The sequence below is a fragment of the Sciurus vulgaris genome (assembly GCF_902686455.1).
Source record: "Sciurus vulgaris genome assembly, chromosome: 2".
Classification (NCBI taxonomy): domain Eukaryota; kingdom Metazoa; phylum Chordata; class Mammalia; order Rodentia; family Sciuridae; genus Sciurus; species Sciurus vulgaris.
The window spans coordinates 157,284,602-157,356,690 of NC_136462.1; positions in this window are offsets into that span (position 1 = coordinate 157,284,602).

The window sequence follows — 72,089 nt, forward strand, 5'->3', positions numbered from 1 at the left end:
TGCAGCCAAATCAATGTTCATAGCTGCTCAATTCACAATAGCCAGACTATGGAACCAACCTAGATGCCCTTCAATTGATGAATGGATAAAGAAACTGTGGTATATATATACAATGGAATATTACTCAGCTATAAAGAATAATAAAATTATGGCATTTGCAGGCAAATGGATGAAATTTGAGAATATCATGTTAAGTGAGATAAGCCAATCTCAAAAATCCAAAAGAGGAATGATCTCACTGATAAGCGGATGATGACACTTAATGGGGGGGGGGGAGGGGGACAAGAATGGAGGAAGGAGGGACTGTATAGAGGGAAATGAGAGGTGGGAGAGGTGGGGGGAAAGGAAAAAATAATGGAATGAATCAAACATCATTACTCTATGTAAATGTATGAATATGCAAATGTATGCTCTTACTCCATGTACAAACTGAAACAACATATATCCCATTTGTTTACAATAAAAATAAATTTTAAAAAAAACTACTCAAGTCAGAATGGCAATTATCAAGAATGCAAAGAACTAAAAATGTTGGTGAGGATGTGGGAAAAAATGTATACCTTGCTTCCTTGGTGGTGGGACTGCAAAATGGTGCAACCACTCTGAGATTCCTGACTGATGTGATGCTGCAATATGTAAAATCAAAAAAATGAGAGATTACACTTTGTTTATATGTGATGTATCAAAATATATAAATGCATTCTACTGTTACATAAAACTAATTAGAGGAAATAAAATAAATTTTTTTTTTAAAAAGAAAACTTGGAATGGAACCACCATTTGACCCAGCTATCCCACTCCTCAGTCTATATACCCAGAGGACTTAAAATCAGCATATTATAGTGATACAGCCACTTCAATGTTTATAGCAGCTCAATTCACAATAACTAAACTGTGGAACCAACCTAGATGCCTTTCAATAGATGAATGGATAAAGAAACTATGGTACATATGTACAATAGAATATTACTAAGCCTTTAAAAAGAATAAAATTATGGCATTTGCAGGTATATGGATGTAACTGGAGGATATCATACTAAGTGAAATAACTCAATCCCAAAAAAACCAAAGCCCAAATGTTTTCTCTGATTTGTGGATGCTAACCCATAATGGGATGTGGGGAGAGAGTTGGCAGGGGAAGAATGGAGGAACTTTAGACTGGGCAGAGGGAAGTGTGGGAGGGGAGGGGTTGTAGGGATGGGAAAGATGATGGAATGAGATGAACATCATTACCTAAACATATATAAGATTACACGAATGGTGTGACTCTTCATCGTGTATAACCAGAGAAAAGAAAAGTTGTGCTCCATTCATGTGCAGTGATTCAAAATGAATTCTGCTGTCATGTATAACTCATTGCAACAAGTAAAAAAAAGAATGTTTCCGGAAGAAAACAATAAATCTTTAGCATATAAGTCTGTCATAGGCAGAATTCTAAGATGGTCCTCAAGACAAAAACCTCTTCCCAGTTATCCAATCCAACACTAATCTAGGTGCTGCATGAAGATATTTTGGAAATGGAGCTAAATCACAGATCAGCTGAAGAGGAGATTATCCTTGGCGAGCCAGATCTTACTGAGCTCTTGGAACTGTGGTTGGGCTCCTACTTGAAGAAGAAATTTGCCAAAGGACAGGGCTACAGTTGTGAGGGAGATGTTCTGTTGCTGGCTTGAACATGAGTGTTCCATGTGGCAAGGAATGTGGGTCAAGTCTAAGAGGTAAGAATGACCTTCTGCCTGACAGCCAACAAGCAACTAAGGATTCCAGTGCTACAATTTCAAAAACCTGAATTTGGCCAACACCTAATTGAGCTTGGAAGCAGATTCTTCCTAGAGGTTCCAGAGAGAAGCAGAGTCTGACTTGTAAGACCCTGAGCAGAGAACTCAGCTACTGTGAGTTAAAAACAGGTGGGTTTTTTTTTTTTTTTGAGCCTTTATGTTTAAAATAACATGTTATACAGCAATAGAATTCTAAATAAGCTGTAGTTTATCAGAGATAAATAGCTGACAATTTTTATAAATCATTTCTGTTTCTTTCTCTCCCATCACCATTTCCCAACCAGTAAAATCACTGTTTTTTTTTTTTTTTTTTTTTTTTTTTTTTTTAAATCCAGTCTTGGGGAACCACAAGTTAATGGTGCAGATATGGCCAAGGCCCAGAAGCACACCACACATAACCAGACCTGAAAATGGCACACAGAGGCCATTCAAGGAGGGATCAAATAACCCCAATCACAAAGAAATGAGTGCCTTAAGAAGGCAGAACCCCAGTTCCTCAGGAACATGAGCTTTTCCAGGAAGCACAGCAACTATCAGGGGATGAACAGATAAAGAAAATATGGTATAGATACATAATGGAGTATTATTCAGCCATAAAGAAGAATGAAACATGGCATTTGCAGGAAAACAGATAGTGCTGTACATCATCACATTAAGCAAAATAAGCCAGAGTCAGATAGGCAAGTATCACGTTTTACCCCATGTGTGGAATCTAAGGGATAAAAAAAGACAACATGAAAGTAGAAGGGAAACTATCAAAGAAGACAAAGGAGACCAGAGGGAAGGGAGAAAGGAAAGGAAGAAAAAGTAATAGGGAGTGGATATGATCAAAGCTTGTTATACTTGTTATATGCATGTATGAATATGCCACAATGAAAGCTATTATTCTGTATAATTAATATGTACTAATCATAAAATAATAAGAAGCACAATAAGGAGGACCTGAAGAAGATTTAAGACAATAATGACAAAGCCATGAGTACACATGCCAAAACCATCAAAGCCTTTGTCAAGTCCAAGGAGATTAAGTCTAAGGTCCCCAAGGGTATTATCCACAAGCCCCATCAGCTGCCCATCTGATCACCCAAACTCGGGAAATGGGCTCCCACATGCATTGCCCAGGGTCTCAAGATCTGCTAGTCAAACCAGGGCCCAGCCTCCAGCTCCAGCTCCAGCTTTATTTCTGGCTCCAACTCAGACTCCTAACACTGCTCATGATCCCCATGAAGACTTCATAGTAAAGGCCTCCTTCTCAGCCTTCAGGAGCACAGAAGGGTAGGTGTGACCCCAGGTTGCATGTGCATGGAGCTGGTGTCCTCCCATGATGTTTATACGAATAAATCCAAGGCAGGAGAAAAAGAAAAAAAGAAAAAAATCGAAGAAACACTAGTCTTAAGTGAGCATAGTTTCATCTACAGACCTCACCATGAACATTCCCTTTTTAACAGAGTCCTTTGATCTTTGGAGGCACACATGTTTTAACCAAAGTAATATATAAATAAAAGTAGAGATTCTGCCATTTTTTACATGATTTTGTAGGCTTGTAATACAAAGTGAAGGGAAACATTTGTATAAAACTAACTGATTCCATGTAGAGTAAGGTAAAAATATCCTCAATGTCCTGCCCGTAGAAATGGTTCTTCTGATTTAACGACCCTCTTTCCCTGGGCATGCTACTTCTGCACAAGAATTGTATGGCATCTGACACTTGAACTGCAAAGATCCTTGTTGAAATGACTCCACAATCTATCTGACAAAAAAGCTGTTCAAACCACAGCCTGTGATTTGTCTGATGCTCTACTGGATCCTGGATTAGAGAGCCCCCTGGCATGTCCATTAGGGTGAGGAGCATAAAAAAAAAAAGAGAGAAGAGAAAGCCTCTGACCTCAAATGTACGTGCTTTGAAGAATTTTTCACCCAGAAAGGCTGCTGGAGTGGGGATGACAGCTCCAACAACACAAGTCAGCTGCCCATTTCCAGATGACAGTTCTTCTACACATTTCTGCCAGCTGCTGATTGGTAGGTAGTTTCAAGCAACCCTGAAAGGCATCTCCCCCCATGGTCTAAGAAATATGTGTGGGATTTTCCTGGGAAATATATGTCATACAGATGGGAAGCAAGTTTGAAAATATTGAGAATGACTTCCAAACACCCGGGGCCAATTCCAAAGGCTAAAAAGTCTTGGTTCTGTGCTATAAACTTTGGAGGCACAATGAACCAACATGGGCAGTAAATTCAATAGAATACTTATTGATGTTCATAGGGACATAAGGAAATGGCCTGAGTAAATAAATGTTTCCTTTCATTTCTAGTTACATAGAAGAATGAAGAAAATAGAGAGGGATAAGAAGTTTGGGAAGAGAAGAGGAGAAAGTGTGTCCCGGTCGCTGGCAGCTCTGCTCTAGGATATCCCCTGGACGTAGTAAGTTTCCCCTGCTGATTCTGTGGTTTCTTTCTGGCTGTGCTCTCCAAACTCAACACTTGCGCCACTTCACTTTTAATGTTTATTAAATTATCTGTTCACATTATTAGTTGCATGAAAACAAGAGACTTGGTTTGTTTCACAATCTTTATCGTCTCAGGAGACAAGTAGCTTAAGTTCTCCCTAAACAGTGTAAAGGAGTTTGTCATCTGGAAGGTGATTCCAGGAGCAGAGGGAGGGCAGAGGGAAAGGGAGATGGAAAGGAAAGCAGCCAATTCAGGGTGTGAGAGAGAGCAGGTTAGGACTGCAGGCAACTGGGGCTCAGTCCTCAGGGAGCCAGTGCAGAACATGCCACAGAGTCATCACACAAGGAAACGAAGAACTGGTCCTCCAGCACTTTCCTGTCATTGGAAGGCTGCTTGCACAGGGCGTGGCTTCCAGGCACATCCAGCATGCCCTACCCAAAAACAGCACTCAGAGAGGAGTGCTTGGAGGACCTCTGCAGCGGAACACTATCCATTGGTACAGGAAGGATGAGCACTAAGGAGAATATGGACTACCCAACATCCCAATAGACATTTGTTGAAAGAATAAATAAGTGTATGGGAAAGATTATTTATTTTGGTTTAATTCCTTCTAAAATGTTATAATCTGTTATGTATATTGCTCTGATCTTTTTCTTTATTTATGAATATATAATTTCAATTTTTTTTCAGTGCTGGGGATTTGAACTCAGGGCCTTGTGCTTGTGAGGCAAGCATTCTACCAACTGAGCTATATGCCCAGCCCATGAATATATAATTTCATAAAGAGCATAAAGTAACCCCAAAATTAAATGTACGGCTCAGTGGTCTTTACCAGAGTATCCCCACCCAATCAGAATTTCAATCACTTCTATTACCCAGTTAGGTTCCCATATGACCTTTCCTAGGCAATGACAACTTCTGCCCTGAAACAACCACCACAATAGTCTTGCCTGTTCTTGAACTTACTACAGAGGGCTATAAACAACACATTTTCATTCTTGTCTGATTTCTTTCATTCAATGCCATTGTAGATCCACCCGTGCTGTTGTGAGTACTGGTTAATTGTTTTTTTTAAATTCCTGTGCAGTGTTTGGCCAACTTGATTTTGTAGTCAAAACTTGAAGAATGAATGAATTTCTGAGTAACATCCAACCTTGCCTCCTGGCAATGCCACACGACACATCACAAGCTCCCAGATATTCTGCGTGGGAAATTCTCACTTCTAGTCACCCTTAGCATGGTATCGGGGAATTACACCTTCCTCCTGGTTAAAGGCAACTTCATTGTTCTCACAGCCATGAATCAGGCAGCCTTAAGTGACCTGTCCAAAGTGGTTTGAACACAGAAGAAGAGGAGCTAAGTTTTAAACCCAGCTCTCCCACCAACTAGCCATGAGTTTCTAAACAAGTCTCATTACCTCTTTGATTTTCAGTTTCCTCATCTTTAAAGGAAGGTGTTGGGCTGATGGTTTCTGTGGTCACCTGAGCCCCACATGCTGTAATTATAGCAGGCATTGTCTATACCTGTTCTGGCATTGTCCCCATGTGCTTCCCCAAGTTCAGGGTGTACCTCACTAAACAGAAATACCAGCTCCCACTTGTCAATTCAATTCAGCATGTTTCCTTTGGATGGGGAAACAGTACTCTGATCATGCAGCCAAAGTCTGCAAACTACATCAATGTGTGAGCTCACTGCTGGTGAAGCTGGGGTATGGATACTGTCCTGGAACACTCAAATGTTGGGGGAAGACTGGAGACCCATCTACTGCGGAGGTGCTTGTTAACAACAAGAGCAAAGCAAGATTTTATTCAACCATAAAAAAGAATGATGTCCTATCATTTTCAACACAGGACATTATGTTAAATGAAACAAGTCAGATACAAAAAGATAAGTACTTCATGTTCTGTCTCATATGTGGATATTAAAAACCAGTCAATCAGAATGTATAGCTGGGAGGCTGGGAAAGGGGCAGAGAGGAGTGGAGTGGGAGGTTGGATGACAGGTGCCCAAATACAGATAGAAGAAATAAGTTCTAGTGTCCTATAGAACCAAGGAATGACAAGAGTTCACAATAACCTATTGTATATTGTACAACTAACTAGAAGAGAGGCGCTCAAAGCCTTCAAACACAAAGTCATGACAAGGAACTGGAAACATTACCCTAACTTGATCAGTACATGTTATGTGCATGTATTGAAATATCACACTGCACCCCACAAATATGTAAAATTATGATGTGTCAATCAAAAAATTTTAAATCTTTAATGTTAGATGACTATATTGACTACCCTGATTTGGTCATTATATACTGTAAACATGTATCAAATCATTGTAATAAATCTCATAAACTTGTACAATTAAAATAATAATTAGCAAAAAACAAAATAGACTGATGATGTAGCTCAATGGTTGAGCCCTTTCCTGGCATGTGGGGACCCTGGGTTTCAGCCCTAGTATTAAAAAAAAAAAGAGAGAGAGAGAAAGAGAAAAGTAAAGAGAAATGGAGGGACCAGAATCTTCACTTATGATGTGGGATGGATGGATACCTGTGCAGTGGTCCCTCCCTGAACATAAGCCTACATACATGCTTTCATTGGAAATCAGGCACTTAGGGGTTTGCTTCTGGAGTTGATACCATCAGTGAACACTCCCCTCCCCAATCCTGTCCACTTTGGAGCACTCCAGCTTAGTTTCAACTGCCTGCATTTGCTCTTACCCAGATAGATACCCTGGCTCCACCGTATCTTCTGGAGACTTACTTTATGACATGTAATTTACACTATTTCCCAGGGATTTCTCACCCCAAAGTGGGTGACACAATCATGCACTCTGTGTCCGTTGCCCTCCCTCCTTGCCTCACTGCTCTGCTCCTCCCAGACACACTACTTGCCTCCAAAACTGTGTCATGGGGTCAGCTTCTACAGGAAGGCAGAACCAGGCCATCTGTCCCTATTATTAAAGCCCAAATCAAAGAGGTCTACTAAAAATAAACACTGTAAAGTTTCTGGTGGAAATGAATTGCCTATAAGTATAAGGAAGTCATGAATAGAGTTTTAAAAATCATTTTATAAAAGAAAATATTGAACACTCTTCTAAGGATTTCTCACCTAGATAAATAGATGGGAAAACCTTCTTTGCCAAGGTGGCATTCACTACTATTTGTGGGGAGAACTTAACACAGTGATCTCCCTGAGCATCCCCTGCCTTCAAGCCCATGGACATCCAGTTGGATCTGGGAGCTGAGCCTCTCCATCCATACAATTCAGTAACCACCCTGGAGAACTCTGGTGCCTGAGCCAGTGACATTAGGTGTGAGGGGGACATCATCCCAGAAACATTGCTCTTTAATTCTGCTCTAAGTCAGTTCCCTCCATTCTTGCTTCTTCCTAGATTCTTCCAGCTTCATGTGTGGAAAATCTGCCTCTGTTATCGATAATGGGGACAGCAGGGTTGTAGATGAGAAGAGAGAAACTTGGGTTTGCAAGGACAATGGACTGCTCCATTCCTCGTCTTCCTGATGCACCACAGATATTTCGGATCTTCACTCCTCTTAGCTGCTTTTCTGCAGTAAGAAACACCTTTAGGATAAGAGAATGGGTTGACAACCAGACTGAATGTCAAAACCTGTGGACAAGGGTAACACAGGGTGTCTTGCCCTTTCAATGTCCTTCAGTCTGCTCCCCCACCTCTGCCAAATAGGGGTAAACCTTATTTAATTACCCGATGGAGAGTTCAGGGACTAGTTCTGTGCTATGGGAAAATGAAAGCTAGAACAGGTCTCTAGTCCTTCTGCATCAGCCACATATCTCAGCCTCATGGAGCCTGACAGTGATCATCTGGTCTGCGTCACTTAACATTTTATTGTTTCCTTATGATGATTATTCAATTCGTTGTACTTGGAAATATTAATGTTTTCTATTTTGTATGTATATTTTAATTCTTGGCTTTCATCTCTATATTTGGGTTTGTTTTAAAAGTGCAGTTTAAAAATTAAATCAACCAAAAATTTGCCAGACCTTTTAAATGTGGTCCCCTCTACATTTTTGGAGTTGTGACTTTAAGGCTGAGAAATATTTCCCATTGAATGAGAATTCATCTTGAAAGGGAACAAGGTGAGGTACCATATGGCAATCCTCCAGGCAGGGGGCTAAGCCTGAGTTCAGATGGAGGCACCCCCATCTTCTCCTCAGGAACAAGCTGCTCTCGGTTAACCCCTTACACCTAGAGAGGACTTCACAGTACTCAAACTGAGTGTAAGCTCATTCATTTCTACTTACACAAGCACTGCAACTTGGAGCGTAGATCAGGGTGAGCTGCATTGTCAACACTTAACCGGGATGAACACTAAGGTTAAGAGAGTTCACATGAGTTGCTTGAAGTCACACAGCAGGAAAAAAATAAATAAATAAAAGTCAGGAAGTACAAACCAGATCTTGAATCCAGAGCTGTTTTCTGATCTCTTCATTATTACTAGTCTCCTTGCATTCAGTAATATTCATCCAGGGAAGTGCTTCCTTGTATTTAGGATGCAAATCACTAATTACACACTATGTGGACAGAATTCCAAGGCATAAACTGACCATGTGCCTCTTCCTCAGAAATAATTGACAGTTTATGGTGACCACTCATACTGCCTTGAAGGATACTTCTGTTGAATAGATCCCTACTTCCTCTTTCACCTAGTGAATTTAATCTTCCTGATGCTCACTTACTCCCCAAAATTTAATGCTAAAAGGGTCACTGTCTTCTATCAGATGGGAAGTCCCCATGCAATCCACACCTCACAATAGGGCCACTCCAAGTGTGGTCCACAGACGAGTACCATCAATTATCTCCTGGAAAGTTGTTAGATCTATAAATTCTCACCCTTTCTCCCCGTCCTCCATAAAGTTCTACAGAGTTAGAATCCCCATAGGTGACTTCCAACCATCTGTATTTTTTGTGGTGGTTAGTGTTGGTGGGGATGGGATGCTAGCTACATCCCCAGCCTCCATCTATATTTAACCAGCTCTTCCAGTGACCTTGATATTTGCTACAGTTTGAAATAGTATTTTGCACTTAGGAGATGTTTTTTGCCATATTCAAAGACAGGCATCCTTGGATATATAGGCTGTTTCCAGTCTGAGATGAACTTCCTAGACAATAAATGCTAAGACATTTCCATATTGGAAGTCCCACATTGGATTAATATGGATTGAATACAAGTGCAGAAATGGTATCAAGAATAGTGGAGATCCAAGATGGCGGACTACAGGGAGGCTGCGTTCCTTGTCACTCCATAACTCTGGTTTCAAGCAGAGGACATCTGTTTCTCGGTGAGGCAGTTTTTGCTGCTTATCGATCCCCTGGTGTTTACCACATTTGTCTGCTGTGATGACTTGCAGTCTGCATATCGACGCCTTTTTTGAGTGCAGATTGCTCACTGTCAGGCATCTGTCATTCACCATTTGCCTGCCTCTCGCCTGTCCATCACCTGCCTTACACCTATCCATCACCCAACGCTCGAGGTTCACCTCCTGATTGTCCGAAAACAGTCAGCAAACTGATTGCCAACCACCAGTGGAGCACCAGCTGCCTGCTGTCGCCTGGAAGTTCACTGTTACAGTACCTGCAGGTTTGATTACACGTGGCTGCCGCCATTTTGAGACAATAGCCAGGCCCTGTAGGACCCCTGGGCGAACTGACTGAGGCCCGTCTCCAGGATTCCTCAGTCCAACCGATCACTCCCTGCCTCTGGGGCCCCTACATCGACTGACTGCTCCCTGCCACCAGGACCCCCAGAACAACTGACTGCACCCGCACCAGGACCCCAGACCGACTGATTGCACCTGGCCTTCAGGATCCCACAACCACACTAAACACACTGGACCTCCAGGACCCCTGCCAGACCAAACACATCCCATCTCCAGGACCTCCAGCTGACCACATCCACCCCTGAGCTGCAGCTCCCCATTTGCCAACACATTTCGAAGCCAGAGTGGCCATCTTGGATAATCCTGGAAGCAGTAGCTCCGATCTTTGGGTGGGGCAAATCCCATCCTGTGACACCTGCTGGAGGGTTGAAGCTCATTGTCAGGTACCTCTCATGCATCAGGCTACTGAACACTAGGAGGTTTCATTAGTATATAACTGTTATACAGTAGATTTTCTTTTTTCTCCTTTTTAAAAAATTTAAGTTTTTATTTATTTACTTTTCTTGCTCTCTTTTCCTTTTGTTTACCTGTTCCCTCAGAGTGTCTTTCTCCCTTTTTTGCATGCTAACATCCGATTTCTTTTGATTACACTCTCACCCTTTCTATTTTCTAGAACTTCTGTATATTCTTTTCTAATCCCACTAACAGCCACATTCTACATCCCTCTGCATCCTCTTTGTCCTCCATTAGAAACTGCAGACCGTATTGCAAACCTGTTTGTTTGACCAAAGATAATATTTGAAGTCATTTTGTTTACTATGACAATTTTGTTTTTGTCCCCATAGGGGCTATTTGGTCTAGGATTTCATAATGTCTGAATTGGGCACTGCTAATATTGATCTCCCCTTAAAGAAAGGGTTTTGGAAACCTATAGGGCCACTATAAGCCTATAGGGGGAAATCTGCAATACCCCAGATCTGCACTGCTAGAGGGGAAGATACAAGAACAACATGAAAAAACAAGAAAGAAAATGATCCAAACAAATCTAGATTCCATATTAATAGAATCCAATGACAGTATGGTAGAAGAAATGTCAGAAAAGGACTTCAGATTATACATGATTAAGATGATTCCTGAAGCAAAGGATGAGATAAGAGAGCAAATGCAGGCAATGAATGATAATACCAATAAGCTAAAAGAGCACCTGTAGGAAGCAAAAGATCATTTCAATAAAGAGAGATTCACAAAAAAAAAAAAAAAACTGGAAATTCTTGAAATGAAGGAGAAAATAAACCGAATAAAAAACTCAATGGAAAGCATCACCAACAGACTAGACCACTTGGAAGACAGAACCTCAGACAATGAAGACAAAATATTTAATCTTGAAAATAAAGTTGCCCAAACAGAGAATATGTAAGAAATCATGAACAGAATCTCCAAGAACTACGGGACATCATGAAAAGATCAAATTTAAGAATTATTGGGATTGAGGAAGGCACAGAGATACAAATCAAAGGAATGAACAACCTATTCAATGATATAATATAAGAAACATGAAACGGGAAGAATGAAATGGAAAACCAAATACAAGAGGGTTACAGAACACCAAATGCACAGAATCACAACAGATCCACACCAAGTCACATTATAATGAAAATGCCTAACATTCAAAATAAAGATAGGATTTTGAAGGCCGCAAGAGAAAAGCATCAGATTACATATAGGGGGAGACAAATAAGGATAGCAGCAGACTTCTCAACCCAGACTCTAAAAGTTAGAAGGGCCTGGACCAACACATTTCAAGCTCTGAAAGAACAAGAATCCTATACCCAGCAAAACTAACCTTCAGATTTGAAGATGAAATAAAATCCTTCCATGATAAACAAAAGTTAAAAGAATTTACAAATAGAAAGCCTGCACTACAGAATGTTCTCAACAAAATATTCCATGAGGAGGAAATGAAAAACAACAATGGAGGTCAGCAAAGGGAGTAACTACCTTAGAGAAAAACCACTCAAAGAAGAAACCAAGCCAACTTAAAAAGCAAAAATAAGCCAAATGACTGGGAATACAAATCATATCTCAATAATAACCCTGAATGTTAATGGCCTAAACTCATCAATCAAAAGACATAGACTGGCAGAATGGATTAAAAAGAAAGACCCAACAATATGCTGCCTGCAAGAGACTCATCTCATAGAAAAAGACATCCACAGACTAAAGGTGAAAGGATGGGAAAAAACCTACCATGCACATGGACTCAGTAAAAAAGTGAGGGTTTCCACCTTTATATCAGATAAAGTGGACTTCAAGCCAATGTTAGTCAGAAGGGATAAAGAAGGACATTTCATACTGCTTAAGGGAACCATAAATCAGGAAGACATAACGGTAGTAAATATTTATGCCCCAAACAATGGTGCATCCCTGTACATCAAGCGAATCCTTCTCAATTTCTGGAATCACATAGACCACAACACAATAATTCTGGATGACTTTAATGCACCACTGTCACCACGAGATAGATCTTCCAAACAAAATCCAAAAAAAGAAACCGTAGAACTCAATAACACAATCAATAACCTAGACTTAATAGACATATATAGAATATTCCATCCATCAACGAGCGGATTCACTTTCTTCTCAGCATCACATGGAACCTTCTTGAAAATAGACCATATGTTATGCCACAAAGCAGCCCTTAGGAAATGCAAAAAAATAGAGATACTGCCTTACTGCCTTGTGTTCTATCAGATCATAATGGACTGAGAGTACAAATCAATGGAAAAATAAAAAAGAGAAATTACTCCAACACCTGGAGACTAAATAATATGCTATTGAATGAAACATGGATAACAAAAAACATCAGGGAGGAGATTAAAAAATCCTTAGAGGTCAGTGAGAACGACGATACAACATATTAAAATCTTTGGGACACTATGAAAGCGGTATTAAGAGGAAAATTCATTGCATGGAGCGCATTCCAGAAAAGAATGAAAAGTCAACAACTAAATGACCTAACATTACAGCTCAAAGCCCTAGGAAAAGAAGAACAAAATAACAGCAAAAGTAGTAGAAGACAGGAAATAATTAAAATCAGAGCTGAAATCAATGAAATTGAAACAAAAGAAACTATTCAAAAAATTGACAAAACAAAAAGTTGGTTCTTTGAGAAAGTAAACAAAATAGACAAACCCTTAGCCACACTAACAAAGAGGAGAGAGAAGACTCAAATTACTAAAATACATGATGCAAAAGGAAATATCATGACAGACACCACTGAGATACAGAACATAATGAGAAGCTACTTTGAAAATCTGTATTCCAACAAAATAGAAACTACCGAAGACATTGACAAATTTCTAGAAACATATACTTCTCCAAAACTGAACCAGGAGGACATACACGATTTAAACAGATGAATATCAAACAATGAAATAGAAGAAACCATTAAAAATCTACCATCCAAGAAAAGCCCAGGACCAGACAGATTCTCAGCCGAGTTCTACAAGACCTTCAAAGAAGAACTCATTCCAATACTTCTCAAAGTATTCCAGGAAGTAGAAAAGGAGGGTACCCTACCAAACTCATTCTATGAAGCTAATACCACCCTTATACCCAAACCTGGAAAAGACACATCAAGGAAAGAAAAATTTAGACCGATATCCTTGATGAATATAGATGCAAAGATCCTTAACAAAATATTGGCAAACTGTATCCAAAATCATATTAAGAAAATGGTGCACCACGATCAAGTGGGGTTCATCCCTGGAATGCAAGGATGGTTCAACATTCGTAAATCAATAAACGTAATCCATCATGTCAATAGACTTAAGGATAAGAATCATATGGTTATTTCAATTAATGCAGAAAATGCGTTCGACAAAATACAACATCCCTTCATAGTCAAAACACTAGAAAAAATAGGGATAGTAGGAACATACCTGAACATTGTAAAGGCTATTTATGCTAAGCCCATGGCCAACATCATTCTTAATGGAGAAAAACTGAAACCATTCCCTTTAAAAATGGGAACAAGACAGGGATGTCCTCTTTCACCACTTCTATTCAACATTGTCCTCGAACCTCTAGCCAGAGCAATTAGGCAAACTAAAGAAATTAAAGTGATACGAATAGGAAAAGAGGAACTTAAGCTGTCACTATTTGCAGATGATATGATTCCATATTTAGAGGACCCAAAAACCTCCTCCAGAAAACTTCTAGACCTCATCAATGAATTCAGCAAAATAGCAGGCTATAAAATCAACATGCATAAATCTAAAGCATTTTTATACACAAGTGACGAAACAGCTGAAAGGGAAATGAGGAAAACAACCCCATTTGCAGTAGCCTCAAAAAAAGAAAAAAATACTTGGGAATCAACCTAACCAAAGAGGTAAAAGATCTCTACAATGAAAACTACAAAACACTGAAGAAACAAATTAAGGAAGACCTTAGAAGATGGAAAGATCTCCCATGTTCTTGGATAGGCAGAATTAATATTGTCAAAATGGCCATACTACCTAAAGTGCTATACAGATTCAATGCATTTCCAATTAAAATCCCAATGATGTACCTTACAGAAATAGAGCAAGCAATCATTAAATTCATCTGGAAGAATAAGAAACCCAGAATAGCTAAAGCAATCCTTAGCAGGAAGAATGAAACAGGGGGTATCACAATACCAGAACTTCAACTATACTACAAAGCAATAGTAACAAAAACGGCATGGTATTGGCACCAAAATAGACAGGTAGATCAATGGTACAGAATAGAGGACACAGAAACAAACCCAAATAAGTACAATTTTCTAATACTAGACAAAGGTGCCAAAAATATGCAATGGAGAAAAGATAGCCTCTTCAACAAATGGTGCTGAGAAAACTGGAAATCCATATGCAACAGAATGAAACTAAACCCCTCTATCTCACCCTGCTCAATAATCAACTCACAATGGATCAAGGACCTTGAAATCATACCAGAGACCCTGCATCTTATAGAAGAAAAAGTAGGTCCAAATCTTCACCTTGTTGGCTTAGGATCAGACTTCCTTAACAGGAAGCACAAGAAATAAAAGCAAGAATTAATAACTGGGATAGATTCAAACTACATAGCTTTCTCTCAGCAAAGGAAACTCTCAGAAATGCGAAGAGAGAGCCTACAGAATGGGAGAATATCTTTGCCACTCATACTTCAGATAGAGCACTAATTTCCAGAATATATAAAGAACTCAAAAACTCTACATGAAGAATACAAATAACCCAATCAACAAATGGGCTAAGGAAATGAACACATACTACACAGAAGAAGATCTACAAGCAACTGACAGATATATGAAAAAATGTTCACCATCTTTAGTAATAAGAGAAATGCAAATCAAAACTACACTAACATTCCATCTCACCCCAATTAGAATGGCAATTATCAAGCATACAAGCAACAATAGGGGTTGGAGAAGATGTGGGTAAAAAGGTACACTCATACATTGCTGGTGGGGCTGCAAATTAGTGCAGCCACTCTGGAAAGCAGTGTGGAGATTCCTTAGAAAACTTGGAATGGACCTACCATTTGACCCAGCTATCCCTCTCCTCGGCCTATACCCAAAGGACTTAAAATCAGCATACTAGAGAGATACAGCCACATCAATGTTCATAGCTGCTCAATTCACAATAGCCAGATTGTGGAACTAACCTAGATGTCCTTCAATTGATGAATGGATAAAGAAACTGTGGTATATATATACAATGGAATATTACTCAGCTATAAAGAACAATAAAATTATGCCATTTGCAGGCAAATGGATGAAATTTGAGAATATCATGTTAAGTGAGATAAGCCAATCTCAAAAATCCAAAAGATGAATTATCTCATTGATAAGTGGATGATGACACATAATTGGGGGTGGGAGGGGGGCAAGAATGAAGGAAGTAGGGACTGTATAGAGGGAAAAGAGAGGTGGGAGGGGTGGGGGGGGAGGAAAAAAATAACGGAACGAATCAAACATCATTACTCTATGTAAATGTATGAATATGCAAATGGTATGCTGTTACTCCATGTACAAACAGAAACAACATGTATCCCATTTGTTTACAATAAAAATAAATTTAAAAAAAAAGAATAGTGAAAAGCACAGAGCTTAAAAAAACCATTGCAACACGTGGGCTTCTTACTAGAAATTACAGAGGGGAAAGAACTTCTGAAACACATATAGGAACTTACCAGCAAAAGAACACTGAATTCTGGGGAAATAGTGTATAGGACTGAGCTTTTAAACAGCACCTGGACTAACCTTGATCCTTGCTTCATGGGGCCATCATCTTCCTTATCCCACCTGCAGGGACTCTCTACCTGTGCTCATAGGGGGATTCTCCCTTTCTGATGAAAATCAATATGACAAATGTGATCTTTCCTTTAAAAAAAATTACTTCATGTTTCACTTTAAAAATTTGATGTCAGACATTTAGAATAGAATCCCCAGGATGTCCATGCTCTTTTTTAATATCATTAATCTTAATTTTTGTACCTCTGCACTTATCATTCTGCCAATTTATTAGAGAACACCACCAGTTTGTTTCAGCCTCAGGGCTGATCTGTGAAATGTATGAAACTGGATCATTAAGAAGGAATTTATCTGGATGTCCTATGATGTGCTATATTCCCTTTTCTCATTTTGTAGTACTTCTCAAAACCACCTAGAAATAAAATGATTGCATTTATGTCAGAATTGGCAGTCCTGTCCATGGTTTTACTTGTTACCACAAGTGCAGTAAAGAATAGTTGAGCCACAAACTGACCCCAAAGTGGGTAGAAGAATTCTAGTAATCTGTTAACTCTAGGCCACTCAGGAGAACAGGTGACCAGTTCCAACTCTGAAACTTAGCTAACTCCCTTAATATAGGTCCTAAATACCACATTCAGTTCTTGGAAAATATAATTCTTTTATATGGCATACTATATGTGAAAGAGTATTATAGACTATGAAAGCATTTCTCTTATTTCTGCTAGTGTTTCTAATACCCTGTTATTATGATTATTACCACCTCATCTAGATGATATCTCTGGATCTCTCTGAAGATCTCTTTTATAGATCTGAACTTGACTTGTTTTCATTTGAAAGCTGGATCTCATAACTTACCTCCATGGCCTATGCTTTATATAGGATTCTCTGCTTCTCAGGAAATCAGGGAGGAAGGCTATAGCAGATGCTTGGGTGGTCTACCTTGTTCCCTGAGCACTCACCAAAGCTGCACATGCAGTCTAGTTTTCACTGAAAGCACATATGACCCTCTGCCTGAGCACTTTTTCTGGCCACCAGAGTTCTAGGGTAGACTGGCTATTTCAGGAATTTCATTACCCTGGGAGTATCCTCAACTGGTGACAGATGGGGAAGATAAATACCCCCCACCATCCCTGCCCTTCACTTAGGGATGACTCAGGTTTATCCTACACAGTGTTGTGTCACTGAGCCCTTAAGTCCCCAGAATTCCCTGCCATTAAACCCTTGTTCTGCCTTCCTCTTCCTGCTGCAGCTCACTCTCCAGAATATTCTGGAACCACCTCCTGAATAAACCACTTGCACCCAGTTCTCATCTCAAGGTCTGCTTCTAAGGAAATCCGGACTAAGACAGAGGCTTTTAGGAGAGTTGAGGGTGACATTGAGGACAGAAAGAGCCAGAGAGCAGCAAGCAAGTGGGTCAGGGAGTTTAGCAAAGCCATCAAATGTTGGAGCAACCAGACTCCTTCAGGATTGCATCAGATGGGCCACAGTTACTAGCAATCTGGTAATGGTGATGCAACAGAGGTAATATGACTCTGTAATTATGATCTCTTCTGGTGGAATTTGGTGGCATCAGAAATGATTGAATTGGGGGAAATTTAGCAAAACTGAATAGAAACCTAATAAAAATTCAGTGTAAGATTACAAGACCCAGATGAAGGAAATCTTCAAACAGTGCAGTGGGTAAAAGGGAAGTAACTGTCGAGTGGGGAGACCTGGCTGACACTGCCTCACCCAGGTGATCAAACTTAGCGTCATCACTGAGAACGCAATGTGGAGAGCATGTACCCTAGATATCATGTGATGATAACAGGACCTCACCTCCATATTCTTCTGCCCAAAAAACCACAGTCCCGATCTAACCATCAAGCAAACTTTGAGCAAATGCAATCAAAGGGAATTTTGTAGAATTCCTGTCCAGAACTCTTCAAAACTGTCAGGTCATGAAAAACAATAACAATCACAACAAGGAAAGTCTGAGAAATCATCACAGCCCAGAGGAGCTTGGACTACTACAGGACAACTAAATGTTGTGCTCTGTCAGGGATAAGATCCTAGAACAGAAAAGGACAGTGGGGGAGAAAAACTAATGAAATTTAAATAAAGTGCAGAGTATAGTTATAGAGTCTATGTGTAGACTTAATTATAGAGTTTGATTTCTAATAATATGTCAATATCGATTCATTAGTTTCAACAAATGTACCTTAACAATGTAAGATAATACCATAGGGAAAACTGGATACAGAGTACACAGGAATTCTCTGTAAAATGTGCAACATTTTTGTTAATTTAAAACTGTTATAAAATTAAAATTCGGGAAAAATTTTTCTAGACCTAAAGAAAAAAGAAGAAAATAAAAAGTACTGGAATGAAGTAACGTTTGTACAGGGGCATTTCTCTTTCTTTTTTAAACATTGAAAAGACATAAATTATTTCAAAGACTCTGGTTTACCTCCAAACCTAATTTTTCTGCTGCTTGTTACTCAGTATTTTCCAGCCTGAGTGTTATCCAGGTGAAGGGCCTTCTTTGGATAATTCCAATCATTATCTTCTGCTCTGACATCTCCTTAGATTGAGTACATATCTTCTTCCCAACTCCATGTTTAATGATATCATGCTGGTGGTTTAAGCCCAGCTATGGTGGTAATATTTACACCATAGAAATTGGCAAACATTGCAAATCAGGATGGTTTAGCAGCACACTACTGTGTACAGCCTGTCATTTCAACATAGCATTTAATCTGTTCTCTTAATTTGTACATTGAATTCCCATGTTCCTGCTTCTAGAACAGGTAAAGTGAGGTCCTCAAGAATCAACATGAACAGGTGAATATACTCCATCTGCCAAAACTTCAGAAGTTACCTGTGTTGTCTAAAGCCCCCATTCAGTTCACAAAGTGTCCATTCCTGACTCTTAACAACTCTGGGCCAGTTTGTTCATCTTGAAATTTTAATAGAATTGAAGAAAATCATGTGTAGGACTAAATTCACATTGAACATTCCTGAATTTCACTGGACTGTTGAGTGATGAGTGCCAACTCTTATTCCGGGGAATTAAAAGATGACCCAGAGGAAGTTAAATTTCGTGACCATGTTAAGTTTGAGAAGTATAGATCCAACCTAGCGAAAGACTTCTCTGACTGCAGAACGTCTCAGTCTTTAATGTGCTTGACACATTGAGATGCCCAGAGATGGGAGGATAAGCAGCAGTTCAAACCCGTATGAGTAAATTCATGAATTGGTTTGTTACTATAACAAAATATCTGAGGATGAGTACTTATAAACAAGAAGGTTTATTTAGCTCACAGTTTCAGATGCTGGAAGTTCAAACAGTAAAGTGCCAGCTCTTGTTTGGGTTCCCTTGGCTGTACCAGCTCATGGTAGATGGCATTACAACCAAAAGAACTCATGAGAAGAGGTCACAGAGAAAGACAGGTAGCCAGAGTGAGGATAAGGGGGCCAGTCTTGCAATCTCCTACTAGGCTGTGCCTCTTAAAGTTCCCAACACCTCCCATATCACCATGTTTTAAAACACGATGACCATTACTATTTGGGGGGGACACTAAAATAATAGATAAAACTGGTCTAAAATGTTTGACATAACAAACTCCTTATCCTAACTCTAAAAGCTAATACACAGTCAAACTAAAATCTAATGCTCTTAACAGAAAGTGAGTTAGGATCTATAGGAAGAAAACTTTGTGGGTTTCTACATAAAAAATAAAAAACGTACACTTGATAATGACACTACAAATAAAACTAAGATAAACTACAAAACTAGAAAAATGTTTGCTGTGCATCAAAGCATACAAAAAATGTTAATCCCCTAATATGCACAGAAATCTTAAGAGTTCTAAGAAAAACTCTAAGAAAAAAAATGGACACTATAGCAGATGACCTTGGCCAGGAACTTGCTGGGACTATTCACAAATAACTACAAATAGCAGTAAACTTGGGAAGATAATCACATTATAACATAGCTACCAGAGCTTTTTAAAAGAAAAGAAGATAGATTCCATCAAGTATGCCCATTTGGGAAAAAGAAGCACTTCCATGCTTTTTTTTTATTCAGATGACATATTGCTGATCTTTTCTTCTTGCTCATTTTCACCCCACTGACCCATTTATGCAAATGTACAGAACAAAACATTTTAACATTTACTAAAGGGACTATATGCTCTCTGTAAGACAAACAAAGAGAGAGAGAGAGAAAACCCTAAATTCTCTGGGGACTCTATCCCCCAGAACTAGGTCTCGGGGTTTAGGACTCAATGTGGTGTTCACCTTTCATACAAAACATGGAACCAAAAAGCACGGCATCTCTTTCAAGAAGTGCTTGATTGAAGAAACAGCTGCCTGATGCAAAGCAGAAGAAAAAGCTGGCTGCACTGGACTAATTGGAGAGTCCTTCTTTCTCCAAGATGGCACCAATTTAATGTTGCATTGTGATTTTGACTCCTTACACATTGCCTTTCCTGGAACTCCCTTATGATGTGACTCCACTGAACAAGGATGGCAGTCATGTTGGTGATTACTAGAAGTAAAAGCTTGAAAATAGCACCTTGATCCATCAGCAGACGTTGGAAAGACATTGCAACACATCTATTCGATGAAATTCTCTATATCCACTGAGAGGCAATGTTGAGCACTATATGTTGATATGAAAGTATCTAATACATTGAGACAAAGGAGGTCATATTAGAGCAGATAAAATTTGATTCAGTAATATAAAATTTAACATGGCTTGAGAATAAGTGAGTACTTGTAACTAAACCTGTTTTGTGTTTACATGTGTTTGCACATGCTCAGACATAAATCTAAAAGGATTTCTGCTGAAGGATAACTATGTTGCCTGTGTGGTAGGATTTGAGGTAAATTTTGCTTTTGGGTTTTGTTTTGTCCTGTCTTATACTTTTCTCATTTAATTTTTTCATAACTAAACATGTATATGTTTTAAATCAGAAAGAAACAATCTCCACCTTCAAAAAAAAAAAAAAATGAAAGAAAGAAAACTGGGCCCAATAAGGCAATCTTCAAAGGGAAACTTCAAAAGGGAAACTTTCAGGGCTTTCCTGCCAGTAACAAGGCACCTCTACCGGGAACCACTGAGAATTCCTGCAAAAGACCCAGACGTGCCAATGAACATCTCTCTTTCTGTTCCAAAATGCCCTGGCATGACATCTATTTTGTTTTGCTCTCTTTTCCTAATTTTGTGCATGAGAAATATTGAGAATCTTTTATGTCTGACTTCAGTAACACATATTAACTGCCAAGAACGTGGCAAGGAACTTAAGATATGGAAATGATTGAAATGTTTCCCTGGAGTCCTCAAGAAGAATTTTAGGGAGAAAAACACATAAACAAACAATATCATTGATAATAATCTACACTCAAGGGAGAGGCAATTCATGTTTCCTGGAGCACAAACATAAGGTTTCCCAGACCAAACCGCTTCGGAGCAGGGTATTCAGTGAACAGAGATGAGATAGACACACAGTCAAAGGCACTGCAGGGGTCAGAACAGGATGCGGGATATAAGGTATATTTGATGACCCCAAAAGAACAGTGGGCAAGAGGGGTGGAGTAGGTTGAAAGGGAAGGTGGGGACCAGAACCCTGCTAAAAGGCTTGGATTTTATGTCACAACTAAAGGTCTTGAAAAGGAAGGTGGCATAATTAGGCTTGGTCCAACTTGGGGAAAGGACAGAAAGTTCCACAGTGGGATTGCCTCTGGCCTGCAGAGTCTCCCTATCTGTTCTCCACCATTGTGAGTTTTGAGATGTTAAGTGGTCAGTAGAAACACACTGACTGAATGTGAATGTATTACCTAGATTTCTATAAGTTTCCAATGGCTTGAACATATGGGTGAAGTCAGCCAAGGTGGCGCACATCTATAATCCCAGCTGCTCAGAAGGATGAGGCAGGAAGATGGCAAGGTCAAGGCCAGCTTTGGCAACTTGGTGAGACCCTGCCTCATAACAAAAAATAAAAAGGGTTGCAGGGGGAGCTCAGCAGTAGAACACCCCTGGGTTCAATTCCCAGTACGACAAAAAAATAAAAATAAATAAACAAAATATGGGTAACAATCTAGTCTAAAAGGCAGCACTAATGTCCCTGGAGCAAAGGGACATAGGTGCATCTTCTCCCTAGGCTGACCTCTGCCTCTGATTTGCTCTGCAGCCCTTGCTCTTGAGGCTGACAGACACAAAAGAATCTGGTCACACCTTTCTGGTCCCTCCCATTGCTCTCTAGTGTCACCTTTCTCATGCAGTTCCACTGTCATACAAGTTCCTTTAAAAAGAAAATAAAATTCTTACATGTCTGTCACCATGGCTCCTTGCAGTAAGAAATGGAAGGTGGGGCTTCTTTGAAAGAAAAATGACAAGACAGTATTGGATAACCTCGAGGTGTCAGCATGTGTGAGTTGAATTTCTTCGCCCAGAGACAGGAAGACTTCCAGTGATTTTTCTAATATGTTTTAATTGTTGCCATTTAGGCTTTCAGGATGCGGTGCCTGGCATGGAAACCAGTCCCCTCACAGTCCATGTTTCAGTGGAGGGGCTGGGCAACCGTGAGTAAACACCACCACAATGGAATTCCACTGGACCCTCTGTGAGTCTTTCATCTGTTTGTGGGAGTGACAGCAGGGCTGGCTTCCTTCTGCCCAGAGTGGGAGCACAATGACGAAGCTGAGGATCTGTGGGCTTGTTTGTAGAACTTACCCAGGAAACTGATACGCTCCAAAAGTGCCCCTTCATTCCAATGTCACTTCAGATGGGGCAGGTAAAAGGATTACTCTGCGGCCCTGGCCCCCACCCATTGTCTGCACAAGCTGACACTGAATGGGGTAACTTAACCCCCAAAGAGATAACCAACTGCTGTGTGTGTACTCACATTTAAAACTGGCAATTCCCATGAAGTGGCCGGGTTGTTTCCAGGGCCTTTCCCTTCATTAACACATTGGTAGCAGAATCTGAGATGGTTCTGGACCAAAGAGGTTAAGTTGTCTAAGAAAATGTCCAGGGTCCTGCCCCAAAGCCCTCTTACCAACAAGACCTGCCAGAGATGCAAACAAGGCAAGAACCCTGTTTAAGACTACATTCACTCTCTTAGAATCTTTTTTTTTTAATTATGAACTTGACTTGAAAATTTCAATGTATATTCTTTAAAGAGAAATATGTTTTAAACCCCAAAGAAGAGAGAAATTGGTATTTTGAGGCTCTTACAAATTTTACAGCTTTTGTTTGATGAGTCAGACTAAAAAAGACCAAAGTCTGACCCATGTCCTTCTGCTTATGATTTTGAGGACCTCAAGAACCTATGCTCAATACCAGCAGCCAGCCCAGATTCACCCCAACCACCCCTAAAACAATAAAGTTCTCCTACTCTTAGCCTAGCCTTTCTGTGGTTCCCCTTTATTGACAGAAATGTCCTGCATAATAAAAACCACTTATTATATTTCAGGAACAGAGACATAGAGAAATGAAAGCAAAGATGATTCACAATCTCACTATCCAGATAATCCTTGTTGACAACTTTAAAAAAAATTAAGTAACCTACCACACACACAGTGAAAAAGAACTTAAGCATTACAGAAGGTAAAACTAATTTTAAATAAATCTTTACCACACAGGTGATCACTACTAAAATTGTCTTGGGTTTCTTTCCAAACCAGAAAACGAAATGCATTTGCCAGCCACACATACATAGCCCTTTACATTGCCAAGATGAACAAAAGAGCGTAAGGGTCACACTATTTTACATCACGCCCTTTTCACTTTATTATCCATCTTGGAGAGTTTGTCCATCTGCTAAATATGGATCTGACTCACTCTTTTTTAATGGCTTATTCTATGAGGCAACATAATTTGTATGTCTAGCCTTTTACCAGAACTGTAGAAGGACTGCATGAACTGTAAGCAAAAGATGCAGCTCTCCCTGATTCCTCAATTTCCTCTGATGCAAAATAAGAGTGTCAATAGCAAATAAGTGGATATGTTAAAAGCACACTTAAAACACTAACTGAGGGCACCAGGAGCTGGGAGTTCTGAATCTTTCTTTCACTTCTTTTCTTTTTAATAAAATTCCTGCTTGCCTACAAAAAAAAAAAAAAGGACAGTACCTGATAAATAGGCAGCCATTATTATTAGCTATTTGTATTAGTGTGACTTCCTCTTAGAAACTTTTTAGATCAATATTAACCAGTATGGTTAGTGCACATTTCAATTAGAAATTTTTTCGTCACAAGCAGACCAACGTGAAAGCCTGTCTAGTATTTTTATGCCAAACCTTTCAAAGGACCTAAAAAAAAATGAATGGGTTACAACACATTGTAATGATACAATGACAATTTCTAAAATACAGAGAATATGCCCCCAAATAAAGCCACAGCTAGAGTTCTACTTTATCAAACAGCAGACAATACTAAGCGAAGAAATCAAGAAGAATACCAAGAGCCAATGGGCAAGGCAAGGAAAAGCAGGGTAGGCAGCATGTCATGTGTGCTCAACCAAGGACCTGTCTGCCCATAGAAAGGGAATTAGAGCAGATATGTAGGGAAAAGATTTCCTTTTGGCCGACATTTCCCAAAATGATTTTTTCTATCAGGAGTAAGATCATTATATCCGAGCATTAAAAGGAGCCATCGAAAGTTAGGGCTTAAAGGAACAAGCCCTAGGAAATGAGTTAATTCAGGCCCTCATTCTGCAAATGAGGTACTTTGTTATTTCCCTAAGTAACAAACTCAGTTATTTGAAGAGCTGGGATCCACTGAGAGGTCTCTTAACACTGTTACTCAGTACTTTGTTATTTCCCTAAGTAACAAACTCAGTTATTTGAAGAGCTGGGATCCACTGAGAGGTCTCTTAACACCCAAACCCTTGTTTATTCCATAACTGGCGTATTTGTACAAAGTCCTAGGACTCTAATTAGTATTCAAAAATAAGACAAGTCATTGCAGAATAACTAAAAGTTTTTCAAAAATTGGCTGTACGGGTGATATCACACATGTTTTTAAGGACCCCAGAAGTTAGGACGTTCTTTATTAGAGGATAAACTGCTTTACATTCTAGGTCCCTCCCCTGGAAAGAAGGATAACTAGTAGAGCTCTAGACCTCCACCTGTCCCTGTTCCCCACACCCCAGCAGCATCGTCTCGGCAGCATTTTATGTATTAGACATTTGTACATAAAATATGTTCAAATAAGTTTCCACTGCTAAGGTAGAATTTATTTTTGAAGATTAAAAAATGCTCTTTAATTTTAATGTCAGATGGCTCTATTATTTCTTTTTTTAATTTATCTTTTAATTTTTTTACATACTGTATTTTGATTCATTGTACACAAATGGGGTACATCATTTCGTTTCTGTGGTTGTACACGATGTAGATTACATGTACATAGGGTAATGATGTCTGTCTCATTCTACCATTTTTCATACCCCCCCTAATTTCCTTCTACATAATCTAAAGTTCCCCCATTCTTCTCTCACTCCCCACCCCCCCCCATTATATATCATTCTCCACTTATCAAGGAAAACATTCAGCCTTTGGTTTTTTGGGCTTGGCTTATTTCACTTAGCATGATATTCTCCAATTCCATCCATTTATTTGCAAATGCCATAATATTATTCTTCTTTATGGCTGAATAGTATTCCACTGTGTATATATACCAGAGTTTCTTTATCCATTCATCTGTTGAAAGGCATCTAGGTTGGTTCCATAGTCTACCTGTTGTGAACTGAGTTGCTATAAACATTGATGTGGTTGTGTTATTGTAGTTTGCTGATTTTTTAAGTCCTTTGGATATAAACCGAGGAGTGGGATAACTGGGTCAAAAGTAATAAATTAGTTCAGCGAAGTAGCAGGATATAAAGTCAATATGCATAAATCTAATGCATTTCTATTTGTAAGTAATGAATCTTCTGAAAGAGAAATTAGGAAAACCACTCCATTCACAGTAGTCTCAAAAAAAAATAAAATTCTTGGAAATTAATCTAACAAAAGAGGTGAAAGACCTCTACAATGAAAACTACAGAATATTATACAAAGAAATTGAAGAAAACCTTCAAAGATGGAAAGATCTCCCAATGTTCTTGGATAGGCAGAATTAACATTGTCAAAATGGCCATACTACCAAAGGCACTACACAGATTCAATGCAATTCCAATTAAAATCCCAATGACATTCCTCATAGAAATAGAGAATTTTTTAATGTCCTTGTTTTCAGCAAAAGAGCCCAATGCTATATAATTTTTTTTTATAATTTCATTTAAGGGTAACTTTGGGGATTTGAAGGATCCAAAAAAACCACAACGATGTGTAAGTAAGTTGAGCTCTGAAACAGTGGCTCTCCCCCTACACCATTTTTATTACAGTAATGACCCAGGCATTTACAAAAATCCATTTGTTATGCAGCCACATAATTTACTTAGAACCAGTCAATGAGGAAAAAAGAAGCCCCAACAATGAACAGCTTTTCATGTGAATATCTTATCCCCATGGTATCATTGGTACATGAAGTCATTAAAACTATGCCCTGATATACTTTTTGGTAATAATTTCTTAAAGACTGTCAAAGGCAACAAAAGAGAAGTTCTGGGGGCTCCATTACATAACTACATGACTATACTTAACACTACTTTACTATACATTCAAAAATAGTAAATGTGGTATATTTTATGTTATGTGTGGCTTATTTAGCACAATTAATTTTTATTTTTCATTTAAAAAGGAAGGAGTGAGTTTCTTCAGTCCCTTCTCTTTCCTTTTGGCTGGAATACAGATGTAATGACTGGTCCTCCAGCAGCCATCTTACACCAAGCACTGGAAGCCAAATGCTGGAGACAGTAGAGTAACAAGACTCTGTGTAGAGGAACCTGCTCCCTGACAGTGAAGGCACCATCAACCAGGCATGACTTCTCTGGGTCCCCTTTATGTAAGAGAGAAATAAATTTCTATAGTATCCCATTTAAAAAAAGAATACCAAGAGAATGAGATTATAGCCTCAAATCATTTTTATACTATTTACTTCCCTCAAGCATCCTAATAGGGTTATCACACAAAGTAATGTATGCTAAAATGCTGTTCCTGAATCAGCAGCAGCAACACCTGCGGCTTGCTATAAGTCCTCAGATCTCCCAACTTACACATAGTTTATGCTGGGGACTGGCAATTGGTATTTTAGCCTCCTTTTGCAGTATTCTGATGCACAAGGAAGTGCGTGCAGTCAGGAGTCCTGGATTTAAATCTCCTCTATCAGTTAATGGTGGTGTGGCACCAGAAGGTTGACATTACCTATCCAAGCCTTGGTTTCCCCAGTGGTAAGCTGGACATTGTGCATGTGCATGAAAAGATCCACCTGGTGATCTTCATGTGAGCTGCTTCCCTCTGCTATGATCTTCTATCATGATGTTCTTTCTCACCTCGAGCCCTGAGGAATGGAGCCAGCCTTCTATGGACTGAGAACTCAGAAACTGTGAGCCCCTATATATATAAACTTTTCGTCCCTACAATTGTTCTTGCCAATAGCCAAAACTAGTCTTCTCAGAAGACCAAAATGCCAATAGGAACATAGTCAGTGAAGACAGGGCTCAAAAGCATTTATTTTATTTTATTTTATTTATTTGTTCTTTTTAGATATGCATGACAGTAGAGTGTATTTGGACATTTCATACATACATGGATTATAACTTATTTTAATTGGGATCCCATTCTTGTGGTTGCACATAATGTGGAGTTATACAGGTATTGAATTCATATATAAGGATAGGAAAGTTATGTCTAATTCATTCTACTGTCTTTCCTATTTCACTCTTCCCTACCTTCCCTTCATTCTCATTTGTCTAATCCAATGAATTTCCATTCTTCCCCCTGCCCCCACCTTATTGTGTGTTAGCATCCACTATCAGAGAGTATATTCAGCCTTTGATTTAAGGGGGCTGGTTTATTTCACTCAGCACAATATTCTCCAGTTCCATTCATTTACCTACAAATGCCACAATTTCACTCTTCTTTATGGCTGACCAATATTCCATTGTGTATTTATACCACATTTTCTTTATCCATTCATCAGTTGGTTCCATAGCTTAGCCATTGTGAACTGAGCTGCTATAAACATTGATGTGGCTGTGTCACTGTAGTATACTGATTTTTAGTCCCTTGAGTATAAACCAAGGAGTGGGATAACTGGGTAAAATGGTTGTTCCATTCCAAGTTTTCTAAGGAATCTCCATACTGCTTTCCATAGTGGTTGCCCGATTTACAGAGCCAACAATAAATAGGTAAAACTTTTACCCCACATCCTCACCAACATTTATTGTTACTTGTATTCTTGATAATTGCCATTCCGAAGGGATTGAGATGGAATCTCAATGTAACTTTAATTTGCATTTCTCCTATTGCTAGAGATGTTGAACATTTTTCATATATTTGTTGACCATTTGTATTTATTCTTCTGTGAAGGGCCTATTCAGTTCCTTTGCCCATTTATTGATTGGGTTACTTGGGTTTTTTTTGGATTTTGGGGTTTTTTTTTTTTTTTTTTTTTTTTTTTTGGTGTTTTGTTGTTGTTGTTGTTTGTTTTTTTTTTTTTTTTTTTTAGTTCTTCATATATCCTGGAGATTAATGCTCTATCTGAGGGGCAGGTGGCAAAGATTTTCTCTCATTCTGTAGGCTCTCTCTTCAGGTTCTTGATTGTTTCCTTTGCACTGAAGAAGTTTTTTAGTTTGATACCATCCCATTTATTGATTCAAAAGGATTTAAAGGAAAAGGAGGACACTATTGGTAATTGGAAATTGTCTGCATTTTGCCCATGTCCTGAGACTTTCTGTGAGGCTGATTTTAAAAGTGATAGATTTCTGATCTGGCAGAAGAAATTTCTAGATATCATAGTATTCAGGCAGTGATATTATTGGCAGCTGCCAGATATTGCTGGCAGCTTTTAGCCAAATTTATTGTGATATTCAGGAGCAGAAAACAGAGCAGAAAGATTTGAAAAACTTGGACTTGAAAGTTAGGAGTAAAACTGGGGATAAGGAAGTTGCAGTTGTTAAAGACATTATAGCCACTAAGGAAATGCTGAAGACTGCCCAGAGACAATAAGAAAAATGGTTTGAGAGCATCTCAGGAATTGTCAAGACCACACCCATCTCAGACTAAAGGGAGTAAAAGTGAAAATTCCTTGAGAAGAGACCAGTGGGGCACCCTGCTTACACAAGTGGTCTAGGAAGATTTTTTTCACCATGCTCAGCCATCTAGGCACTCGGAGGCTGCTGTAGCCCTGGTCCCTGGAGGCTTAGCTGCTGCTCCAGATGGCGGCAGACCTTGGTGGCAACCATGTGGTGCTGGTTCTGCAGGATTGCAGGATGCCGGAGTTAGGGGCTCATGGAGGTTTCCAACCAGATTCCAAAGGAATCTGGGATGCTAGGCAAACTGCCCCAGGGTTGGAATCTCTGTGGGGAGCCCCTGAGAAGGCAAAGCATAGAGATGTGAGGAGGAAGCCAAAGTTGCAGTGGAGGCCTCCAAGATTAAGAAATAGCAGTAATGTGGGATGTCTGCTGAGGAAAGCTGCAGGAATCGAGCAGAGAAAGGCCAATGGGAAGGCCACTTGGGGTACAACCAACAAGGCCACAGGGGTCAAGCTACACAAGCTCTTTGTAGAGCACATGAGTTTCAGATGCTGGACACAGAACTACAGGACTTGTTTGCCCAACTGGATTTTGGTCTTGTTTTGGTCCCAACCCTTCTTTCTATGCTCCTGTTTTCCTGAATGGAAATATTTACTATTTACCCTTATATGTTGGATACTTGTAAATTGCTTTTGATTTTTACAGGAACTCATAATATGAGTTTGCCTTGTATCTCAGAGGAGACTTTGGACTTGAATTTTTGGGCAAACTTGGAACTGTTGAGACTATGGGGACTCTTGGGAATGGACTAAATGCATTTTACATTGTGAAATGGTCATGAGCTTTTGGAGCCAGGTGTAGACTGCATGGTTTAGATGTGAGGTGTCTCCCAAAATCTCACAAGTGATACAATGCAAGAAGGTTGAGAGGAGAAATGATTGGGTTATGAGAGCCTTAACACAATCAGTGGATTAATCCCCTGATAGGATTTACTGAGTGGTAGATAACTGAAGATGGGTAGGGTATGGCTGGAGGAGGTGGGTCATTGGGGGCATGTCTTTGGAGTATATATTTTGTATCTGGAAGTTGGAATCTCTCTCTCTGTTTTTCTGATCATCATGTGAGCTGCTTCCCTCTGCCACCATCTTTTGCCATGATGTTCTGCCTCACCTTGAGCCCTGAGAAATGAAGGCAGCCTTCTATGGACTGAGAACTCTAAAACTGTGAGACCATGAATAAACTCCCCCCCCTAAAATTATTCTTTCCAAGTGTTTTAGTCACAGCAACAAGAAAAAGAAGGAAAAAAAATAGCTGACTAAAACAAGGAAGATCCTACAGGGAAATGGAAAGGAATACAAGAATGGGAAAACCTCCTACAAAAGCTGAGCTATGAAGCTGACTTATGTGGGAGCAACTGGAGACCAATCCATAGAGGGAACTCTGCAAAATCTTCTTAGAATTATCCTGCCCAAAGGGGAGAGGGATCTGGGAGTTCAGATATTGTGGTATTCAATGAGAACTGCTCCTGCAGATATTAATCACTACTATAATCCCTACTATTTCATTTATTTATTTATTTGATTGATTGATTGATTGATTGATTGATTGCTGAAGATTGAACTAGGGGTGCTTTTACATCTACATCTCCAACTACAGCTACTTATCCAACCCCCCCCCCCTTTTTTTTTTTATTTTCATTCAAGTGCTGGCTAAGTGGCTTAGGGCCTCACCAAATTGCTGAGATTTGACTTTTAACTTGTGATCTTCATGCTTCAGCCTCCTGAGTCACTAGGATTGCATGTGACCATTGTACTTGGTTTCAATTCTCTTCCACTTCTGCTTTGCCATGCTGCCAAAAAGCAGAGTGGCCATCCAGGATTCCCAAAAGATTTTAAGCTGAATTCGCTTCTTTGTCAGATGATACTATCACATATCAGAAGTGTTCACATTTGTATATGCCTTGGAACACTCTAGACTATTAAAACACTGCCTGTCAGCCCAGCCCCAGAATTTTGATTTGAATAGATGGGGTTGGGTCTGATCATTTGTGTTTCTAACAAGTTTCCAGAGGAGAGACTACACCGTGAAACCATCTGGTCTCTAGGCCTGGAGAGATCACCAAGGCTCTGAAGAAGTCAATATACAAATTGTATATGGGGGGAAGAATGTGGGGGGGGCGGGCAGGGGTGTGACAGAAATTTGTTTTTAAAAGAAATGAGGAATAACGTAAAGTCTCACTTTAATCCAGAAATGTTTAACTAAATAAAAGAAATAGACATCTCATTTCACAGGCTATCCATTCCCCTCAAATTTCTTTCTTGGTCAGTTATACCCCCTTTGTGGGGAGAGTCCCCAAGGAGCGCAATCTTTTCAGGACCATAATAGATAAACTCATACAGAACCTGAAGTCATTCAATGTCCAAGTTTAAAAACATAATATATATGCTTGCTTCTCAAAGCTACATTTTGTTTGCTTTTTGAAAGAACAAATCATAAACTGCATGTTTGCTGCAGTAAAGAATTCACTGTTCTCTTAGGTGAACTTGAAAAGCCCACATTTCTGAGGAACCAGCCCCCTAGCCATAGTTTCTGCAGTCTGCTAAGATGACACTGGATAGTATCTGTATTTTTTATGATACTGGAAATTTTTTTAAACTTTATGGTTTGCTGAATACTATGCAGACGAATCATCTTAAATTACAGATTTCTAGAATCAACAACCTATCACTTTACAAATTCAAAAGAGCAGGTTCAGTTTTAGTAATTTGATAAGGCATCGAGAGATGCTCCTGGTAAGTCTGCTTGCCTGGCTCATGGATAAAGCATGATTAATTACTAGTCATCTCTCATATGACTCCACTATTTGACATTGGACATTAGCCAAAGACCTACTATTAAGATGTTGTCACATCTAAATGGAAGGTCACAACACAAAGCTTTTCATTTCATCATATAAAAATTTTGTCATACAAACACTGGCTCAAGATGCAAAACCAATTAGAAGATTTTATTGCCTTTATATTATTTATCTCTGATACTACTAAAAGTTTAATTTCACAAATCTTCAATTATTAAAAATGTAACAGCAGCAGCAATTAAATATACAGATGAAGGTAGAAAATGTTTTCACGTCAGTCCTCAAATTTCCTTGGGGGTTTATTTGAAGGTCAGTGAAGGCCAGTTCACAGATCAGAATGCTTCATAATGTTTGTCCTCTTAATACACTGGTTTAGTTTAGCAATTATGATAACTTTATTATTTCACTTTGCACTGCTATTAGAGATATTTTGGCACAAGTATTTTTCACATAAAATGTGAAAAAAATTCTTCAAACTTAAGTTTATTTTTAACTGATACATCAAAATATAAAAATTGTACAAATAAGGTATTATGCTGTATTTTGATACATGTATGCATTGCATGATGTTTAAATTGGGCTAAACACATCTATGTCTCTAAACATTTATAATTCTTCATGGCAAAAGCTTTCATTATGATTTCTTCTAATTATTTGAAATATACAGGTGATGATTGTCATCTATAGTCATTCTATTGTGCAATAGCACACCAGAACTTCTTGCTCTCATCTGTAACGTGATACCTATAGGTCAACATTTCCCCAATCCTACCTAAATCCTTATTGAAAAAGATTTTTAAAAATCACAGTGGATGGCTAATTTGACTTAAATCAATTTTCTTCAAATATAAATGTTTTTCCCAAATGTGAGTTTTTGATCTATATTAATACAGCAACTTTATGAAACTGTTAATAAAAGTAAACAGATTTCCTTTTTGTTAAATGAACTCCATGTTCTTGTCTATTATTTGGGAGCTGATGTTCCTATGATGCCTATAAAATGTTAAAACATGCCTTTCTTGTGAATAGCTGGTTGCCCCAAAGTTCCTGCTTATTTTAGAAAGAAGTCGGTTTTGTTTCAAAACAATAAATCTTCATAGTTGTGTGAACAGGAGAAAGTCGGGGCACTCCCATCTGCTGATCTGATGCAAACTGATGGAACTAATAATATGATACATTAAAAAAATATTACTTATTCTCAAAACCATTGCCTGCATAATGTTGCCACAAAACAGGGATTATTTAGCCATCCTTCAGTGCTAGTGTTCTGTCCCTGGGAGAAGTCTCCACTACAGTGGCCTGGTTTTGTTTAAAATGTGGTACTTGCCATGTTTCATTTGCTCCAGCACTGTCCCCTGTGGAAGGAGAGCTAAGCATGACAAAACAAGAACTCTTCTTAGATGAAAGGCTGTAATCCACCTGCACACGTCCATGGTGATTTCTCTTTTTTTTTTTTTTTTTACTTTTTAACTAATTTTTATTTTTTCTGATTTGTTGTACATGACAGTAGAATGAATTTATACATTTTGATAGATCATACATAAGTGGAGTATAATCTCTCATTTTTCTGATTATACATATTGTAGGATCACAGTGATTTTTTAAACAGGTACATTTGCCACATATTTTTGTATAAATATCATGAAGAAAATTCCTAGAAGCTTGCTACCTGTTTTTACAGAGGAATTTTGTCTTTAAAAACCTCAAACAACCATGTGATGTTCACCATCCTCTCGCCACCTGGTTTGGATCTGGTATGTACCCAGAAGCTCATGAGTTTAAAGCATGGTCCCCAATGCCACAAGGTTTAGAGGTGGGGCCTTTAGGCAATGATTGGATCATGAGGGCTCTAACATCATCAGTGGATTAATCCATTTGGTGGTTTAATCTATTGATAGCTGGATGAACTACTGGGAAGTGAAATCTAGTTGAAGGAAGTAGGTTACTAGAGGCATGCTCTGAAAGGGTTCATCTTCTCCCCAGCTCCTTCCTCTCTCTTTGCTCCCTAGCTGCCATGGGCTGACAGCTCTCTTTGGCCATGATGTTTCTCCTTTGAGCCAGCCAACCATGGACTGAATCCTCTGAACCAGTGAACCAAAATAATAATAATAATAATACACCTTCTTCCACTAAGTTGTAAGGTACTTTGGTCACAGTGATGAAAAGCTGACTAACAGTTTGCTCACATGAACCTAGATGGTATGGCCTACTACACACCTAGGCCATTTGGCCTAGTCTCTTTCTCCTAGGCTGCAAATGTGCTACTGCACTGAATACTGTAGGTAGTTGTAACACAGTGGTAAGTATTTGTACATCTAAATATATCTAAACATGGAAAAGGTACAATGAAAATACTTGGGTTATGGGAAGTGCTCAGTTCTATTATAATCTGATGGGACCACTGTCATATATGCAATCCACTGGTGTCCAAAAGGTTGTTATGGCATGCATAACAACCTTTTGTATTGTAATATTCCATTTATTTTTCCATTTTCCATTTTGGAACACATCAGCGGTTTCCAGGATTGGAGTAAGTGATGGAGTTTTCTACAAAGAGAAGCAAGGAAATTGTCAGGGGTGGGGGGAGGTGATAGAACTATTCTATATTTTGATTATGGTAATGGTTGTATGTTTATTTATTTGTCAAAGTCACAGAACTCTACAAGGAAAGGGAAAATGTTACTATATGTAAACTTTATTTACCTTAGGGAAAAAAAAAAACTATTGTTTTGATCCAATGAAAAGTCTTTTGGCAGGGCTGGGTGTATTTCAGTGATAAAGAATTTGCCTTGCATTGTGAAGCCCTAAGTTCAATGCAAAGTAAAAAAAAAAAAAAAAAAAATCCTTTTGCTTATTCTAGGAAGTACCCATCTGCCTTTCCCCTTCTCCTTAAACTTTTAAGCTTGAAGAACATTAACAATCACAGAACTCCTAGGTTTTTCCTTCAGCCATTCCTCTACCATTCTAGAACCATACTAGATGTTTGTTATGATGGCTGATATTATTCATCCACAATATGTCCAAAAATACGTCCAGTCTTGCTTGTACCTTCAGCAAGAAGGAGTTGGCCTCTCCTCAAAACTCAGTGTAGGCTGAGGATGTTGCTCAATGGTATAATACTTGCCTGTCACGCTAGAGGCCCTGGGTTCTATCCCCAACACAGCAAAAGAAGAAGAAAAAAGAAAGAAAAGAAACAGTATGACCCAGAATTTCCCTTGTCAGGGACAAAATGCTATGGTTTGAATATGTCTCCTGAAGTTCTTGTGTTGGAACTTAATTCCCAAGACAATTGTGTTAGGAGAAGGGACTTCTACGTGGCAAATGACTTGTTATAAAGGTGCTGCTCATGCTGTCTGTCTCACACACCTTATTTGCCCTTCCACTTTTCCCACCATGGTGTGAGACAACACAAAGACCCACTATCATCAATGGCTTGGATTTCCCAGCCTCCTGAACCATGAGCTAAATAAACTTATTTTCTTTATCAATCACCTAGTTAAGTGAAGACAGATAATACACCCTTATATGAGCTAATTTAGGAAACTAATCCCAACTTCTCTGTACCTGAAGATCATGCTTGCTGCTGTTAAACCATAGACCCTTCTTGATTGTGTCCTATTGAACATTGGAACCTACTTATATGATTTTGTGCTGTTCCCTGGTAAGTGCCATTTTGTCACATTCTGTATCTGCCAATATGTTGAGCTTCCCAGATTCTACTGAAAAACTAATCAAAGTCACATGTCTTCCATCACCTCAGTGGTAGACATGTTAACCTATCCAATCATAGAGAATGTGAGATAACATTTTCTGTCCACCAGTAGGACATAGATACATATATAATAGCAAAGTAGATTCAGATAATATATACTCCCATTTAATATTGGTAGAATTATAAATAGGTAAAACTTTTGGAAGGCAATTTAGTTATAGCTACCAAAGGTTATAGCTTTTGTTCCAGAAAACTTCTTACACATATCCAAAATTAAAAATCCAAAGATGTCCATTGCAGCATTATTCAAACTAGCATGTCATGGGAAATAATTTATGGAAGTTTTTAAATCTTTATTTCATGTATTAATGAAATATGTATTCATATTTGGATGGAACTTACTCTATGCCAGGCATTGTTCTAGGGCTTTACTTACATTACTTTATCTGAGATAGGAGTTATTATTATCCCCATTTCAGATGAGGCATCTGAGGCAATGGGTGATTAAGTTATTTGTGCCCAAGATCACAACTAGTGATTTTTCCATGACTAGTCCATGGAAAAATGGGGACTCAAAGTCAGGCTTCAGTGTACACTTTCCACCATGATAATTCTGTACTTCATTAAGGATTTGGATACATAGAAGTGCTTAAGAAGAGTGACATAGATCCATATGAATTGTCATACAAAGAATTCCAAGACTCATGACTTGGAATAAGAGGATCCAAGACACATTGTTGTTGTCATTATTGTTGTTTATCAGTACCAGGGATGGAACAGAGTCCTCTGCATGCTAGGCAAGCACTCTACAGCTGTGCTACATCCCCAGGCATATCCAATGTGTCTTTTATACAGACACAATGTTGTATAATAAAGGAGGCCACTGAACAATATATATGGTTTGATTCTTTCTGCTTTTGGAAGAAGATGCATATAAATGGAATGTAAAGAGAAGTGAAAAGACACTTTGAGATTTTCTCTATTAATTTTTTACTGATTAAGAGTTCTAGAATAAAAATATATTTCTGTTTACTAGCATGAAAAGCAATATTAATAAAGAAAAAAGGGGTGTTTAACAAGACAGGATCCAGTTTGTCCTTGTGTCATTTCAATAGAGGTTTTATCTCAGTGTGAGTTAAGCCTGGAATTAAGGAATATTTTGGGGGATCAGCTGTTTTCAAATTTGTTCATTCACCCAGGATTTTATCTATAGAATTACATGGCCATGCTGTCAAAAACATTCTCCATATTTTATTACAAAAAAAGTCTTGAAACATTTTCAGATTCCTTCTGAATCTACTGTAAAAATGTAGGTTCAAGTCCTGGCTTCACTCTGTCTAGCGGAGAGATCTAGGCCACATGTTTAACCTCCCTGTACCTTGGTTTAGTCATCACAAGAGTAAGAATAAAAATAGTAGCCAGTCCACAAGGATTTCATGAGGTTTAAATGAGAAAATCCACATGAAGTACTTCAAGCAGAGCCTGGTGTGTAGTAACTAAATAATAAGAGAAGTACAGAAAGTGTTATTTCTCAAATATTACTGCATCCTTCTGATCCTTTACAAAAGGGAGTGAGGCCAACTTAAGTGACTTGCTTGTAATAGCCCCTTGGTGACTCCTTGAAATTGCCAAAGCCCTGCTAAGTGGCCAAGGACCACAACTCAACCTTTGGCTCATATTTACTCTTCCCTCCTCTCTGTCACTGTCCATATTCTTCAAATGCTTCAAAATCAGTGGTTTTGTTTCCATGAGTTCTCAGTTTTGGGATTTGGATTGTCTGGTTCTATGGAATGAAACACATTAGGGGTTAAAGAGTTGGACTCTAAATGTCTCTTACAGAATTCATTCCACGCTTACTGCCAAAGACACGAGCCAACATGAGCAATAATGGTTAGAAAATATAATGAAAGAAAATATCTTCTAAGCAGAACACATATAAGAAAGTATGTGGGAGTCCCTTCTGCTATTAGAATTAATAGTTCCTTGAAAAATGTAGTTTAAAGCATGTCACCATTTTTAAATTATACACATATACATTTTTCATTTTTTAATAAAAGTATCAAGACCTATCCTTGAGAATGGATCAGCTGATTGAAGTTATTCATTTTCATTCTTCCATAAACCACACTCACAATGTATAAGTCCAAAAATCTAAGTCTTGTTTTCATTTTTAAGTTTAATGAGAAATTGAACACATTTATAATCAGAGTACAGAAAAAAAATTGATAAATTTTATAATTCCCCCAAATATAATCTTCCCAAACTTGTAGTTTTATCTTACATACAACCAAATTGACAAATCTCTGGTGAATTGTCTCCATAAATTATTTCAAAAGAGTCAAAACATTGATTTTCTTTTATTTTCACACTTGTGTTTCATTGGTTTTCATACTTTGACTTCACTGGCTTAATCAAAGTATACAAATACAACACAGTATAGGTCTAAGGAGATCTGGAGATAAACCCAATGAGTCCTGGTAAGAGCACAGTTTCACTGAAGGTCACAGAAGTGTGTGGATATTTTGGAACTGTGCTATCCAATATTGCACCCACTAGCGCATGGGGTTGTTCATACTTATACAAGTCAAAAGTAAATAAAAGGTAATATTCTTCAGTCTCCCTAGACGCAGCTCAAGCATTAAATAATCACATAAGACTAGTGTCTTCAATATCAGACAATAAAAATACAAAACATTTCCATCATCCCACAAAGTTTTTTAGAGAAACACTAGTCAAAGAAAGTGATATGTTGGGCATGTACATTTGCCAAGCCTTCAACAATAGTCAATATGCATTTCTCAGGAGGAGTCAGTTAATGTAGTGAATCTATCAAAAAGAAATTAGTTATGAAAATATCCCTGATACTGATGCACTTGAGGATACACCTGAATGTGTGTGTGGTTTGTTGCTGCTGCTGCTGTTGTTGTTGTTGTTGTTGTTTTTGGTACTGCATATTGAACCCAAGGGTTTTTAACCACTGAGCCACATCCTCAGCCCTTGTTTGTATTTTATTTACAGACAGACAGACAGGGTCTCACTGAGTTGCTTAGGGTCTCACAAAGTTGCTGAGACTGCTTTTGAACTCACAATCTTTCTGCCTCAGCCTTCTGAGTGGCTGGGATTACAGGTGAGCCACCACACCTGACTGAATGTGTATTCTTGATTAGCTAAGTCCAGAGAACCTAGGAACCAACTTGAAGAGTTAATAACTGGTCTACAACTGGCCTACTACAGAACTACAACACACATCAAAATGTACAAAATTGAATCACATCAAATATATGAAAATCAATGAATGTATAATATTGAAAACAAAAACATACAAATAAAAACCTCTTTAGTTCCTACTTCGTAGTTGCTAAGGCAACAGCTCATTACTCTGAAATTTGATAAACAGCAAAGAAATGAGAATTAAGTTATCTTTCCTGTATTTCAAGGTAATCACATAGTTAATGAAAGAAAATTCCTCTTAGAAAAAGTCTAGCTTATAAATATAGACAATTTTTTCTTAAAGTCAAAGTTTTGTAGCTCTAAATGATGGATCTGAGCAATGTTGTGTTTGTAAATGTTTAATGAAGAAGAAAAAGACTGATTTGTGACAGTGACCAATTTCTGTGGTCTAAGTCCTATGCTATGGTTAATTTCAAACTACCAACCCGATGTCACTAAACCCAGAGTTGAGAAGAGACATACCAATCAGTTTCTGTCAACTGTGCCAGCTCCTGTACAAGCTGGTACAAAGAGATCTGAGTTCACTCCAGCATGCTACTAGACTTAAGCAACAATTATCAGTAGATATCATTTGGTGACATCTTAATAAGAAACCTTATACTAATGTATCAGGTTGACACCTGCTGAAGAAACATTAAAGGTAGGGTCCTATATAAGAACTATCCTTATAACACTTACACACTGTTGGTGGAAATGTAAATTAGTTCAGCCACTATGGAAAATTGCATGGAGGTTCCTCAAAAAACTAAAACTAGAGCTAATATATGGTCCAGCTATGCCACTCCTGGGGACATACCTGAAGAAATCAAAATCAGCATACTCTAAAGATACCTGTATACCCGTGTTTTTCAAGGCAGTATTCACAATAGCCAAGTTATGGAATCAGCTTAGATGCCCATGAACAGACAAAGAAAATGTGGCATACACAATGGAGTATTATTCAACCATAAAGAATGAAATCATGTTATTTTCAGGAAAATGGATAGAACTGGAGATTATCATGTTAAGTGAATTCAATGAGACTCAGAAAGACAAATTGCAAGATTTCTCTCACTTGTGCAATATAGAGGGGGGAAAATACATGGAAACATTAGGGGGACCAATAAGAAAGGAAGGAGAAGGAAATGAGGGAGAGGTAGAGAGCAGCTGAGAAAGGGTAATAGGGTGGATATGATCAAAGCACTTTTATATGCACGTATGGACATTTCACAGTGAAACCCATTGTTTTCTGTAGTTAATATGAATTAATGATTATAATAAAAATATCCTTGTGAGGAAAACACACAACCTTTAATCAATCCAAAGTTCATATCTATCCCTCAGTTTACAGGAAATAATAGAGATGAAGACATGAATTAAACATCCCAAGAGGAAACAATCAGCCAAATCCAGGAGGAAGGACATTCTCCAGAGTAAATAATCCCATGTATTCAACAAATCAATAGGGAAGAAAAGAAAGAGAAAAAGAGGAGAAGAAAATGTTAAAGAATGAAAGATACTTAAGAGATATAACCAGACATATTGTAATGTGTGATTCAAACAAGCCAACTCAGTAGAAATTCAGTAAATTTGAAAATGACTGGATATATATATTTAGTAACATTTTAGATTTAATGACATCATAATTAAAGTTTTAAAGAGGATTTACCAGCTAAAACTGCATCTAAAGTATGTACAAGTGAAATTATATTATGTCTGGGAATTGCTATTTGAAAGTAAATCAACAAAAATAAAATATCAAGGGGGAAAGAAAGATGAAACATCTTTGAAAAATGGTGGTAATTTTTAAAGCTGAGTTATGGGTACATGTAGTTTTACTCAGTAGTATTCTGCAATTCTGTTTATCTTTTTAAGACTCCATTTAAAAAATATTTTTAGGGCTAGGGGTAGCTAAGTGGCAGAGCACTTGCCTGTCATGCACAAGACTCTAGGTTTGATCCCCAGCACTGCATAAAGTATTTTTAAATAAACTTTCCATTAAACATTATACAGACAAAATAAAGGATGTTTTCAGAAAGAGAAGATAATTTGACTTTTCTCTGAATAGTGAGATAGATTGTGGAAGATAATAACTTTCTTCATATTTTTTGCATTTTTCAAAATTTCTGTAACTGACATTATTCTTGATTCATAAATATTTAAATATATTTAATTTTTTAAAAAACTGAGGTAAAAATAAGTTTAGTGGATAAGATTTTTATGGAAATAGCTCTTCAGACTAACAAGTAGATAATGTTATTAATAGATGAATTATTTAAAGTCTCTAAAATTTTCTTCAAAAATATTCCATCTTTTTATGAGGAAATCTATGTTTTTCTAGTTTCTAATTTTCTAAAACACTGTGTGAAAATATAAGAGCTAAAGTCATGCTTTATTAATAGTTTTCTAATATTATGAAGATCAATATGGTTCCGAAGAGACAGGTGTGAAAGACAGAGACCCTTTAGTTTGTTCTGACAAATTTGTGTCCTCTCAACAACTTCTCTCTTTTCCTTCTCCATCTTCCCTCTTTCCCTCCAGTGTTTTTTCTTTCATTCTTAACTCAGTTTTGTGGAACCACTAGATTGGATTAAGAGACAGGGTTTGAAACCCAGATGAGTCACTAGTACAACCTGGGTCACTGCAGAGTGAGGGCAATAGAGTTGAATGCATTCTTCTATAGTTAACATTGGCAGAAATCCTGATAGTGCATCATTTGAATTTCAATGGAAATGGAGCCTTAGCCTTTCCAGACTAAGGTACAATTGTTTAAGGAATTATATAAGATTACACGTATAGTATGCATAAATAAATGTACACTGGGGAACCATTTAGTAATTTACAAATCATGTAAATTGTCATACATGAATTATAAATTTATGAAATGATTTCCTGTTAACTGAAGGTTTAACATTGCTTCCCCCTGAAAAAAATCCTGCCTTCCATCCCTAGGAATAATTTCCTCTCTGCAGACATTGGATAATGACTTATCATTTGCTACCCCACCTGCACATTGCTGGCCATCTATTAGTGAGTTCAGTGGTGACAAAACATTGCTTATGCTCAGCAACAAATACAAAATGAATTAAATAACAGTGGCTGGCTTTGTGGTATAACTAAGAGAAATTAAAACTTTAAAAATATGCTGAGGCAAACTTATTTTCATAAATGAATGCAGAACACTGTTATCTTTGTAGTGGTTAAAATAGCACGGAATAAATTAAAACAATACTCATAAATCCCGTGAGCTGTTTCAAGATTTGACGATGGTGTTTAGTAAGCAGAAATTGCATTTGATTTAACTTATCTACCTATCAGGATGAAGTATGGATGGTGGGTATGAATCTTTATCCATAAACCTGGATGTGCAAAAAATATGCATTTTGTGCCCAAGGGGTGAGAAAAAATATCTGGTTTCATTTGTGGAAGAGGAAAAATAAAAATAAATTAATCTCTCACTCAATTATCCTTCTATAGGTCCCTTTCCAAGTCCAAAATGCTTTATCAGTATCTTTTGCTGAACTGGATTTTACTTATGCTTATGGATTTTGCAACAGAACACCCATGGCTGGACAAGAGGAAGGAACTGCTGCATTCAGGGGTCACTCCCGTACCTGTTTTGAAGAGAATTTTAGTAAAACAGCATTTCATATGATAATGTTTTACATAAAGCTCAATGCTTATGTCTGAATCTGAGACACTGGATATCACGAGTAAGCAAGACAGGCCTGTCTCCTGTCCATGGAGTAGATGGGCTCAGGAGGATGACAAAGAACACAGCAGTAGACAAATATTTAACTTCAAGTTCTGCCAAGCTCTGGCAGACCCATGAGAGTATAATGATAAAGATCAAATGGAGAAGAGGGTCACTTTGGAAGGGGTGTTTCGTGAAGGTCACTCCAAGGACATGTCTTTAAACAGACATGAAGAATGAGGAAGAGCCAGCCAACCATCACATGGAAGGAACAGCATTGAAGATGGGGAACAGCACATATGTTAGTGAAGAGCTGGGTGTGCATGAGTAACCCAAAGAAGACTGCTGGGACTGAAAAGCAGTGCAGAAAGCAGGAGAGGAAACGAGGTGAGGCTGAAGGGGTAGGCAGGGAACAGTGGAATCTCAGAGGTGATTTAAAAAATATTCAGTTCTATCATTTGCAACACCATAGATGGACCCAGAGATCATTATGTTAAGTGAAACAAGTCAGGCACAGAAAGATAAATGCTGCATGATCTCACTCTAAGTGGAATATTTACAGTTTGATTTCACAAAGGTTGAGAATAGGATAGTGGTGACCAAAGGGCTAGAGAGAGTAGGAAAGAAGGGGAGGTGGGGAAGTCTTGCTTAGTGGGTACATGGTTTCATAGGAAGATAAGTTTTGGTGTTCCATGGCACAGCAGGGCAAATATAATTATCTCATGAATAATGCATTAGATGTGTCAAAACAGTCAGAAGAGAAGATCTTGAACATATTTACCATAAAGAAGTGGTAAAATTTTTAGGTGATAGATATGCTAATTATCTGGGTTGATCAATACCCGATACATACATGAAGCAAACATGTGCTTCATAAATATGTAGAAATATTATGTCTTGGTCAAAAACAATTTTTTTATAAAAGGTGAGATGTTTGGATTTTACTTGGTGGAAATGAGCAGCCATTGGTAGGTTTTAAAACAGTGACATTCTCATTTGTGCTTTCAAAGCTCACTCTGGCAACCAAGTAGATAATAGATTAAAAGGTGCAGGAAGTCTCAGGGACCCCCATGAGGAGGCAGTGGACTGGCCAAGAGATGATCTGGCCTAGAGAGCTGGAGTTTGCTGGAGGCAAACTTGACAGCAAAACTACAGAAGAATGACAAGACTTGACCACGGATTAGAGGCAGGAGACGAGGGAAGTTGGGGAATGAATTAAGGCTCGTTTTATGACATGCTTTATAAATTTCTATGCCTTCCATTGCCAAAGTTGGGGAACCACCCAAATACCCCTAAAAAGAAGGGATAAACAAACTGTGACATATTTTTGCAACAGGATCCTACCCAACAATTAAAAAATAGAATGAGCAAGTGAGTGGTATGCTTAACAACATGGATGGATCCCAAAACCATTAGCCAGAACAAAAGAAGCCAGACACAACAGAGCATGTGTTTAAACTTCCTTGTTCGTGAAGTTCTAGACTAAGGAGCTGACAGGACCTCCTGCTGACCAGGCACTCAGAGCAAATCCGACCAGTCGAGTTTGGTGAGCAAATGTTATGTAAAGCAGAGAAGAGCAGAGTTCTTGCCTAAATGACTCAAGTTCTTTTAATCCACATCCAAAACACCCTGTTAGGTTGTTCAAAGAAGTAATGAGCAAAGGACACTGTGGAAATAAGGGCATCTTTTTCTCTACTCTTCCAGAAAATCCTCACAGTCAACACCGTTGGTGCTCAGTTTGAAAGCCCTTGGCTCTCACCTTCCTACGGGCTGCTGGTTCCTATTACAAACACATGGAACTATTGGCCTTAAGGCTTTCCTTGGCCACAGCAGCATGTGTGGCCCACATGCAGGACAGGCTAGAAGTGCTGGGCAATTAACATCCCCAGGAGCAGGCGTCTATCAATGAGCAAAAGGACTTGGTAGATATATACTCCAAATTCGTTGCTCCTTTGTGAAACAACTCTGAGAAATGTTCTACCCACTCTCCCAGAGGTCCCCAGCAGGACTGAGACCCCAATACCCAGAGTGATAAGCTATTCCCTGTCTCGACCTCCTTGGCTTCCTCCTTTCCCCGTCTCATTGTGCCACTCCCCTGCCACTGCCAGGGCGAATCAAGACATCCACATCCTGGTCTCAGAGTGCAGATCTTAGGAAGCCAAGCCTAAACAACCTCAAATTGTCAAAGTTCACCACAATCCCAAAGAGAACCTTTCATTTTTCTAAGCACGATATGGTGTGATTTACATAAATCAGTCAATAAAATTATTAAAGAAAGCAGAGTAACGGGAAAATAAAGAATGAAGTATATCATCAATGAAGTCCTGGATGATATCATTACCCAAAATTCCTGCACAATGTTTAAAGGTGGTGGACCATAAACCTGGAACTAAACTTTATAGGCAGAAAAATGCTGTTCCAAGATACCTGGTGCACACGCGCGCGCGCGCGCGCACACACACACACACACACACACACACACACACACTTAATTTAGAAAAAGAAAGCAGAAATAAAAAATTCCAGCAATCAAGAAACTCAAAAGAAAGTCTTTTGGTGTGTGGGAAGGGTGGGCAGGGACTTCTATAAGGAGTTGCTCTGTTAGTGTCCTATAAAAGGGTCTCAGAATACCACACCCAGGAGCCCAGAGCACAAAAGCACATTCTGTCCTCAATGAACCCAAGTCAAAATGCAACCCAGTACACAGTTTTCTGGTGGTCAAAACATGACTGTCTCAATATGTGACTTTCTGATGGTGGTCTTATTATGGGTAGATAAGTATACCAGAGTGGTAGTTTTCAAACTGGGTTCCATTTGACCCTTTGGGGAGGTGATGGTAGATGATGAGTCTAATATTCAGAACACTGTCTCCCAGCAGGTTTGCCTAAACCTGGTTTTAGGATATGTGGGGGAAGTGGTTGTAAATTAGTCCAACCACTCTGAAAATCAGTATGGAGTTTCCTCAAAAGCCTTGGAATGGAACTGTATTATCCACTATACCATTCCTTGGTATTTACCCTAAAGAATTAAAATCAGCACACTATAGCAATATACGCTACCCATGTTTATAGCAGCACAATTCACAATAGCCTAATTATACAACTAGCCTAGGTGTTCATCGACAGATGAATGAATAAAGGAAATATGGTATATATACTCAATGGAGTTTTATTCTGCCATAAGGAATAAAATTATGTCATTTGCAGGAAAATGGATGGAACTTTTGAGCATTATGTTAAGTGAAATAAGACAAATTCAGAAAAACAAAGATCATATGTTTTCTCTCATATATGGAAGGTAGAGAGGAAAAGGGAAAAGAAATGTGTGTTGAGGGAGGTGTCTCCTGAAAATATAAGGGAGAGCAGTAGAGGAAGTGGACAGGGGAGGAAATGAGGAAATAAGGGGGACATGCTGGGAAATGATAGTCACCAAATTAAAGTATTATATTCTGTACATGCATGAATATGTAACAACAAATCCCACTATCATGTACAATTATAATTCACCAATAAAATATGGGAAAATAAATAAACAAATATGGTTTTATATGTTTTATACTAGGTTAGATACAGTGTCCCATTTCAAGAAGGGATTATGCCCCAAAAAACAAACAAATGAAAAAGTCCTCCTCATCCACCCTAGTCTAGCTTTGGGAGAAAGGTAGTGCATCTGAGGCTACACTCTCTGGCAGGAATCTGGAAAAAGTCTCAGAATGTGGAGACCAGGCTCTGACCATTCCCCTGGGGCATGTTGGTCCATGACCTTAAACCAGAGCCTCATCCCAGGGATTCTCACTACTCTCCACAAAGCCAGGACCTGCCAGAGACCAGCCCTCTCCAGCTGCCTGGGCTCTGCTGTTTCCAACACTCAATGAGATTCCTGGATTTATCCTGAGAGCCACTCAGACACAATCTGAGCATGATGTCCTCTGAGCAGCCTCCAATACTCCCAAGGACTCTGAAGACAAACTGAGAAACCACATGACCAGCAGAATGCACCCCACCAGGCACCCCTGTCCTGCTCAGTGGCCCAGATGGGCACCTCTTCAGCCATCTGCATCCTTCCCGTCACTCTGAAATTCTCCCCCCATTCTAGTACATTGCTTCTCTTCTCTCCAACCTCGCCCTGAGTCCTTAGAGACACTTTCTAAAGAAACAGTCTTCAACCACAGCCCCTTATTGGTTCCAGGCCTCTCAAGGGTTGCTGCTCCAGAGCCAGGAGGTGAGAGCATCACACCAGGTACTGACCCTCTTGACCACCAACTGCTCCTTCAAGAATCATTTCACCCAGCTAAATACCTTCGCTACTATGGCCTAAATCTTTTTGACCTCCACAATTCATACATTGAAACTACCAATGTGACAATATTAGGAGGTAGCCTTTGGAAAGTGATTAGAACATAAAGAGAGAGAGATCTCACAAATGGGAAAAGTTCCCCTGTGAAAGAGACCTCATAAAAGAAAAATACTTTTATACTGCTGGTGGGATTGTAAATTAGTACAAACACTATGGAAATCAGGATGGAGTTTCTCAAGAGATTAGGAACAAGATCATCATATGTCCCAGCTATACCACTCCTCAGTATTTATCCTAAAAAATTAAAGTCAGCATACTATATTTATACTATAAACATGCTACCCATGTTTACAGCAGCACAATCTACAATAGCCAAATTATAGAACCAGCCTAGGTGTTCGTCAATAGTGAATGGATAAAGAAAAAGTAGTGTATATACACAAGGGAGGTTTATTCAGTCATGAAGAATAAAATTATGTCATATGCAGAAAAACATGGAACTTGAAAGCATTATGTTAAGTGAAAAAAGTCAAATTCAGAAATCCAAAGGTTGTATGTTTTCTCCAATATGTGGAAGTTAGAGAGGAAAAAAGCGGGGAAAAAATTAGGGAGATCTCATGAAAATAGAAGGAAGACAAGTAGAGTAAAGGAAGGGAACCAGGAGAGGAAAAGGGAAGGAACTGGGGAACAGAATTGATCAGATTATATTGTTATATTATGTACATGTACAAATATATAATAATGAATCTACTTTTATGTCTAATTATAATATGCTATTTTTTTAATAAAAAAAGGAGACTCCATAGACCTTCATCCCCTTTCCACCATGGGAGGACACACTGAGAAGGATCCATCTAGGAACTAGGAAGCACAGTCTAACCAGACATCAAATCTGCCAGCATCTTGATCTTGTACTTCCCAGCCTCCAGAACTTTGAGAAATACATTTTTGTTGTTGATAAGCCACCCAGTCTAAGCATTTTGTTACAATATCACAGTCTAAGACCTTGGTGGTTCCTCATCCATATACCCTCAGCTACTGTGGCAGTTTCCATAAAGGCAGTTTCCACCTTGGCCGTATGCAGGATGGGTGCCCATGAGTAGACTCCCCAGGAGATTTCCTGTGGGATTGAACCTCAGTTGTCCTCAGAGTAACCTCTCATTAGTGTCTTCTTTGCTGACTCCCTCCCCTTTCTTGCCTCCTTGATCCCTCCTTCTAGGCTTCCTTCAGCTGTCTCCCAAATCAACCACTTGAATCCAGGGCTTCATCTCAAGTTCTCCTTCAGGGAATCCCTAAATCAGGCCCAGCTCACCACCACTGAATCAGCACAACACTGTCATGACTTTCTGCTCACTCATGCCCACTTCATGGGGAGCTTCCCAGACTGTCCTTCCTTCTGCCCATCACCAATCTCCCCATGAAGATGGCATCTATAGAGACCACTAATACTACCTCTCACCTGCAGGTCCTGGGCTGCTTCCTCCAGTGACCTTCCTCTCCACCCCACCCTGACATCTCTTTCTTTTGGCCACACCTTGGATCATCTCATCCCTAAAACTGCTAAATCATAAATTCACATTTACATGCCCACCATAAGCCATCTTCCTCCCCACCTTGTCCTTTGATTTCACCCACTTCAATTTTATTCCTCCTTAGTGAGATCTCAACCCAAGAAGACCTAACTTGTCCAATCCCAGATACACCACAGAGTATGTCCCATCAACCCTATCCCTGTCAATCACATTGACTCCCTTGCCTGGCTTCCATTGCAAGAACCCAGGGAAACCAGCTGCTAATCCATCTGACCTCCACCATGTGGACTCACAGGCTTCCAGGACTTGATGGCAAATTCATAACATTGAGGAGACCAGTACATGAATAATAATTCATGTAAGGCATTCAATCTTAAGAAGACCCTCAGCACTACCCAGGGTTCTCTTTATCTCTAGTTGACACCTCCTTTAAATAGTGACACAGTTTAGACATTTTCTCTGCTCAGTTCTAAGATACTCACCATCCATCCCATCCATCTTCAGCAGATAACAGCCCCTAGTACTGAACAGACAAAACAGCCTTCAGATGCAAACCTGCCAACTCCCTAGCCCAGTCCAGCCTACAAGCATGGCTGCAATTGCCCTTACATCCCATGTATTTCACAAATGTTTATTGAGCACCTATAAGGAATCAGGCATGATGACTGTTACTGCAGCTCCTAGAGCTCCATCTTTAGGTCAGCTCTCCCTGCTGACCCCACATCAAGTACCTACTTGACAGCTCCACTCACAAAGTCCACAGTTGCCTCCCACTCAATAGACTCAAAGTGAACAAATGATCTGTCCATGCACTCTTGTCTCTATCCACCCCAGGACCAAAACCAGAAATTCAGGAGCCACCTTTGACTTCACTCCCCTCAACTTGCCAATCTACCCGACCAATCCCAAGTCCTACTAACTCTGCTGTCTAAGTGGTTTTTAATCCACTCCTGTCTCCAACCATCCTACCTATATTACATGTTCAGTCTTCCATCTTGGTTCCCTCCATCTATCCTTCATGGGACACTTGGAATAATTTTTCTAAATGAAAGGGATCTGATCAGAAGTGGGGCTTAAAGTGTCTCCTCCAAAATGATCTTGGTGGGAAGAGGGTTGTACTGAAGCAGGGAAGGGAGAGCATGGAGGAAGAATTCCCTTCTGATCACAATTCAGGTTCAGTGGTGCTCCTGGGTTCTAAGCCATAAAGCACAATTTTGCCTGGAAGACTTTCAAAGCAGTCTCTGCACATCGCCCATCATCACCATGAAACCTCATGAATAATTTGCTTCCGAGTGTCTGGAAAGTGTTCATTGCATGGCCAGAGATGTGGCTGTAGAGTAAAGGGAGGGGAAAGAATGCATGCATTTAGATTAAGGTGGACTCTATTCAAATGCTAACTGGACACTCCATTTGCTAAGCCTTTGCCCGGGTGAAGGAAAATGCTCCTTCCCAACACCAGAGGAGATAACACATGGAAAACACTTTGCACAATACCTGGCATAGATTCTAAATAATCAATAATACACCATTTCCTCCCTCCCTACTCTGTGATGCTGTTAAAACAATGTTGATTATATTTATAACCTATTTGGCTGCTCTTCCATGTGTTTTCTTATGGTTTTATTCACTCACAGGATCCTTCAATAAAAGCAAAGGATAAAAGTGTAGCTGTTCCCATTTTAAAGGGATGTGTAGTATATATGTATATACATATATAATCATATGAATATACATCTGGTTCCTTAATATTTTTTTGAAATTCCAGATGTGACACAGATGCCTCCAGAAACACACACAAAAATTTAACACATTCATATTCTAGTATCACAAAAGGAATATGTCACCATATGGAACTAGGGGGCCAAATAATTTCCTACACTGTGTGCCATGTTATGGATACGCCATCTGCCAATCAGTGGAAGTGTGTGCTAAAAATGCACATCTCTGTATGTACTTGGCAAACAGGATGGCAAATATGTACCAGTTGGACTAGCAGGAATGTTGATGGTACTCATAATCAAACAAGTCTGTGAGGCCTTAATGTTTCCTGTCATTTTCCACCTGGACCAGCAGGAAGCTTAAATATGGATCCCAAGTTGGGCATGGGGTATGATGGGACAGACCCCATGAGGGCTGACTTTGTGGGTCAATTCTGCTACAGTAGGGTACCCAGTTGTTTGGTCAAACACTGGTCTAGATGTTGCTGTGAAAGTGTGTTTGGGAGGGATAACATTTAAATCAGAGCTTCAGGTACCAAGGAGGGGCCACATTTTCTTGGAAGATTGGGGCCTCCCACGATCTGGCTATTAAAATGCTACTGTCCTTTGGGGGTTTGTGGAGCATTGTGGGGGCGCCCAATCCAGCAGTCCTTACTCGCAGCTCTGTGGTGAAGCTACACAGTACGCGCCACCATGTCCCACTGCAAAAGCAGGGATGTGCGCTAGGGGTCAGGGAGTGAGTGCTTTCGGTGAGGAAGGTAAAGATGAATACCCGGATGACTGGGCAGTGCTCTGTAATGGACCCTCCCGGAGAAGAGATGGTGAAGTGCCGTCCATTCTTCCACCGAAGTACTGCTGTCTGTCATGAAAGAACAATAGAGTCCACCCATCAGTGGACAAAAAAAGAGGCTCATGACGTGGCCCAGACAAGACACAACAACTTCTGGCAAGCCATGGAAGGCATCCTCATGAAGCCCAGCTAGTTGCTGAAGGCAGAAGTCCACCACCCAGCGCTACAGTCTGCAGGCTCTGAGCCACTGTCACCACACAGCATTTATAGACATCTGTTGCTACTTCCTGGTGGGATCCCTGCCCCACGTGCCCTGTGCAGTGGCCACCGAAAAGAAGAGGCACAAGAGAAAACAGTGGTTGTGTTTGGAAGCTGCGGCTGTTGGCATTTGAATTGGGTTGCTCTCTCAGACTTGGGTAGGTTCTGAGCAGAGGACTTGTTGAAGGTGAAGTTTCCTGTAGTCATACTAGGAAAAGAAACTAGGGAAATTTCCTCTCAGCTGGAGAATTTTTATTCCTCGGGAGCTGGACATCAGGAATTGTTTTATAACCCCTCTTTTTCCATTCTTTCATTTAATTTTATTTAATTTTATTTTTTATTTTTGCTTTACATTGCTGAGAATTGAACCTAAGACAAGTGCTCTACCATTGAGCAGGACCCCCCAGCCCACATGGTGGATTATTCACATGTGTGACATTTTCCATTTTCTCCAGAATGAATTTTGAAGAAAAAGGACAAAGAGGACAAAGAGGAATTTCTAGAAGGAGGAGGAAGAGGAAGAAAAAGAATTTTCAGTGACTCAAGAGGTTGAGGCAGGAGGATCAGAAGTTTGAGGCCAGCCTGAGTTACTTAGCAAAGTCCTCAGCAACATAGTGAGGCTTTGTCTCAAGAATTAATATTGTCAAAATGGCCATACTACCTAAAGTGCTTTACAAATTCAATGCAATTCCAATTAAAATCCCAATGACGTACCTTACAGAAATAGAGCAAGCAATTATAAAATTCATCTGGAAAAATAAGAAACCCAGAATAGCTAAAGCTATCCTTAGCAGGAAGAGTGAAACAGGGGGTATTGCAATACCAGATCTTCAACTCTACTACAAAGCAATAGTAACAAAAACGGCATGGTATTGGTACCAAAATAGAAAGGTAGATCAATGGTACAGAATAGAGGACACGGACACAAACCCAAATAAATACAATTTTCTCATACTAGACAAAGGTGCCAAAAATATGCAATGGAGAAAAGATAGCCTCTTCAACAAATGATGCTGGGAGAATTGGAAATCCATATGCAACAGAATGAAACTAAACCCATATCTCTCACCATGCACGAAACTAAACTCAAAATGGATTAAGGATCTCGGAATCAGGCCAGAGACCCTGCAGATTATAAAAGAAAAAGTAGGTCCAGATCTTCAACATGTCGGCTTAGGATCAGACTTCCTTAACAGGACTCCCATAGCACAAGAAATAAAAGCAAGAATCAATAACTGGGATAGATTCAAACTAAAAAGCTTTCTCTCAGCAAAGGAAACTATCAGCAATGTGAAGAAAGAGCCTACAGAGTGGGAGAATATCTTTGCCAATCATACTTCAGATAGAGCACTAATCTCCAGAATCTATAAAGAACTCAAAAAACTCTACTCCAAGAATTCAAATAATCCAGTCGACTAATGGGCTAAGGAAATGAACAGACACTTCACAGAAGAAGATCTACAAGCAATCAACAAACATATGGAAAAATGTTCAACATCTCTAGTAATAAGAGAAATGCAAATCAAAACCACCTTAAGATTCCATCTTACCCCAATTAGAATGGCGATAATTTAAGAATACGAGCAACAACAGGTGTTGGCGAGGATGTGGGGAGAAAGGTACACTCATACATTGCTGGTGGGGCTGCAAATTAGTGCAGCCACTCTGGAAAGCAGGGTGGATATTCCTTAGAAAACTTGGAATGGACCCTCCATTTGACCCAGCTATCCCACTCCTTGGCCTATACCCATACTACAGCATACTACAGAGATACAGCCACATCAATGTTCATAGCTGCTCAATTCACAATAGCCAGACTGTGGAACCAACCTAGATGCCCTTCAATTGATGAGTGGATAAAGAAACTGTGGTATATATATACAATGGAATATTACTCAGCCATAAAGAATGACAAAATTATGGCATTTGCAGGCAAATGGATGAAATTGGAGAATATCATGCTAAGTGAGATAAGCCAATCTCAAAAAGCCAAAGGACGAATGATATCGCTAATAAGTGGAGGATGACACATAATGGGGGGAGGGAAGGGTTAGTGTTAGGGTTAGAGTTAGGGTTAGGGAGGGGGGCAAGTATGGAGGAAGGAAGCACTGTATAGAGGGAAAAGAGGGGTGGGGGGAAGGGAAAAAATAACAGAATGAATCAAACAACACTGCTCTATGTAAATGTATGATTACACAAATGGTATGCCTTTACGCCATGTACAAACAGAGAAACAACATGTATCCTATTTGTTTACAATAAAAAAAAAAGTGGGAGAGTGGGGAGCTGGAAATATGACTTAGTACTAAATCTCCTCTGGGTTAAAACTCCAGTTCCAAAAACAAAAACAAATTTAAATCAGTAGTCTCTGAGTCAAGAAGACTACTCTTTGTTCTGTGGGTTGGACCTCATCTAATCAGTTGATGGTCTTAAGAAAAGACTGATTTCTCCAGAAAATGGAGAAATTCTCCCTCCAGATCTGCCTTTGTACTTAAGCCTGCCAACCTACTTACAAACTGCTGCAGACTTTTCCAGCCTCCATAACTGCATGAGTCAATTCTTTAAAAGAAACCTCTCCCTACCTACCCACAAACTGTTTCTCTGGAGAATTCTAATACCGACTCTGAGGTTTAAAATTTGGCATTAAGGGTGCCCTTGAGATGCAGAAGAATAAAGTTCTGGGAGGCAGCTCAATGGAAGAAGAGAGAGAAAAAGAGAGAAAGATAATATTTAGGAAAATAAATCAGGGAAACCAACTCACTTTTCCCTCTGTGCAAATATTTCTTATTTTGATAAATTAAATCAATAGATGAAGGAGACCAAGGTTTTCCTGTACAGGCTCTGGGATGCCAGATGGGGTGTCATTGAGGGTTGAGAGCAAGGGAGGAACCAGATCTAAGATGTGCACTTCTCCATAGAACCAGCTCATGTGGGAACTGCCCTGAAGAGGAAAGGCCAGGATAACGGAGACCTGACCAGACCTGTGATGTGGGAATGCTGACCAAGGAATGTGGACAGGACACTAGCAGACGCAGGATCAGGAGGAAGAGGATCAGATGTGAAGAGAAAGGAAAAGCAGAGGACTGGGAGGTCTCCAGCTGCGGGAAGACAGGTCACAGCAGTAAGGAGAAGACTGGTTGGAAGCATTGGTAGGGGAAGGATGGGAAGGAAGACTAGATCCAGAATGACACTCTTCTACGACCTACGTTACCCTACGGCCCAGGAATCTGCCCGTAGCTATAGACCCCAGAGAAACCCCACCTAGGTCCACGGGGGATGTACACCAGGACGTTCCATCGGCCTTGCTCCTCACAGCGGGCAGCAGTGAGCAGTGGACCCTCAAGAACTTCGCGAGGAAGTTAGAGCTACAAACCAAGAGCCCCAGGAGCGGCGAGAATCAACCTTAGAACAACCGCGCCGAGAGGAAGAGTGGGAAGTACAGGGACACGCTTTTTAAAATTTCAGTGCTGCGCATGGAACCCAAGGCCCCATTCCTGCTAGGGGAATTTCTGCTCTGAGCTGTACCCCGGCCCTCTACTTTTATGTTCAATAAAAATATACTTTAGGCAGAGGGCAGGACCGTGGTTACCAGAGACTCGGTAAGGAAAGCGGGCGGGAGAAGTTAGTCCCTGGACACTAAGGGACAGTTACACAGGAGGATCAAGTTCCGGCACCGACTATCGCAGAAGAACCACAGTCAGTGATACTGCATTATGTTTCAAAATAGCAAGAAGAAAGAATTTTTGAATGTTCTCTCTACAAAAAAAATAATGAATGTTTGAGATCATGGCTATGTTAATTACCCTGATTTGATAATTATATATGCTATCCAATTTATACATGTATTAAAATGTAACCCTGTGCCCCATAAATATGTATGATTTTGTGTCTGTTGAAAATAGAATACTTTAAATAAAACTTTTTGAAAACACTGGTTTAGTCAACTTTCCCATTGCTGTGAACAAAAAAGACCTGAGAACAATGTAGAGGTAGAAAAGTTTATTTTGGCTCATGGTGTCAGAGATCTCAGTCCATGATCAGCTGACTCCATAGCACTGGGCACTGGGGTGAGGCAGAACATCATGGCGAGAGGGCACAGCAGAGGAAAGCAGTTCAGGACATGGCAAAAGGAAGCAAAGAAAGAGCATCCATCTCCTCAGCCACACCCTACCTGCCTACCATTACTACCCAACTAATCCATATCAGTGGTGTAACCCACTGAGTATGTTACACTAGTAATTTTGCCTCTGAAAATCCTCACACTGTTTCACACATGAGTTTTGGGGGGAACCTCACATCAAAACCTTAACAAACACTTTGAATTTAAAAAGAAAGCACAAATAAAAACAACACTAGAGATTGAAAGATGGTGTCTTGGGGGAAAGAGTGTGGAAACAGTGTCCCCCCACCCCGCCCCCATGAGACCTGGTGTGCTCCTGGATGACAGTTAGCATCCCTCTGAGCCTGCCTGGTCTCCTGCCCCACATCCACCATACTCCCTGCCTTGGCTCTGGTTACATTTGCACTTGCCAAAATTTATTTTTATGGACTATGCTGCTAACTCCTTTAAAGGCTGTTTTTGTAGGCCATGGTGTTGTTTTTGCATCTCTTTTTGATAATCAAAGTGTCCAAGAGCTATTAAACCTTGTTGTCACATTCACTTACAGAGCTGGGGTGAAGCCAAAGCCACTGGATAGCTAAACATCATTCTCTTATTTTTTCTAGACTCAAAAAGACAATTACCTAAACAAATGCCAAAATACTGTGCCAAGACTTTACTTTGAACCAATTCAATAGAATCATGGCTATGCTGTAAAATCAAGGGGTCTTGTTAGAACATTTGAACTTCCTGACTCTCCATGAACATATCCAGCCTGCACCTTCAGCTCTCACAGTGGACTATTCTTAAAAGCAGCACCAGTATTTATTTCAGGAGAATGGAGTCCATGATGAAGGACATGGGGAGACATCTCAATGTTAAGGCTCAGTATTGTTGATCCTATACTTTTGTTTGGGTCTTTGACCTGAACATACTTTCAGCACCAAGATTTCTTTGCAGACAGACTTGGCACCACGGGGAAGAAAATCACCAGTCTCAGGTATATCTACTGTCAGGAAAACATACATGCACATGCGCACACATACACACACAAATACATTTTCCCCATCCATCCTGGTTTGTACTCATTCTTTCAATGAAGGTCCAAAGGCATCATGCAGGGTGTTCAGGATTAGGGGGAAGTATTCTTGTGATAAAATTGCTTTTGCAGTTCATTCACAGAGCATTGTGTCACCTGATATAATACTTCATTCATTATCAGTAATGTCTTAGAGTATGTAAGTAGGGTCATGATTTTAGGAGAAGTTAATATGCTTTTATTAGAGAAATTGCCTGTTCCCACTAACTCTCCAGGATTTTAAGAGCCACCCTCTGAACTTACTTTCAGTTTTATTCCCATATCCAGAGACATATTAGTCAGGCTTCTGCTGAAATAATGCTGAGTAACAAACAGTTCCAAAAATCACCTTTGCTTATAAGAGTAAACATTTTTTTAAAACTGCACAGGTGTGCAGGTGAACTGCAGCTCAGCTGATCTCAGCTGGACTCCAGGATTTGTTTATGGTTCTAGATTGCCCAAGTATCTTCAATCTGAGACATTGAAGACTGAAGAAGGAATGGCTACAAGGGCCATATTCTTACAATGGTGAAGACTGAATCTCAAAAGTCTAAGGCAAACCATGTAAGCACATTTCACTCCCCTAGGTAGACGCAGCTTTCAGCAACTCTGTCCTCATTTCACTGGCCAAAGGAATTTCCATGGAGGAATCTATGTCCAAGAGTGAAGTATGATAGGTTCTTCCACCTACTCTGGTGGGAGACAATACTAAGTCTCCAGACAAGGGATAGGAATGAGGAACTCCATAACAAGAAGAAAATGATAATTTGTATAGTCATCCAATATACCACATGACAGAGTTGAATTTACCCTGGGATTGGCTTTGAGGACCTTATTTGCTGTGTCATAGTTCTCATAGAGAATTATCAGGACCCTCAGGAGGAATTTCTCCTGGATCTCACATTTCAGGCAATGGATTATTTCCTTTTAATAGACTTTTTAATCACATCAGTAACCTCACTTCACTGTTTCGTTGACTCCTAGGAATTTTCACCCAACCTGAATAACCATGAATGACATAGCTTATTTCTGGTTTTATCTTAAGTATTTCCACCTTTATTTTTCCATTTAGACTGATTTATCACTCTCTTGTCGTTTATTTTGGTCTAGATTGATTTTCTAGAACTCTCCTTTTCCTTTTATTTTCTTTCTTCTAAAATGCTTTATTTGTGTATTAGCATTATACATAATAGTGGAGTTCATTCTAACATAATCATGCATACATGGAATGTAATTTACTCCACTTTAGTCTCCAGTACTTCCTCTTTCCCTCCTCTCCTCCCTCCTTCTGTTCCCCTTCTCTATGAGTCTTCCTTCTATTTATTTAGGATTTTTTTTTAAATAGGTGCCTCATAGATATACACAAAGGTAGAACTAATTGTGATATATTGATTTGTGTACATAACATACTTTGGTCGATTTCATTCTGCAGTTCCTCTCTTTTTCTGTCCCTCCCTCTCCTTCCTCTGCTCCTGTGATCTTCTATTTCCATGGAATTTCCTCTCCATTATTTTTCCTCACTTTGCTCTAGCTTCTGAATATGAGAGAAAACATTCAACCTTTGACCTTCTGAGTCTGACTTATTTCACTTAGAATGGTGTTATCTAGTTCCATCCATTTGCTAACAAATGTTATAATTTCATTCTTCTTCATGACTGTGCATATACATCACAGTTTCTTTTTTCATTCTTCTGTCGACAGGCACCTGAACTGGTTCCATATCTTGGCTATTATGAATTGCTCTGTTTTAAATATCAATGTGCCTGTATCACTATAGTATTATGAGTCTAGTCTTTCTTGGATAAATACCAACAAGTGGGTTAGGTGGGTCATATGGTGGTTCTATTCCAAGTCTTTTGAGGAATCTTCACACTGCTTTCCAAAGTGATTGTACTAATTTGCAGTACCACCAACAATGTATGAGTGTACCCCTTTTTTGTTTATGAGTTTACAGTCATTTATGCATAAAACAGATACATTTTTAAATGCCTTTCCATGAGTAAGTAATCTAAATAATAAAAATAGTATGCAGAGAATAAACAAAATTCTTCTCCTACCCTTGCCTCTTCCTATTCAATTTACTACCCCAGAAGGTAGCTGCTGTATCATATTCAAATTGTGTGCTCACAAGGAAGTCCTATCTGTTGGAAGAATTCCAGTGAAATTACTGAGACAAGAAATTAAATCTTAATTCAATTAAATTTTACACTAAAATCTAAATTTTGCACTTTAAAATTTGAAAGATATTTCCTAGTCATTTCCCAAAAACCTTGTACTACTCTACATTCCAATTAGCAGTATTAGAGTTCCTATTTTCCTACAAGCTCATCAGCACAGGGTATTATCACAGGGTACTCATGTTATATATTACCTCTTTTCAACTAACTGATAAGTAAAAAATCTTTTAAAAGATTTCTCTTTAAACTGTTCATACACTTTGAAAATTTAAAATATTTCTCTTTCTGATCATATGCTTTGGAAATTCTTGATAGATTCATAAGAACTCTTTGCAGATAAAGGAAATGCATAGATGAGTAAAATGGATAATGAGCATTGCAAACACATAACAGAGAAAGTATATGCTAGTCCCTGGATCCTGCCAAAAAGTCTATGTTTTCTCATAGTTCTGTCCGCTTTCTCACACCTTACTTTGAATTTGTACATTTTGGTATCATAGTTCCTCTCAAAGAAGACAGAGCTTCTTATCCATTCCATGAAATTGAGTTTAATGAACCCTACAGGAGAAGCCTGCTGTTTTGACATCTGTCTAGCATAATACAAATTTCCGAGCACTTGTTAAATAACCTGGATAAATGATGCACTTTCAAAAATCAGTGACAGTCCCCACAGTAAGTCAAGCAGCATGTTTTCAGGTACTGTGTGTCTGTAATAAGTTTGTGGTACTCCAGCAAAGCTAGCCTCAATGTCCTGGTAGGAGAAAGGAGGAAAGTTTTTGAATGTGGGCATACAAATGCCAAAATCACATCTGCCTACAATCTCAGCTCAGTGGGATCCAAGTGCTGATGTGGTCATGGCCAATTCACTTGAAAGCCAATGTTTCTAACCTCACATTAGTAAGAAAACACTGTTGCTAGTCCTTCCCCAGTTTCAGTTTGGAGAGGTTGTGTTGTTATTGTTGTTCAAAAGAGAACACTTCTTGCACTGATTTGTCTTATGGACCACAGCTGTGCCTGTGGCAGGTTTGTATTTGCAGGAGTTCAGGAATTCATGCCTTTTCTTCCAAAAATTGAAATCATTTAAATGAATGTGAAAAGCTTTAAAATGAAGTGATAGCTTCAGAATTTTTTTAAAAGCATTCTTGTAATTTTTCTGGTATTTTTAAGCATTTGCATATATGTTATATTTGTTTTATATAGAATAAAAGCATCTAAAACTTCAACTATTTGAGCAAATTGCTTACAGAAATAATAGCCTTAAAGTCTACATGCAAATTAATTTTAGTGGCATGAAATGATTATTTTTGCAGTATAAAGAAGTTTTCTGAAAAATTATGATAATGCTAAATAACCATATTTCCAGCATTTCCCACTTTTCCAGTCATTCATTTTGCTTTACATTACTGCTTTAAATACTTATTTATTCACACCTTGCTCAAGACAAAATCAAGAGTGGCATTGTAGGATGTTCATAATGAACTGGGTACAGTGGTGCACATTTGTAGTCCTAGATATTCTGGAGAGTCTGAAGCAGGAGGATCACTTGAGTTCAGAAGTTTGAGACCAGTCTGGGCAACATAGCAAGAAAAACAAAAAGGTTTTTTAATGGTCATAACCAGGGTTAAAGGTCATTTTCAAGTTTTCACTGAAGGGTTGTCTGATCATGTTTTAATTAATGTAATAACTTACCTTTTTTTGTTCTTAGGGCAATAAAACATTGTTATACTAAGTTAAAAGTTAACAAATATCCAGTGGTGTTGCTCAACATCTGAATGGAGTTTAGTCAATGGGAAGAGGGGAAATTGGTCTCATTCTCTGGCCTATCCTTAAGTGGACTATAGATCATCTGCTCTTCTGCAAGATACAGCCTCTATATGGCTCCTGTTGGTTCCCTTTTTCTTTCTCTTCTTCAAAGTCCCATGGTCACATTGCACTACATAATTTGGATTAGAAAAGTAAGGTGCCAAACCCTTCATTTAGCTTTTTATTCAGTAGAAACAGTAGTATTGCTATTTCCATCTTCTTACCTCAAAGGAACATCAGAAAAATAACAGAATGTGTCTAAATCATTTTAGATGATAGACTATGACAGCAAAATGCTTTCTCTTCTGTGGTTCTGAAAGCTGTTAAATCATTTATTTTTGCAATGTCCTCAGTACTTTAAAAAAATCAAATATAGAGCCATTAATGAAATATAAAATAAACAGAGAACAATATACATATTCAAAACCAAACTTTGCTTTGTGTAATTATCTATTGGCAACAGAATAGCAACATTTTTTTTCCCTGAACTAAGACTTATAATTAAACTTCATCTGTCTGAAATCCAATGGCACATGAAAAGTCATTCACAGAAAGCCATTAATGGTGGTTGGTTTTGGAACACATTCACATTAGCAACATTAAGTTAAACTAGGAGACAGATTTTTATGATTAAGAAATCTTATTTTTATATTTATATATTATAAATTTATATATTATAAATTTATATTGTTTTTATTTATATTACTATAAATTTATATATATATATATAAGCCTTCAAAGCAAACCTAAGCCAGACTGGCCCACGAGCTGCTCCCTCCTCACCCCACAGCCCTGCGGGATCCTTTCCTCTTCACTGCCCATGTCCAGGCCTTTGAAGTCTGATGCCTGCACTTTGTTCAAATGGCCATTTGGACTCGTCCCTTGCAGCCCTGCCTTCCTGTAACCTGTTTTCACTCCTCAGTAACCAGAGTCAACACCTCTTCCTAAAACCCTCTGTGGACTCCTCCTCCCACAGACCATGAAGACGGAACCCCTCACTCCAGCCTATGAAGCATGCATGGTCTGACCTCTGCTGGCCTCTCCTGACCCATAGACTCCCTTCCGCACCCCTTTCCTTCCACATCATAATTGGTGATCTCCCTCAGACCCTTAGCACTACTGCCTGGAGAGCTCCCACTCCCTTTTTTAAAGGAAAAAAGAAATTAAAAATGGCCATTGTCTCAATCATCTCAGGCTGCCATAACTAATTACCCCATACTGAGAAGTTTATACATCAGACATTTCTTTCCTCACAGTTCTAGAGACTGGAAGTTCAAAGTCAGAGTACTGACATGGCCAGGGCCTGATGAAGGCCCTCTTCCTGGTTCAATAGATAGCTGCTTTCTCTGCCCTCACATGACAGAGAGAGAGAGGGAGCTCTTTGGTGTCTCTTGTTATAAGGGCACTAATCCCATTATGAAGGCCCCACCCTTATGACCTGACCCAAACCTAATTATCTCCCCAAAAGCCCCACCTTTAAAACCATCATGTTTGAAGCTAGGACTCCAAAATGAACTTGAGTGGCAATAGCCCATAGAGGCAGGGAAGCACAGAGCCAGAAGACAATTTTGCATACAGATGTGAACAAAATTCAGAAGGAAAAAAATGCCTTTCCCTATAGACTGATTTCTACTGCCCCCACCCTCTGCTCCCCTTCAGCTCCTGAGTGGCTCTTTCAAACAAAAGTCAAAGAATGTCATATCTCTAATCCCAATTCAAGGTAAGAGCTTCACAAAGCTCCATGTGATTATCTATTTCCCCCCACTAAGGTTTCTCCGTGTCCTCATCTCTGCTGATGAGCCCACCCTGGTCATTCACCCTTGGCCCACATCTCAGCTCTTTGATTCTTTGTTCCCTCAAACTGGGGCTCTCCACTGACAACTTTCTGCATGCCTAGTTCCAGTCTTCTTCCATCCCATTGAGTCTAGTCTCAAAGGCTTTAATCCAAGGACCGCCCCTGACCACACTGCCTGAATAAATAAAACTCTCCACTCCTAAACTTCCCTATCTTCATCTTCCTACCCTGCCTCCTTTCTCCTCCTAAGATTTCTCTCTCCTGACACAGTATTTATTTAGTTAGTTATTTGTTTGACTATTGTCTGTCTCTTCTCACCAAAAAGAAATCTCCCTGGAGGCAGGATTGTATCAATATTGTCCCCTGTGCTGCCATGAGGCAGGTGTTAAAGCAATAATTGTTCATTCAGTGAATGAATTCCACTCCCAAACTGAAAAATAGATGAAAGAAAATAGGAATCTGGGTCAGTCTTTCTTTCCTCATTATTGGCAAGGATTTTCAGTTATTAGAGACATATCTGACTAGAAGTAAAAATCTGTCAGAGAAGATTTTCCAGAAGCACCCAACTCTACCTGACTCTTCGGTGGTGACTGCCCCCAGTCAACTGCTCAACACACACAGCAGATGGACTTCCCATGTGTCCATGCACAACATACTCCCATGGCACCTGGGGTTTGTGGTGTCCATGGAACTGATTCTGCCAGCCTCTTTTCTCTTTTTTTAAAAGTCACATTAAAATCCAAGTGAGAATGACATAATGACAGTCAGACCCTATGAGAATGACATGGATTTGCTGTACTCATAGAGAAGTACGTCATTTGAACACGTTTTGATATCTTTACAAGAGAAAGCTGTATGTTAACAATGCTGGCATTCTACAATGCTCAGTGAAACCACCAGACCAAATGATACTTCCCGGTTATCAGTAAGACACAGGTTTTGGAGACTGGAGATGTAGTTCGGTGGTAGAGCACACTTTTAGCAGGCATGCACAAAGCCTGGGGTTCAACTCTAAACACACACACACACAAATATGTAATCACATATGTAAGCCGTGGTTCCTATAACCATGACAATGCCAACTAAATACACAGGGCTCCATCCATATCCCCCTCACCTCTGCTACTTCAGTGAGGTCTTCCCACCTTCCTGCTATTAGCACTTGTCCATCTCAGCCCAATGGCTTTTCTGCACCTTTTGCCACTACGTGGCATGCCAGAAAAGCCTTTTAGAAACAGACCTCAACCAGTGACCGATGTGTGTAAAGACCCCAGTTCCCTCATAATACCAGGTTCATGAGGTCTTCCTAGGCTCCCAGCTGGATGAAGTTCGCATGGCCCACAGAGATAAACAGATCGATGACAGATGCATGACGGACCTCCTTCTCTTCTGTGTCACTTCTTTTCTCCCTTAATGGTGTTTCCTGGGGTCATCTCCCACATTAACATCTCTCTACATCTAGGGGTACCCAAACCAAGAAAAGTAATAGAAATACTAGGACTTGGAGGAAATGGAAAGTCCACCCAGTCCCAACTTATATTTACAAACAGGAAAACTGAGGCTCAAGAGGTAACAATGAGTTACTGAGGCTCAAGAAGTAACCGAGAGTGCAGCCAGTTTTGTGACTGGAACCCAGATTCTTAACCCAGGATCCTGTCAGCACACCCCTTCCTCCAAGTCCAACCTGGGAATGAGATCCTCAAGTATCAACTCAGTATTTCATATTCTAGGATGGGTCATCTTCCACAGTGTTATCACAAGTAAATATTTTATGTTCACAGATGCATGATTTGAAATGATTTTTATACACCAATATGAAATTCTTAAGGGAGTTTATGTCACCATTTATACTAAATGGCAATTTCTGTTTTCAATAAACTCACCCACACTTCTTTTTTGATTGAAGAGTAAATTCAAAACCTGAAGAACACAAAATAAAAGACTTTTAGAAATTTTAAGTGTGTATTTAGGAAATCCTTCCCTTGGCCAACTTCTCTAGAAAATCTAGCCAAAATAGGTAGAAAACAGGATAAAGGAACATCCCTTGTGGAATAATGTCCAGACAGTGGAGAAAGAGCTCTATAAGCCAGGTTTAAGTTATTTGGGTAATATGCAACAAGATTTCCAAATATTTCTATTTAAATGGGTAATGCCTTAATTAATGATGATGCATTAATAGCACAGTTCCAAGTATTTCATGTGCAGATATTCTTCCATGTATGACAGGTTTCTGCCCGCTAAACCCATCATAACTCAAAAATGCATATAATACCCCTAAGCCACCAAACATCATCATCAGAGGAAAAGCCAGATTCTTTAGGGCACCTCAATCCCTGCTTAGCGAACTTCTCTCACTTTGTAGCTGCCTCATCACACAAGGCCCCCTCCCACATCAGGATCATGCTCTGTTTGCTCATTCTCCAGGGGGTGCTCTGCCCCATCTCTATGCCTTACTTTCTGCCTCCTTCATGTCTTTACTTAAATGACACCTCCAAATTGTCACAACTTGAGCCCCTAGTGTGTGACTAAGGCCTGTCCTCTCCTGTCCCTGCATTCTCCAGCTCTCTGTCCTTTTTCCCATGCACTTATCGCCTTCAAGCATACTGCAGGCAGTCCCCAACTTGGATGGCTTCACTTACAATTTTTCCATTCTCATGTTATGAAAGCGATATTCATTCAATAGAGACAATACTTCAAAATTTCACTTTGATCTTTTTCAAGGCTAGTGATATACTGTACCTTCCTTTCTCCAGAGTCTGGGCAGTACCAGTGAGATGCATCTCCCAATCAACCTTGTAATGGTGAGAAGAACAACTGACACTCTATAGTGGACTGCGTGGCTAAGCTGTGATGTTTGCTAATTGAATGTTTTCAATGCATTTTCAACTCGATGGTATTTTCAATTTATGATGAACTTACTGGGACATAGTTCCACCATAAGTGGAGGAGCATATGTATTTATTTTATTGTCTGTCTTCCATTGTTTGCTTTGAGATAGAACTCAAAAGAATCTGCATTTACATGTTTTATTCACTGCTCTATCCTCAGCATGGAGAATAGTCCCGGGCATGTAGTAGGTACTCAATAAAAGTTTCTCAAATTAATTAATGAGTCATGTGACATTGCTTTGATTCAAAGTGAGTGTCCCAGAGGCACACCCCACCACCAACAACTGTCCAGACTCTCAGACTGACCTCTAAGAATTCTTGAAACCACTACAAAGGAATTCACAAGGGTATTTTTCTATTCTGATATTGTGAGGCTGCTGACTCAAGAAGGGGGTCGCCACATAAGTGTGGAGAAGCAAAGGTCTCCCTAGTGGAGAAGCAACAGTCTGGAGGGCTCCACTAAAATTCTGATACTAGAATCTCTGCCTCTGGTAGCTTTGTGCATTGCAAAAAAAAAAAAATCTGAAGTAGTAATATTGCTGCCACCAGAAATGAGCTGCCTAGAGAGAACTCTTTAGTGACCTGTCATCGATGGGAAGGCACTGCCAGCAGGCAGGCTGAGTGACTTTGCAGTGGGTTGAAAAGGCCTCCTTAGTTTTCTAATTTATGGTAGGTTATATAGGTTGGACTCCCCTTGCTAATGGCTTCCTTCTGTGCATGCTCAGTGACTTCAAAGGGTGTTCACTGGGTGAAGGAGAAGGTTAGAAACTCAGGCTTGCTATCTTGACTGGCACAGAGGTTAAATGAAAATTGGAACTTTAGAAAAGGTCAATGAAGTCTTTAAAAAGAGGAGGGAGAGAGAAGGAATGTATTTTTGTGAGCAGTGAAATGATTGGATGTTGGGCTTTCTTCTAATGTGATCTGGATGCTAATTTTCACATTTGATCCATCATCTGTTGACATTCACTGCTAAAGAAAAGAAATAATAGTATAGGTAATCCAAAGACCTTCCAAAAATGAAGCAACAGATCATGTCAAAAACAATTCTGTTGGGATTTGCAATGCAAGGCCCACTTTTTGTTGACATGTTAACTTTCAGTTTTTAGAAGCAAATAGTTGTTGTTAGTGATGCTGTTAGTATCTGTAAGTATCCAGCACCATGCCAATTGCTTTGGGGCATTAAAATTCTTATAAGACACAGTCCTGGCCAAATGGAGGCAGCAAAGTGCAATATGAAAGATGTTAGGAGAGGGGACCCTGCTGAAGAAAAGATTTTAGAAATCATGTTCCCTTGAAATGGGTTACTCTACTCTCCATAGGACATATGGTAAAGATAGCAAACATTTTAGAGTCTGACTGGTCTGTTGGAATCCTGATTCATCTATCAACTTGCTGTTGGCCTTTGGTCAAATTACTCAATGAGTCACATTCTTATGTACAAAATGGGATCACCATTGTATTAGTAAGGTTTTCATAACTATAATGAAATACTAGAGACACGCTACTTTTGAAGAAAAAAGTTACTTTGTTCATAATTTTGGAGACTGAAAGTTCAAGATCAGATGGCCCCATTTGCTGGGCCTCTGGTGAGGACCTAATGGTGGATGCCATCATGGTAGACACACATGCAAGAGAGACAGAGAGATCATATCTTCAGATAAGAACCCAGGGTGTGACTGGGTCCACAGTTCCTTCTAAAGTTATTTCCCCAATTGAACTAAGGACCCCTCTGTAGGCCCCACCACTGCCTCAACACTACCAAACTGCCAATACATGGACCCTTGGCAAAAAACTCAACCCATACACAACCTATAGCAATCACCTATCTTTAAGAATTGTTTGGAAAAAATCAATTAAATGACTTGTATGAAAAATGCTGACAAAGAAATTTTCACATTTCCTTGAAAATATTTATTTACATCTTAAATATAATAAAATAATTCACTAGACTGAAGTTCCACAGGGTCAGAAACTGTTCATCTGTGACTGTTTGTGTCTCCAATGTCTAGCACAGTAAGGACTCAAAAAATAGGTATATCCTTGCTGATCGCTCACTTCTTTTCTAATGAGACACTGAAGCAGTGGTGCTATAATTTGGGTCTGAAATGGCCTGAAAAGACCCACATGCTAAAGGCTTTGTCCCTAGCCATGGCACCACTGGGAGGTAGTGGAATCTTTTAGAGTTGGTTTCTAATCTTAGAAAGTTAGGTCATAGCAGGGTGTACCCTTGAAGGGATATCGGGATGTTGGGACCCTGGCTTTCTCTCCCTCTCTCTCTCCCTCTCTCCCTCTCTCTCTCTCTCTCTCTCTCTCTCTCTCTCTCTCTCTCTCTCTCTCACTTCTCAGTTGCCATGATGTGAACATACACTCCTACCATGATGGATGATGGACTGTTGCCACCACAGGTCCAAAACAACAGGGCAAGCAACCATGGACTGAAGTCTCATGAAATCTGATTGCTCTGGGTTTCATCCCTTCTTCTAACCAAATGTCATGAGAAAGTTTTCAAAACTATAAGCCTGGGCTGCACTGTTTGAGAATTTCTAATGCACAACCTCAGTCATAGGCCACTGAGCTGGAGTGTATAATGGCACATGAGATGCCAGGAAAGTGAGATACACCTTAACCCTCCCATGCTGATACTTTGTGAATTACCAGATGGACAGTACTCTCTGCTCATGGCTCTGGTTTCCTTCCCATTCTTGCCATGGATGACTTTACTTTCCTACCCCATTGGTATTGGACTCCTCTCTATGATATGCTCTATCCAGTGAAATGTGGGCAAAAGTAATAGCAAGCCAGAGCAGAGCCCACATGTCAGAATCACATGTTTTTGCTCACTCCTCTCAAACATCTGCACCAACCATGAGACTATGCCCTTGATCATCCCTGCTCCACAGGTGAGAGACAGATGGGGAACCTTGAACCCACTGGTGGTATGAAGCAAACAGTCACTAGCCTCCAGTCCAGTGATCAAGAAAAACTTCATTAACTGTTATTTTATGTTGTGTATATTTTGATAGTATTTACTGCACAGCATTGTTGCATATAATATGTATCTTATGAATCCAGCTTTTATGTATAATTATAATGTCCCAATTTTAAAAATAAATAGATGGGAGAACAGAACATGAAGGGGATCAGAGTGGAGGAGAAAGTGAGAGAAAAAAACAGGTACTGAGAAATGAAATTGACCAAATTATGTTATGTGCATGTATGAATATGTCACAATGGACCCCATTATTAGGTATAATTATAATACATTAATAAAAACATAAATTTTTAGAAAACTGCCAGCTCTAAGAATTGCTCCGTGAGTCTCCTTGGTCTCTTGTACTTCCAGTTCCAGTACAAGCCCTATCAGCTTATCTGGCTAGATAGTTATTAATTCCCAGGAAGAGAAAGATTTCACAGGAACATCATCAGGATTTGAAGGAAGAGTGTTTCATAGCTCTCAAGTCTAAGAACTACCTGTTGGGGGTTGTTACTTTGGTCAATCTATAAATGAATGTGGAAAGCAAATGTTAGCTGTCCTTGGTTATTGTCTTGTCTTGATTGAAAGATTTGGATATTTCTCCATTATGATCCCTGAAGCTCCAGAATTTGGACTAAAATAAACTTCACTTCCCTCTCCCCCATAAAATTTCATGGGAAATAAAGCATCAGGATTATACTGTGTTTTTATAACCCTGTGTGAAACCCAAATCATCTAACAACTTTTGAATAAACTATCTCAGTGACTGTATAACAATATGAGCCACAGAGAAATCTGGAAATGTGCCTGACACTTCCTGCCCCTTCCACTGTGCTGTGGACTCAAATGTGGTTTCCAAAAAGCTGTTTTCTCACATAGGATATAAATGCCTCTTTGGTCAGAGCAGGAAGCACAGATAGAGTTTTGGAGAGTTGGACAAATGGACAGGTAACTTGATGTGTTTCACTTAGTGATATGATGAAGAAAATTTCTTGCAGACAGTTTTCTGGCAGAGCATGGCCTAGGCCAATAGAGAAAGAAGATTTTTAAAAGACCATCTTGGAGGCTCAAAGGGGTTTAGCAAGATCAGGTCTCAGTGGGAGCCTCATTGCTTCTATGAAATACTTGGAAAGCATACAATATTGTTGGCTTGCACAGATGTTTATGTAGTGCTGATTTAAGATATAAATACCTTCTCACTTTTCTAAATGGTCCTATGTCACTTTATAAGATTTTGCCACTCTCAATTTTTTTTTCGACATTTAAAAGTGAGGAGGAAGAAGAAGACTTTGTAGACTTCAAAAAGAATAGATGATATTTATTCAGCACTCACTAAGTTCCCAACACTGCCTTGTGTTTTTGTATCTCATTTAAGTCCCATGCAAACCTAGGATGTAGGTACCATTATAAACCTCATTTTCCCATTAAGAAACCTGGACATAGAGAAATTAAATAACTTGGTTGACTCTACAATGCTGGAAATAGTAGCGCTATGCTTATTAAAGTCCTTATCAAACTGGCTTCAAGATTGATTCATTTAAGAATTACTTTGTGTTAGAAAAGTGTCCATGAATTATACAGTGCTGAACTTTAAAATTCGTCTGCCATGAAATGAACTAAAAAGTTAATTGAAAGTAAAACGAAATCAACACCTTCCAAAAGTGTTCATGATAATCTAAAAGCCAGTGATACAAATATCACTTAACTGATGAATTGATCAATCACTTAATCAATAGGAAACTGAGCAACTTCTGTGTGCAAGATTATAGTAACTACAGGTGTCTTAATGATGAGAATGCCATAGCTCTATCCTGTAAGAACTTGCCATCTAATAATTATTTATTTAATATATTTAAGTAAAAAATGGTATTGCAGACATTTTTATTTTCTTTTCTGTTACAGGAATATGCCAAAATATGGAATACAAATGAAAGTTATCTGAGACTAACTTCCACATAATCCAGGGAGAAGCTTTGTCTTCATCATACTGTTTTTATACATATTTGAATATTTCCACAATGACAATTTGTTTTTAAAAAAAAAAACTTTATCATCTAATGGGTAAGCCTAGTGGTTCTTTAGAAATAAGTTAAATTGTGGAAAAGCAGGTTGATATTTTAAAAATAGAATGAATTTACAAAGGCAGTTTTTAAAAAATCAGAACCAACTTATATCTTTATGACAAAATAAAGACATCTAGATATTTATAAAATTTTAGTTACAGAATCATATGGTATTTGCCCACCATTATAAGAAAACCAAATGGTGTTGGCATATGCCCCAAAGGAGGTCTGTTCAGGAATGAAGAAAAGTAACCTAAGACCCCAGACCCTCCTCATATTAGGATTACATAGTGAATCCAGAAAGGGAAAGGAGATGTGTGTGCCTCTTCCTACTCCTGTCTGCTTACAGGTAGATGTCCCTGCAAGGAAGAAGCCAAAGATGAGAAGAAAAACCAGAGAAAAAGGGCAAAGTTTCATTTTCCAGGTGCCCTGAGCCAGGAGCATAACTGAAAGCCAAACCATTATCCAGTTGGGGCATATGATAACAAAAAACTACATGGGACCCTTAAAAAATAGTATAGGAGAAATAAGGAAGGGATATTAATGACCTTCACTGAAACTCAGGGAAGGCATGCTATGCAAGGAGGCAATAAAGAGAGATCTTGAGAAATGTGAAGTCTTGTGATGGGTGAGAAAGGGAAGAGAAGAATTTTCTAGGCTCAGGGAACCACATCCATAAAGACCCAGAAGCATCCAAGTGCAGAGGTCACTCACAGAAAAAATATTAAGTCATTTTGATAGGTAAAGGATATGTGGAGGAATCCCACTAGACACCTAAATGTTGGTATTCTATTTGTAGGTGATAGTGACTTCAATGACCTGTATTTCAGAAAGGTAATGCTGATGGCTGCATGCGATTATGTGTAAGAGACATTCTAAAAATGGGTAATTTAAGAAAGTAAGAGGTGAAAAGACTGAACCAAGCAGGAATGGGGCCAAAATGGGAAGGGAATTGAGAAATACTATAGGTGCATCTAAGAATCCAGAGTGTTTTACTGGCCAGTGGGATGGGTACAACAGGGAAGAAATTCTGACCTAGATTTAATCATGAAGGTCATCTTCAGCTGTCTTCTGTCAGCCTCTTCCTGGACAGAGGCAGCCTTCTGACTTAAAGAGCTTTGAAGAATCTCCTGGTTTTAACTCCATCAGCTCTTCTACCAAGGTTCCTCACAGCCAGGACAGGGACATTTAAGGAGGTTTTAGGACCAAACTTTAAAACAGACCTCCCCATCCACCAGAAGTTCATTATGTTTCTAACCCTCTTGAATTTAGAATTTTCTTGATCCTCCAGCTCTGATCCTGATTACTAGTGACACTGCCTTGAAAGGAACCTGACTTCCTCTTGAACAGGTTGTGTAATATCTAGATGAATCAAGAGCTTCTGAAGAAATCCAACCAGAATCCAACCACAGGAAAGATGGATGAATGATTTCTAAAGACCTTGTCTCCTCCACAGAACACAAAGTTATGGTCATGTGTGTTGGACATTTGGACATCAAACTGCAAGTGAATATCAAGAAGGACCTGGGCAGGATAGGATAGTGTGCAGGTGCCACCAAATCCCACCAAGGAGTTGGGAAGGATCAACCACAAGAGACATATTATACACAATTCTCTCACGTCCAGAAGAGGCAACTAACAACCCACAGCAGCAGGGGGCTGACTTTATGAGTACATTCCTAAGTGTCAGGGTGAGAGCTTGAAGTAGAATCTTGGGGTAAACTTTGGCCCTTAGGAGCAGCTATTTGAAGTTTTTATGTGGTCATCCAATAGGAACCTGTGGGAGTTATGAAGTCCAACTACGGCAGAAAAGAAAGGGGTAAAGGCAAAGGTGCAAGTTAAAACATGCTAAAACTAACACCTGGAAATCCCAGTGAGAGTCAGAGGAT